The following is a 70,629-nucleotide window of genomic DNA, read 5'->3' on the forward strand; positions in this document are numbered from 1 at the left end:
CACTTGAGAGGACAAGCCATGAGTGAGATAGAGGTCTCTTTGTGGTACAAGTCAATGTCTGCATCAATCTAACAAGTGTGCTGTGTTCTGCAGACCCCATGACTGTCTTTAGTCGTATTCCCCGACTTATATTTCACCACAGTTTAGCAGTGCCTGCATACTGTTTTATTCTTGGTCTGTCAGCTTTTCAACTTTTTCGTATCTTTTTAGAAAGAAACCCGAAATGCTTCCACACATCCGATTTAAAACCCGCTTTAGGTTCGATCATTTCCAGCTCTTTTTCTTCCCCGCTACTAGCAGCACACTCCATTTCCGCATTACTGGATCTGTAGTGACAACAGACCGCAAAGGATGATGGCCACGCCTGGGCTGATGGGAATTGTAGTTCACGCTACCTCCCGTTCGCTTCATTCGCCTGAGCAAACTTTTCTCAGAAATATAGTTTTATTGAGTCATGCGCCTACGGTAATATTGAAAAAAATTACTATTGCGGTATGACGGTATTTACAATATTGTTACATCCCTAGTACCTATGATGAAAATCTACTTTTTGTAAGCTGTTTGGACAGAACTGTGTGTATGTAAAGTGTGTCCACTGTCCACATTGGAGTAATAAAAACCCAACAAGTCCCGTTTTGAAAATTTCCTGACTTAGACCCAAATCCCATTGATTTTGAGGCCCACTGCGACGTCACATTGGCTACACAGGCTACAAAAACAACTACAATGTACTCAGACACCATAATAAGCATATTCTGGAGGCTATCATAAATTATTTGATGGCTGAAACCTTACACACATTCTGGAGACACCAAAGGCTTATCTTCTTGTAAAATGGTTAAAATGGGTGCCCTTTAAAACAATAGCCAATAGCGTTTAGCTTTTATCACAGCTCTGCCTATGAGAATGCTTTATGGGCCTCAACACACCTGCAAGAATGCTTCTAGAAAGCCTAGCTTAAACTCCTCACAGAAACGCCAACTGACTCAGCCGAGGCTCAAACCAGTGACCTTCTTGCTGTGAGGCGACAGCACTACCTACTGCCCCGCCGCATCAGTGTTTATTACGTCTAAGAGATTACTGCAAATTCACAACACATCTATAATGATATACAGTGTTCAAACAGCAATAAATTTAGTTAAATTGTATATAAATACCCCTTTATTCACCATAGGCTGTTAAACAAACAGAAATGGTAGAACGCGATGACGTCAGTAATATGCAAATTAACGTATGACATAATCTAGCGACTTTTCGGGCAGAGCTTAGTGCCTTTTCATTTTATTTTATCAGAATTGGTTCAATAATGGTATTATGTTAGTGAGGCAGTTAATTAACCCTCTGGGATATTTGTTATCTTATACTGAATATCTTAAAAGTTTTTCATTACCAGTTAAACCAAGAGAATTCGCCATTGTTTTGGATGCAATTCCAAAGGGTGTGGTCTTGCTTTTAAAAACACGATTGAAAATATTGATGTATTAAAACAACAATGTAAGAATAAGGTTATAAAGAATGCTCTCCGTTCGTTGGCTCTACCTACAGCAAGACATTTTTGGCTTTCATTATTTGCTAATATTTCTTGGAGTAAAGCTTGGAAGTTGAAAAATAAGTTTTGCTTAAATAGCAAGATCAAAGAAGTGTCGTACAAAATACTTTATAGAATTTATCCTGCTAAACTTGTTTTGGATAGATTTAAACTCAATATTTCATATATGTTTGGATTTTGTGGTCAAGAAAAAGAAACAATTTTGCATCTTTTTTTCATTGTATTAACTCAAGAATATTTTGTAAAGATTTGGAATTGTTTATTAATAAAAAAAAAATTGAGTATAGGATAGAAATTGGTTTATTTGATGTACTGTTTTATTCTGATAATCAGAACTTGAACTGTAAAGGACAATATATTTTTAATCTGATTATGTTGTTAGGAAAATACCATATACATAAGAAAAAGTGGGCTCAATGTAATATATATATATATATATATATATATATATATATATATATATATATATATATATATATATATATATATATATATTTGTTTTTGTCTTTTTCAGAAATATGTTAAATGTAATAGCTTTCGTTCTTGTGGCATTGAGTTAATAAAAAAAAGACCAAAAAAAAGAAAATTAGTGCCTTTTCGTTGAAAATAGTTAGCAACAGTGTTCATTCCACTGTGGTGACCTCTGAAATAGAGACTAAGCCAAAGGAAAATGAATTGAAAAATGACTGTTTATTTTTATAAGTTTATTGAAGTGATAATTATTTGGTTAATGCTATGACATGGTTTTAAAGACGGATTAAGTTTGTGCACATTTATTAATATGGCATTTAGTTATTTATTTATACATGAAGAGTCATAGCACGTGACTCAAGTGAGCCTGTTACAAACAGCTTATATACTTTTTCAATTGATCTGATGTGTATTTTTAACCTGCAACTGCAGTTCTGGAGACATGAATGACTTAGGCCCAATCTCAATTCTTGTGATTCCAGTTGTGATCTTTTTTTGGTATTTACATAAAAATCACGAATGGCATATATTATGTTATCATAATGTGGCAATAAGATCGTAATACTGTGCATTTAACACAGTGGATATGCTCATCAATCTAAACACAAAAAAACAGCATTAACATTATAGCAGACACTGTAAAAAGCTGATAGCGGTTTTTATTTTAGCGTTGTTGTTTTTTTTTAAAGCATGGCGGTAAAACATGAACGCGGTTATGAATATATTGAAACATGTGTTGGCTTGTAAAAATTCGTAATAATGACAAAAAATACTAATTTGTGGATCTCCTTACTTCTGGGTGCAGCTGTGGCTGGCGAATTCTGGGAAATTTTCTTATTCCTTGGTTTCAAGTATGATCCTGAAAAGTCTTTGTTTGAAGGGGTGTATACCCCTTGCCCTTAGCCCTACGCCTTCAAGCTAAAGAGAATTGGGACACCACTACCCCTTCACGGGCACGCACAAAACGAGGGGTTGGGGTAAGGGCTTTGGGGTAGAATTGGGATTGGGCCTTATTCTACATCTTGTAAAAAGGCCAAAATTGAAGCCTGTGAAATCCTGCCACCTTCATTTTTAGGAATGGCAGGCAGCTTTTCTGCCGGGCATCTCTTTAAAAACATAAGTGAAAAATGTTTCTGGGAAATGGCGTGTGTGAGTGTTAAAGCGTGTAGCTTTTTTCTCCCCCTCCATTCAGTCATCCATCAGAGAGGTGGGTGTTGTTTCTGGCCCAACATGTCTAACGCACCGGGATAAATCACTCACAGTGATTTCAGGGTCCAGTGTTTAAATAATTAAAGAGCTTTAATTTATCAGGATTTAGCACCTTCAGACATGAGAGCTGACATTCGCTGCGGGACAGGAAATGAACAACAGTAATGGAGTTAAAGCGTATGGAGCTGCAACACAACTACACGGGGGAAAAGCAATGTGTGTGTGTGCTTCCGGTAACACAATCAAAAGACAGAGAAAAGATAACACAGTTTAATTTAAAGGCTTCAGAAAAGGTTTATTAACTACACATAAGCAATTCTCCCAAGAAACCTACTGTTATGCACTAATGAAACATGCACCGAGAGGATATGATGTATTTTCACGTGTGAGAATCCGACAGGTCTAAGATCTAACAGCAAAATTACACTTAAGTTCAATCAGGATGGCAAACTACTGAAGTTATTACAGGAGAGAAAAATAAAGCTGTTATGTACAGTGCATCTGCAGTGTGTAGACTATAAAACCATCAACCAGATCAAAACATATACTTATTAAGAGCCTGAAGAGTACATCCAAAAATAAAACGACATCATTCACCCACCCTTGTGTCATTCCAAACCTTCAATAGTGAAAAATAAGATAATATTTTCAGAAATAATCTGACTTTTCCAGGAAAACATTGTTTGAGATAATCACATCTTCTGTGTTTTTGCTTGATAAAGAAATGCATTTAGGTTTGGAATTAATCAAGGCTGTAAACTGTGGGTGATGAACCCAAAAATCTCTTTACTCTGCCTCAAATGTCTCACAGAATAATACATTTTTATTCTGTTTAATACATTACAACAACTGACTTCCTTACTGAAAAACAAATACGGTTACAGGCTTAAAACATTCTTCAAAATATCTTATTTTGTGTTCAACAGATTAAAGAAGCTCCTAAAGTATTGAAACAAGTAGAGTGAGTAAATGATTTTTGGGTGATGAACTTTCCCTTTAAGAGCAGTACAGTTCAGACCACTTGATAAGTTCTCTACACTACAGATGCACACAGACCACAAACACCATGATTGATTAATGGTGCAATAGTGCCCCCTATTGATTTGAACAAACACCTCCTACAAGGGCTAAACTAACATGGACAATTTCAATGTCTCCAAGTTACCCTTGAACAATCTGACACAATCTCTGAATCAAAAACAATTGAGAATCAATCTGACCTTTTATAAATTGCTAGTTCACCCAAACATTTTAAATAACTTATCCTCCTTTGTGTGGTTATAAACCTTTGAGTTTCTTTCTTTTGTTGACACCAAAGATATTCTGAAACCAATGACTTGCATCGTAGGAAAAATATATATACCATGGATGTCAATGGGTGCCAATATCTTTAACTACAGTGGCCGAGAGAGCTTAACGGGCTGCAATTTAAATAAGCACATGCAATTACACAAAACACCAGAAAAAAAAGAAACGATCTTCATCAATTTATCAGCAATCGTGTTGCAAATTGAACACAAACAACTGAAGAAATGCGCTGCAAATTGGTCACACTTGCAAATATGCATGTAACCCAATGGATATGTTTCTAGGAGACCCAAAACCATGACAGACCCTGCTGAGATATGGATGTGTTATTATGCCGTTGCTCAGTGAAGTGATTGGTGGTCTTTGAAAGGTGAGTTGTTTTTAGTTTATTTTAATATACTGATTACACGACATAAATAAAAAAAAAAACACTCTCAGCAGGGTCCGTCATGTTTTTGAGTCCTCTTGAAACATTTCCGTTGTGTTATGTGCATATTTGCAAGTGTTGTGACCGATTTGCAGCACGTTTCTTCAGTTGTTTGTGTTCAATTTGCAACACGTGCGCTGTCAAATTGATGAAGATCGTTTCTTTATTAGCTGGTGTTTTGTGTAATTGCATGTGCTTTCTTAAAGTGCAGCGCGTTAAGCTCTCTCGGCCACCGTATTTAACAATGTTTAACAGAAGTAAGAAACTCATAAAGGGTGAGGAATTGTGTTTATTTTGGGTGAACTATGCCTTTAAAGAGAAGGTTTCCTAAACAGTACACACGATCATCCAGAAAAGGAAAGAACTAATTGATTTCAGGCTTTTCTGTTAGATAGTACCACAAAATCTGCCAATTTGCTAAACAAACTATCCCATAAAACGATCAATCAGTTTAATAGTTTCAACTACTTGTAGATTGTCTTAACTTACTTCTATATTTTGACAGCTAAGAATGGAAATGAGTTAAATATGGTATTTAAGAATGAATTTAAACAGGCAAATCACCAAAATTACACCAACTGCAACTTTGGCATTGCAGATTTAGTGTGTGCAGAAGAACGTATCAGAATAGCCCTGAATCCCCTTCTATGTTTAGTTATTAATGAATTATTTTTTTATTAAGCATGAACATTGTTGTTTTTTTGGTTGGTGTTGTACAAGTGTGTGTGTGTCCCTCACGTCAGTTTTCCACCAGAGAGCGCTGTAAGGCTTCCTGGATCATGGCTTGCTCATCTGTGGTGTAATCCTAAAAGTACACACATATGGACATATTTTGTTTAAGTCTCGGGTAATTCCAAAGCATGCCAACATTTCATTGCTGGACCCAGAAAAGAGCCAAAATAGAAAAACACACATGAAAAAAAAAGACAAATGATTTCACATTATAACATACACCTTTACTGGATGTCTCTAATGCATTTTTATTGATTTGTTTTTACAATTTAGGAACATTTTGGGACAATGTTGCTAAAGTTGGGCCTTTAGGTAGCAGAAATTCAGTGATCCGACTCACTGTCTAAAAGCATGCAAAGCACAGTTTGCAAAGTTTGTTCTTTTGTTCACTGGCAGAAGGAATGAGCCAAACTGCCCAATCTTGTTCTTTACCCCAATAAAATGCTTGAACATCCATTTCCTGTGAGTAATAGTATACATAAAATAGTATATGTGTAAAATTGTGATAACTATAAATTTCTGCACATTTCCAACCATAGGATGTAAATGTTTTTACAAAAGTGGCCCAATTGCCCTAAAGCAACAAATGGAAAAACTACCATTTTAGTTTATAAATAACAAAATGTGTGTTTTCTCAATCAAATATGCTTCTTCACATATTCATGCACATCATGCATATTTTTAAAATAAAGATATTTTAATTTAAATATGTTAAAAAGTGAAATCTATCTTACATTCTGCTAGCAGTGTGCTCAAGCAGGCTTATGGTCCCCAAAAAGGCTCTTTTACCCCCAGAAGACAAATTTCATTGGTCTCCAACTTATTATTAGACTTTTTTTGTGATATTTTATTATATTATTTTGTGGGCCAAAGATCTGGTTTGTTGCATGTGGGCCAAATATATATACATGTCATGTTAGGCCAAATATATATATATATATATATATATATATATATATATATATATATATATATATATATATATATATATATATATATATATATATATATATATATATATTTGGAGTGTAATATGCAAGGTTTATTTACAACAGCAATCCATGTAAAACAAAATTGAAACAGCAAAGAGGAAGAGTGATGCTAAAGAAATATAAATGTGAAAAACTGTTTCAGAAGTACGACATTTTAAAGCTAAAAAAATGCAGAACATTTGAAGCCACTTACCACAAACGTATCGTATGAAAAAGCATGTCGTATTCTGAGGTGTTGAAAGAAGTCTGCACTCTTGTAATTGGGATCACCCCACGGCATTGAGGCACATATCGGACACACCTGGAGAAGTGAGTCACAAATTGCTTTAAATATGAAATTATAAACATTATAAATTGTGATTTGTACCAAAAATAAGCAAATATAATTAATGATTATGTATTAATATATTTATTTATTTATTTAGAATATACATAAAAATAAAGAATTGCTAAAAACCTCTATACAACTCTTTGAAAATAAATGAATTTTATTGTGACATTGTGTCTATCTATCTATCTATCTATCTATCTATCTATCTATCTATCTATCTATCTATCTATCTATCTATCTATCTATCTATCTATCTATCTATCTATCTATCTATCTATCTATCTATCTATCTATCTATCTATATTATTATTACTCCTTTTAATTAGTTTTGCATGGATGAAGGGATATATGGTTTGATTTTGTAATTAATAAATTAATTAATGCATTTATTTATTTATACATTTATTTATTTGTGCTTTTTTAATTTTAGTTTTGAGTAATTAACTTGTGTATTAAGGTAAAGTAAAAATGAAAATGACTTGCAGGGCAATAGGCTGCTAACTTTAAAAAATCAGTTCAATGTAATAACCAGTTTTACCGGTTTACATCAAAATAAACAAGCTGACAAATAAAATAACTCAAATAAATCAAGTTATTTCCTACTGGAAATATCAAAACTGAACTCTTTCTGTTGTTAAGGGTGTCAAGAGGTTTTAAACAGCATTAAAGATGTCATAGTGTTTAAAGAAATTGTTTTATCTTGGCAAGAAGGAGTCTTAAGTGACACTTCTTTCTTGTCAAGGAAATGCATGCTGGGGGAGAATCAGGTTAAAGTCTAAAAGGGATAAAGCTGTGGCCGGTAGTTAACAATTATTATTTATATTATTACAGCAATACAATTACTGTACAACAACAGTTACCGTTTTTACATTAATGTGAGGGGAAGGTTTGAGGTTGGGGTAGATGTTAATAAATAAATTATTAATTACTGTTTTTACCATTGGGGTAGGGGTAGACATTAATAAAATACAATTAATGGGTAATTTAATGACTAATATAAACCATTCTCATTATAATTACTGTTTTTACATTACTGTGAGGGGTAGATTTAGGGTTATGATGGGGGTAAATGTTAAAAAAAAAACAATTCATGGGTAATTAAATAAAAATTTCTCATTATAAATACAGTTTTTACATTACCGTGAGGGGTAGGTTTAGAGTTGGGGTAGGAGTAGATGTTAATAAAATACAATTATTAGGTATTTTAATAGATTAAGTAAATAATTCTCGTTTACATCTGTCCGCAGATGTATACCTTCTAGCAACAACACAGAATCAAGGCAATAGCAAACATTTAACTGGACTGGAATGTTACAGGTTGATATAAAATAAATAAAAACAGTAACAATAATAATAATGATGATAATTATATATATATATAAATACATAGTCAAAATTATTTTCAATTTTTCCCAAATGATGTTTAAAAGAGCAAGGAAATTTTCACAGTATGTCTGATAATATTTTTTCTTCTGGAGAAAGTCTTATTTGTTTTATTTCAGCTAGAATAAAAGCAGTTTTTAATTTTTTAAAATTAAACCACTGTGTAGGCAATGACTTGCCTAATTAACCCAGTTAAGCCTTTAAATGTCACTTTAAGCTGTATAGAAGTGTCTTGAATATCCAGTAAAATATCTAGTAAAACATTATGTACTGTCATCATGGCAAAGATGAAAGAAATCAGTTAAAATGTGTTGAATGGCTCTCCGTTAAACAGAGATTGAGGGGGAAAAATACATAGGAGGGCTAATTATTCTGACTTCAGCTGTATTTATATATTGTGTGTGAGAGATATATTAGATTAAATGCGCATGAGTCTCACCACGGGCTGGGCTTCACGAGAATGTTTTGAGGTGCAGTGCTCAACCAACCCGTCCTGGTCAAAGTTCTGCTTCTTACAGTAGGGGCAGGTGAACGTGGAGCGGTTCGGCACTGAACTGAAGGAAACAAGAGATTTTTTAATTAGAGGCATTTCTGACTCATTCAATCATAATTAAATAAATGGATGAATATAAGCTCATGGCTCTGATAAGCCTTTAAGTGGACTATGCTGTAATTTAAAGTAAGAATTGTTGTGAGATTTACAGATACTTTGAGACAGAAATTGGAAGTTTGAAAAGACTTGAAATTGCACAAAAAACTATTTAAAATATCTAAATTAATATCAATAATAATAACTCGATTACATGCTTGTCAAACAAACATTTTTAAAAAAACATTAAAAGCAGACAATACTCTATCAACACACAATAATCTATTATACAGAGCACTTTAGAGATAGAGTTGGGATACTACCTGACAATGGAGGGCTGGTCTTTTGAAATGGACTTCATACCCTCCTGGATGTAGTTTTGATATTTGAAGCAATTTCCTGTGTGGCTTCTCATGTCAGAAATAAGAACCTGCCAAAATGAAATATAAATTACCTTAGTAAAATTATACATTACCTTTATAAATTAGAGCTTCATCTACATTAAGTGTTTTTAAAAAATCAGTCAAAACCTACCTCTTCTCTTTGGCGTATTGATATAAATTAGAGTGTTTTTTTTGTTGTTGTTTTTTTAGGACTATACAGGTTTTTTATTTATTTTTTATTTATTTATTTATTTTAAGCTTGTTTTGAAATTGTATTGTGGCATATTTTGTCCTGTCTCTCAAATTTTTTATTATTTTTGCCATGTTTGTGAAGCACTTTGGTAAAGATTCATTTTGTTTTTCCAAAGGGGTGGTCCACTTTTTTAAAAAGTGCATTTTTTAGTGCATTTTTCAAAAACATTTATTTTTGGCCTTTTTGCCTTTATTAAATGGATAGGACAGTATTTCAGACAGGAAGCGAAGTGGGAGAGGGAGGGGCTTGGACGGGAAATGTCCTCGAGCCGGGATTCGAACTCGGGACTCCCTGAAGTACTATAGCACCATATCTCGACAAACTAACCACTAGGCTATTGCGCCGACTCCACAGTGCATTTTTAAGGCTTGGTTGTGTTTATAAGATGCAAAGTAATGTGTGCTCATGCTTGATTTGTATAAAATCTGTTAATTTTTCATGTATCTTACTTTGATTATACACAGCTACTCAGCTAACAAGAAAATACATTAACTGTCATATGTCCTAGTTCCTCTGAAAGGCCTACCCTCAAGAGGGTCTGATTGGTTTGCTAACATAATGTGCTATGATTCGTGGATTGGCTCCATATCACTCCCCTACAAGCGCATGCTTTTGCGCTGTGTAAACCGTCCAGTCAGAGCAGCTTTTAGTAGTGTTACACAGCTCACGCCTGCTCTCTAAAATAAAATCTGACAAGTGTCTTTCACATATATTCGGAATAAGCATGTGTAAGTAATATCATATGAAACATTTACATATCTTTTGTGAATATGTCAAATGAGCTGCAGAACACAAGGAAAGCAGCAGCATAGAGATGCACGCATAGAGAGACACGGATGGAGAGACATGCATAGAGAGACACTGCAACGCTGATGATGTTTGAGGCTGTTTACAGCAGTTTGACTGATAAATATTCATTTGTAGCTAAATTGTTAGCAGTGCCAAACAGCATTTTTCATTGTTTACATCATTGTTTAAGTCCGTGCTAAAACATACCATTAACGCTAGAAACTGTGCCTGTAGTTGATCAATTTTAACAAATAAAAATACTTGCAGGTTGTGGCTCACAATCCACAGCTTCGTTGGTTGGAGGAGCTATTAGCCGAATCCATAGCAAAAGTGGATTTGGACATGCCCTTAAATGCTTTTGCGCCCTGCGATATAGACTTTGTGCCTAGATCATTAAAATAGAGCCTATAGTATGAGAAATGAACTGGATCATGAGCCCAACATATGGTGCCATGACAGACACAAACTGCTGTTGCTGACGTAATGACGTTAATTTAATTATGTGCTATAACATGTAAAAGCGGAACATGAAAGGAACATTCAAAAAGCCACTCATGTAAACACCTTAATCATATTCAGATCTTATTCAGATTAAGAAAAATAATTAGATTATTGGTGTCCATGTAAACTTGACTGACCTCATTTTTACAGCCTTTGCACTTTCCGATTGATCTCTTCATAAGGTCTTGTAAATGGTCATCTTTAGCCCACTTGCGCAGATCAGTCCTGCAGACGGCACACACTGGGCTTTGGGGCCGCAGACACTCCTGAAGGCAGTCGTTACAGAACCTGAGCGGAAGAGAGAGAAAAACACTGCAATTGAGTGCTTTCAGTTGAAAACAAAAAATAATTAAACAAAAAAAATCACTCATCAGAATATATGAACTGGACATTGCTGAAGTGTCCCCAGCTTATGCATCATTCACCACCACCACCACTACTACTACTACCATAACGATGACGATGACTAGTACTACTACTATAACGAAGAGTACTATGAGTACTATTTACACACCCTGCCTTGCAGAATACAATAATTTTAATAATTTCAACAAAATAGGATGGATCATAGTGAATGCTAGTTTTGAGTACTACTCAGTGGCATAGCGCAAAATGTGGGGGCCCCCCTGCAGGGATCACTAATGGGGCCCACTGATGGGGGGGAAATCACAAACTGAGGGGACACGGAGAGTCGTGGAGCAACGACGCGAGGAAGCGATCATAAATTGAGGAGCGGGAAAGGGGGGCGGGGTGGAAAGACAACGCGGGGAAGCCTTCACAAACTGAGGAGCCATCACAAACTAAGGAGCGGGAAAGGGGGGCGGGGTGGAGCGACGACGCGGGGTAGCCTTCACAAACAAGCAGCGAGAGCGTCAAAGTAGCCGGAAGTCCTTCAATTTCAATGAGAACCGGTGGCGAGGAGCAGCGCGTCGAGTCTTCTCCGGTGTGGGCATCGAGGAGGACTTGAAATCAAGTCAACTTTATGGTAATATGCTATGATGTGGTTCGGCGGCAAGCAATCAGAATGAAGTAGTCCACCGTTTGAGAGGAGTTGAGAGAACACAGACCTGGGAACTTTGGTTCCGACCACAGTTGTTCCCAGGGGTTTGATTATTGTGGTTGCCGGATTTTCAATTATTAAAAATCGCAACAAGGCGGGGCCCTTAATCACGCGGGGCCCCCCCGCGGAGCGTGCCCTGCTGGCCCGTCCGCTACACCACTGGTACTACTCCACATGAGCTAGATATTTACATATAAGACAAAATAATAACTGACTAAATCTATCCTGTTGAAATGTTTACACACCCCTGAATCAACTGTATGAATGTTTGTGATGGTTTTTAATGAGTCATTTGATTGTCCTGAAGAGTTCAACCAGCTGCTGTAGTTTAGAAAAGGCCTTCAGCTCCTGCAAATTCTTCAGTTTACTGCGTCTTCTTTATATTTTTACAGCCCTACAACAGTGACTGTGTGATTGTGATGCCCATGTTTACTGACGAACTCAAGCAAAACATTTACCGAAAGTGAAAATGTTTCCTGACACTCAGCACATTCACATTAAGAGCAGGGGGTGTAAACTTTTACACAAACTAAAGTATACATTTTCAATTATCACTGTGCTTCAGCAGCTAATACTAATACTAAATAAGTACAATTTACCTCAATTGTTCATTAAAAATCATTATATTGCCTTTTTGAGTAACTGATATATAAATAAAAATGAATTAAAAATGTCTAATGTTTTGTGGATTCCACTTTTCTTTACTGCTCTATTAATAATTAATATTCCAAACAGATTGAGTAACTTAACTTTTTTAAAAATACACGTTATTAATCTAAAGTGAAATACATTTTAAAAACCGCCTTCCCTACACTGCCTACAGCACCTTAACCAAATACAAATACTCTGTAAATGCTATTATTTTGCACTTTTAACTGATGTTTGCCAGGAATGCTTGTAATTGAAAGGCCACATCTGATCTGACAAGACAGGCGCTGGGTGTTGTTTTCCGGTTCTAATTACGTGTACACTACAACTCCCACAATCCCACACTGCAAAGTTTTGTACACAAGAAGCAAAACTGAAAGTAACCAGTTTCTGTCTTATAAAAAAAATCGCACAACAACAGCACTTACTGAACAGTGTCCAACACAATCACATTAAGATTAAGGCGGAGGTCACGAAGGTTGTGAATCGCTTTGAGGTGATGAGGGGATTAACATTAAACTACTCAACATGTCAACCGAGAAGTTGCTGCTAGCAGACATGAGCTCTCCAGAATACTCACGTATGTCCGCACTGCGTGGTCATGGGCCGGACGAATATCTCCAAACACACGGGACACACGAAGTCGTCGTCTTCAGCATCGTTTACGTCGGTTTGCGGGTCTATTTTGAGCATGGCCATTTCTGCTGCGCTGTGTTCCGTGTTCTTGAACTCCAGTGAGATTCACTTTTGTGAGGGGAGGAGCAACAACTCAGCTGATCTCCTGATGCACATGAACGAGAAACAACATTACAGCTCTTATTAGACGTACGACAAATAAAAATAGCCGTTTGCTAACAAATAAATGCAACATATAGTAGGCTACATCTGTTGTGGCTGTGTTGTCTTTTACGTGCGTAGTTATAAGCGAGATCTCGCTAGTGCTCTCCGATGCATAAACGAGTCATTTGAACCGGCTCTTTTAAATGACCGACCGAATGAATGAATGTGAAAATGACTCGATTGGAGGTTGAATCAGACTGTAAAATAAGAACGTAGAAGTTTTTTTGACGTTACTTTTTTTATTATTGATGGGCAATGCAAAATCTAGTCACAGTATAAAGAAAAAAAAAATGAAAACTTTAAATAAAAATGTTTTAAAAGAAATGCATAAGGATATTTACATCATCATAAATTAAAAGAAAATAGTATATGATTTACAAATGTCAAAAAAGTTTCTAAGCCTACCCTAAACTATATATTTAATTACATATATATTTATATTTAATATATATATATATATATATATATATATATATATATATATATATATATATATATATATATATATATATAATTACATTACACAAAGGGGGAAGTCTTTCCAAAGCAAATTAGAATAATTGCTTTCATTTATTACCAGAATTAATGAAAGTAGAACATTTTTAGGAGTGAAACTTGAATACGGGCGACGTTTTAGAAAAGTAATCTAAAAAGTATACTTCGATTCATTAAAATAAATAAACATTCAAATAGAAAATAAAATATACTTATATGTGACAGTTATATATCTCGCAAATCTTAATTAACTTTTACATAGCTTTTTTTTTATCCCAGAATAGTAAATAAATGCCTGTAAAATCTAAAAACAACATCTGACCTCGCAATTCTTGCATTTGTCTTGTTAGAAACGTAGATCAAAATATTAGCATTTAACATACAATTTCACAATTGAGAATAATCTTAAAAATGCAATTCTTAGTTATATGTTGCAATTTTTACTTAAAAAATTATTATTTCACATGTTGTGTATTATTTAATATTATTCTCAAAAAATTTGTTGGTAGAAATATAAAAATCCAGACATTCATAAACAATGGAACAATTCACATTTAAAATAGAATTCATAGAACTGATCCTGTGTACACTATTTAGATTTTTTTTAGTAAAGCATGTACAATCAAAGGTATTTTTTTAAACAGAGCCTTAAAGCCTAGAGGATATTTTTTAGAATGATTGATTTGAACATTTATGTTAGTATTAATACATTATCTAAATTCATGCAAATTGATGAAAATTGTTCATTCTGTTTAGATCATTCAGAGTCTTTTGAATGTCAGCATTAAAAGAAGTTTTGGGATGACTTATCTCTGTATGTATCGGGTTTTAGATGGAATTTAACATCATGTGCTAATTTATTTTGACTGAAACAAACTATCTGTGGAATTTATAATGAATATTTTGATTTTATTTGGTAAATTTCATATCCGTAGAAGGAATAATACTAAATCTTAAAGGTATTCATTATAGATTTTAATTTTTAAATATACTCGCTACAGTGTATTGATAGCAAGAAATGTCAAAATACGATGATAGTTGCAAAGGAGTTGAAGCTAATTGAATAGAAAACTTGCTGTCTATTGTAAATAATGTCTTACCTATAGCTGCTGATATTGTAAAAGTTTTTATATTGAGGTTACGTGTTTTTATTCATTCTTGAATATTTAAATAGATTTTTAGTTAATTTATTTTCTTTTATGTTTTAGTTAAGTCTGTATTTATCTGGATATATTTGCTTTTTGCTGTTAAATGACTCCATTGAATCAAAATATGTGGCCGAACCGACTCGCTGAATGAATCCGAATCCCAGCGCTAGTCCTGACTGCAGCTTGCGGCCTCGGGAGCGCGCATGGGAGGTAGTGTGGCGCATGCGCAGTGCGGCGGTGGGGATTTCCAGCGGAACATGAAGGTAAGGAGCGCTGGATGATGGGGAGGAGGGCGGCTTGGTAATGGTGCTGCCCTGCGCTACATGACACCGAACGGGTGTTCTTACACGCAAGTCTTGATCTTACAGAGGTAATTAATGAGACGCCGTGCGATGGTGTGTGTTTAATATGTATGGTGTGTGGATTTCCAGGCCCCTGCAACTGCGCTAATGTTAGCAGTGGTGTGCTAGCTGCATCTGATATCTGTGATAGATGGGCTACAAACGAGTTAGAGCAGATAGTTTAGTATTCGTTTATGTTTAAACCTTTAAAAACACCAGAAAATACCTCAGGTTGGGTTGACTGACACGTTGACAGATTTACTCACTGTAAATCAAGGAGAATGTCATATTAGCTTTGTGGCTAACACACGTCACTGTTTATGTCACTAGCAATCAAATGCCGACAAAAATAATCCGTCTTTAATACGTGAGCGTGTTCTCTGAAAAATCCTCATTTATTTGTGTGTATTCTGTTTTATTCCCTTCGCCATGTTCTGTCAGATGTCATGGTCATCATGATGATGATGATGATGATGGTGAATGATGATGAAATTGACAGGCCTGATATTATAATATCTATCACTTCAGCTGCTTGAAATGACAAGCATCATCAGTTTTTATAAAAGTTAAATGCTAATTTACGCTATTGGTTTTGAATTGGAAGCATAACCAATGAAGAATAAAGTGTCTCATGCCATATTCACTGCTAGAGCAGTTTAAAGCCGCGGTGTTCCATATTATATGTATTCTATAGGCTGATTTACATGGTAATGTGTGTCCTCTGAGGAATGCGGAAACTCCTGAATTCCAGTCAATCACAAAATTGACACCGACAGTTCATAAAATGTTGCTTGTTTATTAAAATATGGTGCGCCCTGGAAAAGCTCACTGAGGCACAGTTGGTTTTATATTCGATCCTACAGACTTTGGTGTTTAATAAAATAGTGAAGCAGAATTTTAAAAGGTCAATACTGTACACTGCACAAAATGATAGCTCGTGGCACGATCCCTATCTTGTTTACCACGCTATCTAGAATAATCTGTCTGAATTTGCATGGAAGTATGACTTCAAAACAACACTGACACTTAATATTAATAACATTTAATTGAATGTGAACAATGTTGTACTTTAATAGTCATTAGCTGCTATAATGATTTTCTCATTTAGAATTTGCAAATAATACTTTTCAGAATTATATTGCGAAGGTGAACGTCTGAATGTGCGAATATAAAACCGACACCAACCCCAATGCTGAGCTCCTCTACATGACCCACTTGTTGCCATTGGGATACAGTTGGTTTAAATTTGCACTTTCACCATACCAAAGTACTTTTTGCTAATTCTAAATAGGGAAATCATATAAGCAGCCAGTGCCTATCAATGTACAACATTGTTCACAGTCAATTAAATAGTGCTAATGTTGTTTTGAAGTCATTCTTGCATGCGATTTCAGATTGAATATTCAAAGTAGTGTGTTAAGCAATATAGGCACCGTATCACAAGTTGTCACTGTATGAATGTGCAAACATAAAGCCAATGTACCTCAAAGTAGCGAGGTAAACAAGTCATCATTTTGATGGAGTTGTGGTCAGAGACCAATCAGTGTTTAACTTGAAGAAGCCAATTGGAATTTTTTATCACTTGAGATGACTTTACCACATGACTTTACCGCTTGTCATAGTAACACAAGGGTGATTTGAAGCAGCCAGCTGGCTCATTCTGTGCAGTTTCTCCAGAGCGGCTGTACCAGGTCTAATGACAGTACAGCTAATTCACAGATGACAGCGATCACGTTTTGTGTTTGTTCTGACACATTAATGCTGTTTCTTACTTATTCATATTTTATTACAGTACAACATTCCTGTAAGCATAATGTTGTATTTTTTTCCTTTATTAAAAATATAGTTTTTCCCAGTGATGGGTTGCAGCTAGAAGGGGATCTGCTGCGTAAAACATATGCTGGATAAGTTGGCGGTTCATTCTGCTGTGGCGACCCCAGATTGATAAAGGGACTAAGCCGAAAAGAAAATGGATGAATAAAAAATAGTGATTTTATTGGTGTTGAATCAGTGGTGTCAAACTCAACCCTGCTTCAACACACTTACCTGTTTCAAACAAGCCTGAAGGAATCAATTAAAAAAAAAAAAAAAAAAAAAGGTCACTAAAATGCTTACATGTTGATGCAACAATAGACCATTCAGTCTGTGGAGCCCTTTAGGGTTGCAAAACTGTAGAATTCACGCCTTTTATGGTAGCCTATTGGACGTTTTCTAACACTTAAGTTCGAACGCACATCTGAATCAATTCAGTTCTGTTTCCTGTTAATATGATTTAGTAGCTATAACAACAGCAACAATCTCTTAAAAAGAACCACCCACAAAGTGACATTTTAAATACCTGATTAAACAAAAAACAATAGATGAAAAACCCAAAAGAAACACGGGTAACATTGAAACAATTTTTGACCACTTCATATTGCCAACTATTGTTGGAAAAATGCTCTTTTTGTAACGAATTCATTGGTATAATTTGTATCTTTATTTTAATGTATTTTGTTCGTAAGTCAGTTATCTACAAAATACGTGAAGTGATGCACAAATACTTTTTTTCAACAATAAGGCAATTATGAATTCAAGTAAGCCTATTATAACATATAAAATATAGTATTTCTGACAAATTTCTTTATTTCATAGATTTGAGTTATGAATTACAATATTGCAATAATACTTCAGCTGGTATAGTATCGTAACGTGAATTAATGGTATCGGTAATAATGGTATTATTAATTGTGTTAATGGTTAACCCTAAATCTAACCTACTTTATCTTTAATTAGATATTGCGTGACCATCACTATGGAAAGCAGAATCAATGTCTGCGGCCAATGTCTCTTCTCCGACTGCAAGCAACAAATCTTGCCAGTTGTTTATATTCAGCCGCACTTGAAGTCAAAGCACCTTTCTATTTTTGAGTTGATTTCCTTAACAGTACATGCTGATTGGTTGATAAAGCCAGTCTCTAACCCTTCGTTTCTAACAATCATGTCCTGAAACTAAACATTTGCTCTAAAGGTAGTATAAAGACAGTAAATTTCTTCATTTGTCACTGGCAATTAGCCACAGCGTCTTATAATCTTATAATATGCGCTTCTTATAATCTTTGTATAAAATGTATGTTGTTGGTCACACGGTATACATAAAGGGAATTTCAAGAGTTCACACTTAGCTGATGATATATAAAAGCTTGTTTGGCATGCTGTCCTGGGAGAGAGCCCCGAGCTCAAGGGCTCCTCGAGCCCAGGGCTTCCTCCCGTTGGCAGAGCAAGAGGGGAGCCTGAGCTCGGTGGATCTCAGAACTCCCCTTCTGCAGTAGCTAAGGGAACACAAGAGATTAGACAAAGCTTGGTTGTTATGTATGTTGAATGTCTTTGGATGGTGGGAGGAAACCGGAGAACCCGGGGAAAACCCACGCGGACACGGGGAGAACATACAAACTCCTCACAGAAACACCCACCGGTCCTGTGGAACCAGGGCCGGCAGTGCTCTTGCTGTGGGGCTCACAGTGCTAACCACTGGGCCGCCGTGCCGCCCAATCAGAGGTAAAGGAGGAGAGTAGGGGAGGAGGGGGGTTTCTTCCAAACGAAGATAAAGTGAACTGAAAACTGTTGCTATTTATAGTAGCTTAGGGCTCATATGATTGGAAGATAGTGATTAGCAAATGCGAGACCGGCCGTGATAAATCATAAGCACGTGATCCTCTCGAAATTAGTTTATGAAAAAACTTCACTTATCGCCAAAAATGAAAAATTCTCTTTTTTTTCTTCTTTTTTTCCCCGTTGAACACACAGGAAGATATACTCAAGAATATTGGGATAAAAAACAGCAATTGATTATGGCTTTGACCGAAATTGCTTACTTCCCTGTATGTTTCAGTTCTTTTTGAATAAATCTGCAAAAATTTCAACAATTCTGTGTTTTTCTGTCAATAAAGGGTGCTGTGTGCACATGAATGAGGAGAAAAGTGAATGATTTTAGCAAATAGCTGCATATAAAAAAAAAAGTGAAACATTTAAGGGTTCTGAATACTTCCCGTACCCACTGTACACAAGTAGTAGGTGACTCCTAAATGTCAATGGCTGTTTTATTCTAACATTCTTCATAATATCTTGTGTTTAACAGAAGATAAAAGTGTACAAACTATCCTTCAACTATCCCTTTAATGGCTATCAACAAAAAATAATAATCATTTAAGCAGTGTTGTTGGCATCTACTAGCAGTAGTTAACTTCTCATACTAATGTTTTATTCAGTCTGACCCATATTTACACATTCCACGTCCATCTAAGCCTGCTTGAAATAGAGACTACATCGCAAATGTGTCATTTTCATTCTCATAGTCGGTACTGGTGTTTCTGTGTGTCTGCATTATGAACTAGCTCTGGGAAATATCACCGATTGCATTGCAGCCTGACTGGTGTTATACAAACCATTTTTTTTCTTCTGTCGTTGCAGCAGCTGGCATCATTGGACATGGTGTTTTTTAAGTGCACTCCAGTCCCGTGACCTTTAACCTATTGCAGCGGGGAAAGCCTGGCAGTGAGTGCTCAAAAAAAAGCAAGTCTCCATTCATCCTCTGCTCAATCCCACTCATATGCCATGTTGCTCCTTCTGATGTGTTTTGGCTGATGAGGCACCCAAATATGCCCCTTACAATGGGAGAGAGGCCTGGGCAAGGTGTACGCCCAAATTAAATCAAGCACACCTTGGAAGAACACATTCATTATTCCATATGTCTCTTTGGAGGTCCAATGTTGGCATGAATTTAGCCAATGCTGCTGATATGGCATTGTAACATAAATAAATATATATGTCTCTCTTTGGAGGACGATCTCAGCTTGCTGATTTTCACTGCCACACTGCACCATTGCCCCAGATCTTCTGGTGTCTAGTGGGAGAGAGGTCTTGAGATGGCAAGGGGTCCTTTTTAAAGAAACACCTGGATTGTGGAATAAGAGGTTGCAAGCTACGCAGCCCACTGCCACCAATGGATGCCAAGTTGCGAGAGGATCTGTTCCGCAGGTATGTGGCGTCTCTGGAGAATCGGCTCGAGGAGGGAGCCGCTGAAGGAGGAGGAGATAGACAAGGAGCTAAGACTGAGGAGGCACTGATTTCTACTGCAACAGCATTGCTAGGCTCATACCAGGCTGATCCAGGGCAGCGATTTCGCATGCTTCGCTTCTATGATGTTGTTGAGAACTCCCTGAGGACTCAGAGAGGCACAAGCTTGCGGACAGTGGGAACAGCCTTTGCAACGCTGGAAACCATCTGCACCAATTTGCTGCTTTTTCCATGGAAGAAGGAGTACCGTTGCATAAAGGTGAGTCAGCACGTTAATTATTAGGTCTAAAAATTCTAATTATGAACATCTTGATATCCACTGAGCACACAAGGAAAGATGTTTATTTTTGGGTGAACTATCATTGGACAGAAACAGCTGTGTGGGAAGTTAAGGTTATAGTTGCAGTGGGAATGAACATTTTGTGTGGTTATTTATTAAGCACATTCTATTGGGGTTAAATAATTGCTTAAAGCAGGGGTCACCACACTCCATCCTGGAGGGCCAGGGTCTTGCATATGTATCTCCAATCCTAATTAAACACACCTAAACAAGCTAATCAAGATCTTCATAGGCACAATTCCAGGCAGGTGTGATGAGGCAAGTTGGAGCTTAACTCAAAATTACAAGCAAAAGCTGCACAATATAGCATCAAATCATTATTTTTTATTATTTAGTTGTTTTGTATCGACAAACATCCTAAGTTGGTAAAACTTGTGTGCGCGCGCGTACCCAAAAAGCGGTGGGAGTTGCACGCGCGACGCGACATACCTGAAGAGCGGTGGGGGTGAGCTGCGTGCAACGTACCTTAAGAATGGTGGGGGTGAGTTGCGCGAGACGTACCTTAAGAACGGTGGGGGTGAGTTGCGTGCGACGTACCTTAAGAATGGTGGGGGTGAGTTGCGCGTGACGTACCTTAAGAACGGTGGGGGTGAGTTGCGCGTGACGTATCTTAAGAACGGTGGGGGTGAGTTGCGCGAGACGTACCTTAAGAATGGTGGGGGTGAGTTGCGCGTGACGTACCTTAAGAACGGTGGGGGTGAGTTGCGCGTGACGTATCTTAAGAACGGTGGAGGTGAGTTGCGCGAGACGTACCTTAAGAACGGTGGGGGTGAGTAGCGCGAGACGTGCCTTAAGAACGGTGGGGGTGAGTTGCGCGAGACGTAACCTTAAGAACGGTGGGGGTGAGTTGCGCGAGACGTAACCTTAAGAACGGTGGGGGTGAGTTGCGCGAGACGTAACCTTAAGAACGGTGGGGGTGAGTTGCGCGAAACGTAACCTTAAGAACGGTGGGGGTGAGTTGCGCGAGACGTAACCTTAAGAACGGTTGGGGTGAGTTGCGCGAGACGTAACCTTAAGAACGGTGGGGGTGAGTTGCGCGAGACATAACCTTAAGAACGGTGAGGTTGAGCTGTGCGAGACGTACCTGAAGAGCTACTAGGGATGCGGTGGAGAGAGGGGTGTGTAACGTATTTAGGACCGGGCAGGAGACACTCGATTTCCGGGAGATTATCATTCATTTGCGGGCATTCAGGAGTGTCTATGCATTTCAGGGATACTCCCGCAACTTCCGGGAGACTTGGGATGTCTGCATTGACAATAGAAACAGATTGACACCATTGAAAATAATGGCAGCCCCCATAGTCCAAAATATGTATAAAATTATTTGGATTTTGTTAGCATAATGTCATGTTTTTATCTACTTATAAGGATACTTAAGGATAGTTTGTCCAAAACAGAACATTCGTCATCATTTACTTACTTTACTGTTTGAGTTTCTTTCTTCTGTTAAACACTAAAGAATATATTTGGAAGACGCCTGCAAAACTACTATGGAAATGAATATAGGTTTTCAGCTTTCTTTAAAATATCTTTAGTGTTTAACAGTAGAAAGGGAATCACTTGAGTGAGAGTAAATAGTAAAGTTTTATTTTTATATCTCTTTAACATCATTTACATTGTTAATGACTTGTCTTTCACACTTGCAGACCTTCACAGGGCCATACGTGTACCAGTTGCAGTCTGTGTTATGCGACTCCGACCTGCGATCTCTACTGCGTTCCATGGGCTATTCAAGAGAACAGGAATTGCAGTACAATGTTAGGGACCATCCAGGTGGAGCTTCTCACCTTCGGCAGCTTGCTTTTGAACTGCTTCTGGCTCAGGCAGAGTGCCGTCTGTTGGGCGAGGTGGTTTCCATGTCTCGTGGCTTTGCATCAGAGCTGGAGGCTGTGGAGTTGAGAAGAAACACCAGAGAAGATGCAGCGGGGTGTGCAGATGCCCTTCGTAGACGAGACAGCCTCACTGGAGATTTGTCCCGCCTGTCTGTGCGACCGCTAGATATTGATCGTGCCCACCTAAGGCGAAGCGGTCGCCCATCCAAGTCAGTGGATGTAACGGACAGCGCAGGACACTGGCACCAGGCCAGCAAGCCAGTGCTGAAGGCCTCACTCAGTCTGCGCAAGGAGCCGTTGTTTGTTGACACAGATGAAGACATGAAGGACGAAATCATCCGACCTAGCCCCTCGCTCTATCCAGTGGCAGCGCCACCTTCTTACAGTCCAGTGGCTGACTTCTTCCCAATTCAGTCGCCCCCGTCAGAGCCATACTCTTACCACTTGTCCTCCCTGGACGAGGTGGACCTGTACACCGAGCGGGGGTTGGGTGGCCACCAGACACCCTCTAGGCCACCGAGCCGGGAGCCTCGAGACAGTTGGGTTTTGAAAGGACACATGATGAAGTGCCAGGGCTGTGGCATGGGCTGCCCTTCGCTTTCCTCTTGCCAAAGGTGCGACATGATCTTGTGCTCCTCTTGTCATGCGGTGGACCCAGCACCTTGTTGCGGCTTCCAGGATTACACTAAAACCTCCCGCCCTCTGGATGGCTACATGCCCATCAAGGAAAAATTGTCTGTCTACTCCAGTGCCCACTCGCACACCCACCCTCATCCTCACCCACTTCCCCACGCTCAGTCCCATTCGCTGTTGCTGGACAAAGCTGTGATGAGCTCCAAGCTGTTTCCCAGTAAACCTGTGGGTTCGGGCCCCAGTCCGGTGGGCAGCTTGGTCAGCAGTGGCAGCAGCAGCAGTGGGGGTGAGCGGCTGAGTGTGGGCGGCTCCCGCTGTGGCTTCTGCAACAAGCCAGGTGCCTCTCACACCTGTGTGAACTGCTCCAAGGTTTCATGTGACACCTGCATGAGCCTCTACGCCAGTGATTTGTGCACTCGCAAAAATCCCCATCATAACTTTGTGCCCAATCATCAACTCAATTTCAAATCCAGCACCATATCTCACCTCGTATATCGATAGACCAGAAACACAGTTGTGCACTACACCTCTATTGCTTTTTTTTTTCTCTGCTTTTTTTTCCCACCCTTGATTTCTGTTTTATTTAAGTTGTCCTGCTTCCTTTCTCCGTTGGCTATTGTTTGGTTTTGGTCATGTGATCTTGCAGTGCATTTCCTGTCCCTCAGTTGACTGTTTATAACTGTATGACTGGAGAGATCCATCTCAGTATCAGTGTTTGTTAACTCGGATAAAAAAAAAAAAAAAACATGCAGCGCGTAGCAGAGACTTCACCCTGGAATTGAAACGAAAAAGTTGGAACTTCTCAAACTTGAACAAAAGGAAAAAAATTATGATAATAATAACCTTACACTGGACATAAATAGTATATATTTTGAATTGTGAAGCTATAGCTCTATATAAGACTATTGGTCTCATAGTGGGGGGAGGGGTTTCCCAGTTAAATGGGGTTTCAGTAGTGAATTTGTATCAGAACTTCTAGTTGCTGTCATGTCACTATATTGAGTCCTCCGACAAGAAATGCCTTGTGGGTTTACCCCTAAGAAGTCAGTCTATGCTGTTCAAAATGCTGCTGTTGAAAGTAAAACCAGGAGGGGGCGCTCTTGACTCATGAAACTCCCCTTGGCAAGGTTCATGCACACACTGTATGACAGGGGTGCGCAACCTTGTTCCTGAAAATCCACCTCCGAGTTTAGCTCCAACTGATCAAACACAACTTTAACCAACTAAGTATTAGAAGGAGCACTTGGTAATTAAAGCCATGTGCTTTTGATCAAGCTTCTAGCTGAACTCTGCAGCAAGGCAGATCTCCAGGAACAGGGTTGGGCACCTCTGCTGTTTGATTATGTCAGTATGTTTTTTTTTTAATCTGTCCAGTTTTCCTTTACATCTTTGTAACCTGTTATGATTTGAATTGGAGAATAATTTAATATTTTGTGTACTGTCATTAGAAAGTTATTTTTGTTAATTCATTGTACAATAAATTTATGGTGTGTACACATACCATGACAAACTAAAGTTTTACTACAGGGTGAATGTTATGAGGATTGTGTGGGTCATATTTTATTTTAGAATCCAGATTCTAGTTGCTGCAATGCAAAAATAGCGATACAGTATTAAGCGCCATTCGTAATCGTTCATAATGCTCCCATTAAGAAAAAGGTTTTACAGTACCAAATGTTATTACCACTTATTTATTGAATTATTTATTTATATTCTAAAGTAAAATGTGACTTGGACATATTTATTTTATTTTTTTTTTGAGAGAGAGAGAGAGAGAGAGAAATTCACCCTAATAATGAACTGTATAATCTTATAAAAATTGGCTTGTTTCTATTAATTTAACACTAATTTTATACATCATTTCATATATTTAATTTCCTCTTTTTCCATCTAGTCTGTCATCCTGGTTGCATATCTTTAATTTCAGAGACCTTTCGACCTGCTCTCCCTGCTGCCTTAGGTAAGCTTTTCCAGTCCCCTGAAGGCTGCGCTCAATGCAGGACTCCATGCTTAATGTCTGTACGCAGCATAAAGCGGTGGCCAAAAAAAAAAAAAACCTTGTCAGGGAAACAGAAACTAGCACAATACATGACTGCATGTTCTGACACAGTAACTTCAGTGTGTGTTTTTAATTTAGCGAGTGTTAGTGGATCTGGCCAGTCCTCTAGCTCTCCTTGCCTTTGTCTCTCTCAAACTCTGCAGGTTCCAGAACAAAATACTGCAGGAAAATGTGATTGGATTTCACTCGCGAGTGACAGCATGATAAACCAATCAAAACGTCTATGTGCCAAACGCCCACAGGCTGTGAAGAAAGAACCGAACTGCATATCCGCACGCTCACTGAGCCACCAACCTTGGGTAACAAACCAGTTCTGGTATTAATCTGTTTGTGTGTTGGTTTCACTGAACTGGTGGTGATTCCTCCTGGTGAAGTTCCTCAACACACACTGCTTTATTCATTCAGACATCAGCTGAGGTCAGATCTATCCTCAACGGAGGTGTGGTGGGGCGAAGGGACTGGGTGGGTCAGGGGTAAGGAGTTAGCCGAAATGTTTGTCAGTAAAAGTATAATCCTATAATTCTATAAATTAATGAAAAGCGATGATTTTATAAAATAATTTCAGAAATAAAATTCTACCAAAAAATGCGCTGCCTTTGGTGTTTGACTTTTGGGTCAAAAATCGTCAGAGATGACTTCACATTCAACAGTAATCAAGTGAAAGGAAAAAGTAAGTGTTAATCGGCTGGATGTACTCTTTAGTTTAAGTACTAATTCTTACTACCTGTTTACTATTAATATCAGGGGCGGATTGGGACAAAATTTAGCCCTGGCACTGTAGCCACACCAGCCCAGATTACCACACAGACACGCACATTCACTACTCAAATTGGTGTACAGATGGTGAAATAATTTAAACATTTAAATTTAATGAATTTAAAACATTTAATGTATATGACTTGAACAAAAACTACTCGTCATTCTCTGTCGCTCTATCTAAGGATTAAATAATTTATGCATGTATTTAATGTTTAAAGACTAGCAACAGTTAGAGAAAAAAAAAATTTCAACACATTTCTAAACATAATAGTTTTAATAACTCATCTCTAATAACTGATTTATTTTATCTTTGCCATGATGACAGTAAATAATATTTGACTAGACATTTTTAAAGACCCTTCTATACAGCTTAAAGTGACATTTAAAGGTTTAACTAGGTTAACTAGGCAGGTTAGGGTAATTAGGCAAGTTATTGTATAACAATGTTTTGTAGATTATCGAGAAAAAATTATAGCTTACAGGGGCTCATAATTTTGTCCCTAAAATGGTGTTTAAAAAATTATTAACTGCTTTTATTCTAGCCGAAAAAAAAAAGAAATAAAACTTTCTTCTGAAGAAAAAATATTATCAGTCATACTGTGAAAGTTTTCTTGCTCTGTTAAACATCATTTGGAAAATATTTTTAAAAAGAAGAAAAAAAATTGGTCACACTTTACATTAAGGTTCATTAGTTAATGTTAATTAATGCATTTACTAACATGAACAAACAATGAACAACACATTTACTAATGTATTTGTTCATGTTAGTTAACGTTAGTTAATGAAAATACAGTAGTTCATTGTTAGTTCATGGTGCATTAACTAATGTTAACCAGCATGGACTTGAATGTTAATAATGCATTAGTAAATGTTCAGTTATGATTAATAAATGCTGTACATGTGTTGTTCATGATTTGTTCATGTTAGTAAATGCATTAACTAATAAACCTTATTGTAAAGTGTTACCAAAAAATTTAAAGGGGGCTAATAATTTTGACTTCAACTATATATATTCAGAGTTCACTACAAATGCCTGCAGTACTATGGCTATAGGTTCTTTTGCATGTTAGACTATATTGCTAGTACAGTAGCATACAGCAGTTTGTATACACTAAATCCCACGTGATCTGCTGATAATGACATTTTAAAATGTACAGGAGTTCTACGCTAAGCTTACTGTTAAACACAGTGTAGGTTACAACCAAAATTGTCAGAAATAGTGTGAATGGTGTGGCAAAATTACTTAGTAAATTTTTGTATAATGACCTGGAAGTATATTTTCTGTTTACTTCTTACCTCCTTTACCGCGCTACTGTCCTCCAATGCAGCAGCTGAGTTCAAACCTAAACCTACATTTTTTTTTGGGTTTGGCAGCATCTGATTTTAGAGCCCTATTTTTGCTTTCTTGGAGCTTTTCGGCACTGCCTTTCCTTTCTTTTTCGGTCCATCTCGGACAATAAACTTGTGTTGCACTTACTGTGTGTTTGACATTCTTGCCAGATTTTGATTACATTCATTTAACATTAATAATTAACAATAATAATTAACATTCAATTATTATCATTTTAAAGATTGAGTACTATTATTATCACCATCATAATATTCACATTTTGCAAGAGATAAAAGCTGCCTGCATGTAAAAATAATACATATTAAGAAATATATATATATATATATATATATATATATATATATATATTTTTTTAACTGACCAGGCCACATTTAAAAACTGGTCCGGTCCGCCCCTAATATGTTGTCCTTTTTTATGAACAACATTGTCTGCGTGATCTTATTTTTCATTTCTAATACTACCCAATAAATAAATACTACTACTACATTAATAACTATAAGCAGCAAATTAGGAGTTTACTAAGGTCATAGTTAATGGTGGGAATTGGTCCTTAAACTAAAACTGAAAACAACAAACTAAACACTGCATTTACAATTAAAACAGAAAATTATATTAAAATGCATTGAATGTCTCCAAATTTATATTGGTGAAAGTTAAAGTTTAATTCTATTCAATCACTTAGTCTTAAAAATATCTGATGGTACAGGTTGAAATTAAATTGTTTCATTTAATCATTGACAATGAAACAATATGTTATCTATATTTTGCCTTTATTTTTTATTTTTTTTTCCAAGCGCCATATGAAAAACTATTTAATATGCTTTCTGTGCATATAACAATGGATTTGTATATTTTCAGAAGCAACTTGCTTGATAAAACATCTTGGTGGTGTACCGGATGTGCTACTGTACTCTACTGCTGTAATTATCAATACCACTGAAGGTCTCAGTGAGCTGCCATATTGGAGAAACATTCATTCATTCATTTTCCTCACGGAAAGAACCAGCCACTCGAACCAGCGACCTTCTTGCTGCGCAGTTATAGTGCTAACCACTTTTATTTTTATTATTATATTTTTTTTGTAATGAGAAGTATATTTCTTGTGTGAATTTCTGAATGAAAGATAAAAAAAGGAAAAACAATACATATTTGTTTTCTCAGCTTCATGTGTACCCATGCTACCAATCATCGAGAACATGACTCAATGTATTTAATATGTATTTTTCTGTCACCTTTTAATCCCTGAGCCGGTGAGTCCACTTTACAGTGCCACCCTCAGGCTGAATTGCGAAAAAAAAACTTGCCCTCTGCCAAAAATTCACTGGACAGTATTTTCCCAGCCCAGGATAGGAATGTAAAAAAACAGGCAGCAATTTACTTCAAACCAAACTTTGCGCCTACATTTGTGGTCTTGAACTGCGGTTCTTAATCCTGGTCCTCGTGATCCCCATGCTACGTTCACACCAGATGCAGATGAAACGTCAAGCGTGAGTGATTTACATGTTGTCAATGCAAAGACGTGAATAGACATCCTACGGCGCGAATGAGGTGGCGTGAATGACGTGATTCGTGCAAATGAAGCGGTGCAAGTTGAGCGTTTTGTATGCTTTTGCGCAAATTGCTCAAGGTGGAAAATCTGAACTTCATTCACATTCATTCATTCATTCACATTCGCGCCTCGTTAACCAATCAGGAGCTTGCTCTATTAGGGGCATGATTATGACGTAGCGCCTGTTGGTGTCCTCCTGCCAACACCGGACAACAGCTAATCAAATTCGGCTCAGTCTGAAGCACCACTGAAAGCCTCCATAGTTTCTGGAGGAGTTGATGAACTCATAGCTGCTTGCACCTCTTGAAAGGATCTAGTGGACTCTGCTGAACAAATATACACTGGTTATTTTCCTTAAGCACAGCTACTATCTCAATAAAATCCACGTTAGCCATTTAGCAAAATGCTAGAGTCACCGGGCAGACAGAAGCCCTGCCCATGACGTGAATCCACATCTATTGTGAAGTGAATTTGACTTGCGAATGAAGCGAGTAAGCTCACTTGTCTATTTACGCATAAATAACGTGATTTATTTGCGTGTTCCACGTTTGGTGTCAACACAGCATAACACTCCTGATTTAGCTCAATGGAACAGTGATCTATGAAGGAAGTGTGTTCCCACTGACATATTCCCTACACCAGGGGTGTCCAAAGTCGGTCCTGGGTGGCCGGTGTCCTGCATAGTTTAGCTCCAACTTTCTCCAACACACCTGCCTAGAAGTCTAGTATACCTAAAAAGAGCTTGATTAGCTGGTTCAGGTGTGTTTAAATGGGGTTGGAACTAAAACATACAGGACACTGGCCCTCCAGGACCGAGTTTAGACACCACTGCCCTACACAGTGTAGTCACTGCTCTCTACTTTCTGCACTTGAGAAACAAGTAAACTTAAGGTTTACTTAAATTTAAAAAAAGATTTGCGCTACAGTGATTGCAGATGAACTTATAACAGAAGGGTGAGGGGTTATCTAACCATAATCATGAGATTTGCATAAATTCTGTGCACTTTTGGCCCAATCCCAGTTCTATTTATGTCTTTGCCAGGGGTGGCCAAACCAACGCAATCTCACGGCAATTGGTACCTTTTTGATTTAGTGGCTAATTCGGATTAATTCGTACAATCTAATTCGTACAATTTAGCACGATTAGCTCATCACCCAATGACGGTTAGGGTTAGGGGTGGGGTTGAATGTCACGCCTCCTTTTTAAAATCGTACATTTCCGTGTGACTGAACTCGTACGAATTCGTATGAATTAATCTGCGGTCACACTGGGCTTGTCCTCCCATAGACTTCCGTTCATACGTATGCGAATGTGTCAGACCGGAAACGTGGGGTCATGCGTCAAGTTTTACAGGTTGCTGCAATGCAAAGATCAAGCTTGGTGAACTCGGACCTGCGAAATCACATCGCTTGACTGCGTGAGACCCACCGAGGATCAAAACGTGTCCTCTGGACAAAAATTTAAAACATGGAACAATCGCTAGCTTTTTTAATGTCTAATAATCTTGTTTAATCCCGCCCCTTTTCGTAGTGCCGTATGACAGAATTTCGCAAACACAAACTTTAGCCACTAAACTGACAAAACGTAAAATACTTGCGTTTCCTCGTCAGATCAGGCTGGCCAAACTTGATCTTGGAGGGGCAGTGTCCTGCAGACAAACCTGAACCAGCTAAATAAGCAATTTTGGGTGTACTAGAAACTTCCACCCAGGTGTGTTGAAGTTGGAGCTATACTATGCAGGACACTGGCCCTCCAGGACTGAGGTTTGGTACCCCAGCTCTGCTCCTGTCCCGTTGGCCCTTGCAACTAGAGTGTCAAACTCAGTTCCTGGTGGGCCGCAGCTCTGCACAGTTTAGGTTCAACAATAATAAAACACACCTGATCACCGTAATTGAGTCCATTAGGCTTGTTTGAAACCAACAGGTAAGTGTGTTGGAGCAGGGTTGGAACTAAACTCTGCAGGGCTGCAGTTTGATACCCCTGGGGTAGGGATAGAAATATTCCACCAAGTAATGGGACAGCACTACTACACGCACACACATCGTCATATATCGTCACTGGCTCATACATCACAAGAGATGTTGTCTGCAGTTGTCATTCCTAAAGGCACAAACATGTTTAACAGATTATACGCAACATAGTTTTGCACTGTATTTGGACTTTAGAAAAGGTTATAGCGTGTGAGCCTTTGGGTTTCCTTAGGCATCCCTGTTATGACCTGTGCTTTGTGTTGCAAGAAACACGAAACTGTACTGTGTATTTGCTCAGTGCTCATGGTTATGGATGTAAATAGAAAAAACAACAACATTAATGTCATAGCAGACGTGCCGTAAAAAATGCCACTGCCACCAGATGTTTCTGACAGACTGGCCTGTTCTGCTGGTCATTGGGTGATGTTATCAGAATTTAAAATCTGCTTTTTTAAAGATTGTGACCGTAGATGCTTGTTTGTAGTAAAAATCCTTATAAATGGCCTTTTTTTTTACATGTGGGTCTCTTTGCTTGCATTTACAGCCATGTTGCTCATATATTCAGGGGAATTTCTCATACCCTTTTTGTTTGTAATATGGTCCTGAAAACTCTTTGTTTGAAAAAGAATAGGGACACCCCTACCCCTTTATATGAACACAAAAAATGATGGTCAGAGGTAAGTGATGGATTAAAGCAAGGATGTCCAATCTCATGGAGTGTCATGGAGGGCTGGCGACCTGCTGAGTTTAGCTTCAACTTGCTTGAACACACCTGCCAGGAAGTTTCTAGTATATTTAGTAAGAGCTTGGTTAGCTGGTTTAGGTGTGTTTGATTTGGATTGGAGCTGAACTCTCCAGAACACTGGCCCTCCAGGACCATAGCTTGGACAGCCCTGGATTAAGCAGTATCTGAGATTGAGCTTTAATATAGTTTAAATTGGTGTTAAAGGATATTGGTCGGTCAGAACGGAACAAACACGAGAGTAAAGCGTGAAAAAAACAAAGGAGAAGCCATAAAAAACAGCAAGTGATGCGTCTGCAACCTAAAACATCAACAAACTGCCATGTTCAACTATTATCATCACCTTCTGGACAATTATGAACTCAGAATGATGGAATTACTTTCTAAAAGAGGCTACATGCGCTGCTGAAGAGATGAGAGGTTTGCACTGACTATGGGCTGTGTTGCGTGTTGTAATAAGGACTTAATATGTATAACCATTTTCTGTAAAAGTGTAGTAGATTTGCTATGGTATTTTTAAACCATAAGTTCCTTTTGCGTGTTTTATTATTATTGTTATTTTCTTCTTCCTTTTCTTTTTCTTATTATTCTTTACCAGGTGTTGAAGAATAAGCTGAGCTCTATGTGTTATTCTCAGTTTAAGAAATGTTTGACAGCTATTAAAGGTTAACTTGGATGTGTGGAATAATTCATTAATTCATTTTCTTGTCGGCTTAGTCCCTTTATTAATCCGGGGTCGCCACAGCGGAATGAACCGCCAACTTATCCAGCAAGTTTTTACGCAGCGGATGCCCTTCCAGCCGCAACCCATCTCTGGGAAACATCCACACACACACTCATACACTATGGACAATTTAGCCTACCCAATTCACCTGTACTGCATGTCTTTGGACTGTGGGGGAAACCGGAGCACCCGGAGGAAACCCACGCAAACGCAGGGAGAACATGCAAACTCCACACAGAAATGCCAACTGAGCCGAGGCTCGAACCAGTAACCCAGAGACATTCTTGCTGTGAGGCAAACGTGCTACCCACTCCGCCACTGCGTCGCCCATGTGTGGAATAATGTATAAGTTAATGTGTGCATACATTAACACATACAACATAAACTCATGAATATTCATATAATCGCCCAGATCCTGAAAATCTTGTAAAACCGGCCCTCAGAGACATTCTTATCGTGACAGTTGTCATATATTGACGCGTGACAGGACCCCTTGGCATTACTTTTGATGCTTAGGCAGGACTTTGTTTTGTTTGTTTTTGTAGTTGTTATGAAATCGACCCAGATTTTGGTTAGAACATTTTCATTTTCCTTTGACTTAACCCCTTTATTTGTCAGGGATTGCCACCGCGGAAAGAACCGCCAACTTATACAGCATATGTTTCTCACAACAAAATTGGGATTTGGGTTGAGTTAAGGACAGTGTGCGAATTATACATTGACGATCAGGGGGTCAGCTTTTTGGTAATGTTAGTTTGTGTAATACAGTATATGCTTCAGTGAGTCAAATTTATGTGTGTATTTAAAATACATCTAATTTATCAGTAAAATATATTTAGGTCCTCAGTGTTTTGTGGGATAGGCCATTTAGTGTAGGCTATTCTGACCCGATTAGTTATTTTTCGGCTTATTTTAGGTCAAACCATACAAACTATGCATCTAATCTGACTTTTTTTTTAGGCTTAATGTAAAAACAAACACCTATTTTATGAGAAATCATCACTCGTATGATGCTCTAAATCAGCAGGTTTCAGACTGTTGAATGATTTTTCTGGCGCGATTATGCATTCACAATGGTATGAACCATTATGGGTTGGTCAAATTGATGTCAATCATTAATTTTCTCTTCGGCTTAGTCCCTATATTAATCAGGGGTCACCACAGCGAAATGAACCACTGACTTATCCAGCATATGTTTTACACAGAGGATGCCCTTCAAGCTGCAACCTATCATCCATACACATTCATTCACACACATACACTTTGGACAATTTTAGCTTACCCAATTCCCCTATAGCGCATGTCTTTGGACTTGTGGGGGAAACCGGAGCACCCGGAAGAAACCCATGCAAACACAGGGAGAACATGCACAGAAACACCAACTGACTCAGCCAAGGCTCGAACCAGCAACCTTCTGTTGTAAGGCGACAGCACTACCCATTGTGCCACACGTCGCCACAAATTGATATCCATAATTTTATTTATTAACATTATTATTTAAATTACAGATCAGAGTGAACTTTTTCTCAGATTTAAAGAGACCCCCCCCATACACCTTGTTTTGACATCCTTCAGGGGGGATCAAACCTTAATTAGGGGGGTCAAACCCCACCGTTATTCACACCCTGGTTGATAAGGGTGATATCCTGGTTGTTTACATACTCATATTCAATAACTACGGCAGTGAAGAATCTGTGTTTATATAACAAATTGCAAAGACTTTCTTGTCAATAAAATGTTTGTAGAATTTTAATGAAAATGTATTAAGTCCATTTTGGAAAGAATCGTTAAGATAACTGTGGAAAAAAGTGAAGTGCTGTGAATACTTCTTTTGGGTCGAGCTAAAATTGTTCCTATTTTCACTTGCCAATAGGCTTTGTGAAATTGATGACTAATACCTAAGATCAGAGGCCAATCGGTGCTCTTTAACAGAAGTGACAGTAATGCATTGTGTATGATCAAAGACAAGATCAGAAAGAATCATCAGTGTGTTTCTGACGTCTGTAAAATATCTGGCATGCTAAATATCTGGACCTGTCGACGATTCAAAATCCTGCTGTGAATAGAGTTCTGACTGTGATCGCCGATGACCAATGAGAGAGCAGGACAGAATGCAGCAGAAAGATCAGGGGGGAATTATAGACCATAATCTAGGTCTTCAGTTCTGTGAAAGGCTCATACTCAGTCTTTCTGAACTCAAGAAATGCAGAAAGGTTAGGGAAAACTAGCAGGATCCCCCATGACTTTGTGATGTTTACACTGTAAAACCCAACAGACAACTTTATCAAATGAAATGAGTGTATTTAACTCAAAATTGACTGAAAGTTAATTCTACTCATTTAAAAAAGAGTTTTGAACTCAGTGTTAAAGGTGATGAGTTAATTAAATACCTCATTACTTCAACTTAAATTAAGTTCACAGTACTCATATAGATTAATTTTTTTAACTCAAATGGTTTGTTGCAATCGGCTTCCTCAAACAGTTTGAGTTGCCTTAACTTATTGAGCTTTACAGTACTCAGTTGGTTTGAGTTCTCTTCCTTTTTTGGATTTTACTGTGCTCAAATTGCTTCTTTTACTCAAATGGATTAAGTTGACAGTACTCATTAGGATTAGTTTTTAAAAGTAAATGGTTTCATGCAATCGGTTTCCTCAAATGGTTTAAGTTACCTTCACTTTTTAGGTTTTACAGTGTAGTCTGACATGTACCACAATTGGTCTTTTGCGAGAACTCAGCTCTTGTTTGATCTCACATTATTTGCTTAGCAGTTCTCATGTTCATTTGATTGTAAAATGTAGTTTGTGAGTCTGAAAAAAAAACATGTAAATCATGAAGGGTGTACAGCAAAAAATATATATTTTTGCTGTTTGTACTAATTACTTGTTTAAAATGAGCTGAAACAACACAATTCTTTAGATTTTTTTGGGACAAATTAATTGTTTTATGTTCAATCTACCTAATCATTAGTAGTTAAGTTGTCTCCCAAAATCTAAAGAGTTGTGTGGTTTTAGATCATTTTAAGTAGTTGAAAAAAAATGGAGTGTAAAATTGTGCAATATTTGAAAAAAATTGACAATTTTAAATATCATGCCATCTGAATTGGGATTACTGTCATTCAACTGCAAAAAGAATCTGAGGAAGTGATGCTGCTGCTCATTTATGCCATTATTGACTGATTATTGTGAGGTCACCTGACATTGCTAACACTTTGACATCCCAAGAATGTTCCCCAAAAAAACACTGTCTTACATTAATGTTATATCCCATATTAAATGAAATTTGTTTCTTCCAAGCTCCCAAAAAAACTCAGACTATGAATTTTGTTCCAGACCAGTGCTATTGCAGTCAGACATTTGACAGCATATTTATTATAAAACAAAAGGTTGTACAGCAAATAATTGTTTTACATATAATAACCAAGATCTATAAAATGTTACGTACTGAAGAATGAATGTAATATAAATCAGTTTTTAGAGATCAATAACTGATTTTTTTTCTATGGATAATTTCAAGTTCACATATCACCCCTTAAGCACAATACTTTCACATGTTCTGTCTAAAGCAGACGACTTAAACGATTTAGTCAGCAAAGTTATGTTTGGAATGTAGGTTAATGCATGCAAATTTGAAATTCTTTTGTTTGTTTAACGGATTCAAAGAGTTGTCACTCATGAACCAACTTTTCCAGTATAACTGGAAAATAATAATTGCTTTAAAAGATTATAACATTTAGAAAGTTAAATCTAAACCTAAGAGAGATGTTAAAACCAATCAGGACAAACGTCTTACACTTTAGCTTAAGCTTAAAGTTTGGGCTGAAGCATATTCTAAACATGTTAAGAAAAAAAAAGGACAGGATCTCTTGTTGACGAACAATCATTTAACTTTACAGTTTTGCTTTTAACAATATTTAACATTAGAACCCATTTATTTCATGTTAGGTAATACTCATGTTCAGACACTCATCAATTCTCCAAACCAGTTCACTTGCATAAGATGACAGGGAGAGATAGAGCACATCCTCTCAACCGCTCAAGCCCAGAACATGGAAACTCTAGGTCTGTTATAAATATACAGGCATGTTTGCTGTGCACAATAAAACATACTGTACAGTATATTCTGTACACACATGATTTAACTTTAATTTCAAGCACCCATACACACTCATTCACACACATACACCATGGACAACTCAGCTTACCCAATTCACCTATACCATGTTTTTTTTTTTGTTTATTTTTTGACATCTCGGGGGGGAAACCAGAGCACCCGAAGGAAACCCACGCAAACACAGAGTGAACATGCAAACTCCACACAGAAATGCCAACTGACCCAGCTGGGGCTCAAACCAGCGACCTTCTTGCTGTGAGGTGATAGTACTACCCACTGCGCCACCGTGCTGCCCTTCGCAAAAACTGCAAAAAACGTACCTCCTAGGAAATCTCCAGAAATGTATATAGAGCTACATTTTCAGAATGAGCCTGGGTTGACTAAACTCAATGATGGCTGGTGAGAGAGCAGAACATTTTCATAAACATCTGGCAAAACAGACTTCTCCATGAGAAGCTCCACATCTTTACACTGGTATCGATTTGCTGTGGACTGACACCACAGAGTGTCACAGGTGTGCGCAAACTCATAGAAAAGATGTGGATCAGTGAGATGTGCGTCTTCCCCGATGTGTGACTTTAAAATCTCTCCATGAGCAACAGTACAGGTGCGGATACATCTGCACCGGCTCTGTCATTCTGCTCTCCAGAGTATTTATGCGGCTAGTGTTGTTGTGTCAGATGTTCTCCTGTCTGACAGCCTGAGTGAAAAAGAAATTGCATGAAGAAATCGCACGTCAAAGAGGGCAGTTTCATAACACACCCACCGACTGCGTAATCAGTATGGAACAGTGGTAGCTCAAAGCTATTTAGGAGCCAAAAAACAATCTTTCCCAAAAGTTCGCTTTGATGAGATGTTTTGAACTGCTTTGAACTTTCCTCAGGTCTCTACACAGGCTCCCAGTTACATTCAGAATAGATTTTAAAGTATTACTCCTTGTCTATAAATCACTAAATCACCTAGGACCTCAATACATTACGCCCCATTCACACGGGGCTTCAGCATCACCGCTTGACAGAGGGTGTGTCTAAAGTTGGGGCTGACGCGATCATCAAAGCAGCGTCAGCCAATGAAATTAGTCAGCAGAAGGCCACTGTCTCAGCTGATTAATGTGCATACAGCGATCTGATTGGCTGACGCTTCCATCGGTGCTTGAAAAGTTGAGCAAGACCCTGCTTCTGCAGCTAGCAACACCTCTGAAGCGGCGCCGACAGATCCACAATGCACTTCGCCAACGTCTGACATCACCCATTCAAAGTGATTGTTAAGCGTTGGAGCTGACGCCCCGTGTGAATGGGGCGTTACAGATATGCTCCCTGAATATAAACCTAACAGATCACTCAGATCATTAGGATCATATAAACTAGAAATTCCAAGAGTTCAGTCAAAGCAGGGTGAATCGGCTTTCAGCTACTACACCACTCGCTGCTGGAATCAGCTTCCAGAAATGATCAGATGTGCTCCAACATTAGGCACATTCAAATCAAGACTGAAAACACATCTGTTTAGCTGTGCCTTTACTGAATGAGTTACTATAATAATAAATCACACTAGTATGTATTTTCTTTTTTATTCTTTTATAACCTGCTTTTACCACATTTTAATCAGTTTTTAATTACTTTTACTATTTGTTTTATTTTCTTACACTTGTCTCTTTTATTCCTGTTTATGTAAAGCATTTTGAATTGCCACTGTCTATGCAACGTGCTACATAAATAAACTTGCCTTGCCTTGCCTTTTTTTTTATTCAAAATAGTGTCATTTAATTTGTTCTTCAATATTATTTCGAAGTATACCAGCGCCTTTATGCAGTGCAATCTGGGGACTCCAATGTTGTGCGCATTCAACTAATGTTTCCTGTCTTGTCCTTTACAGACAGAGATGTTTCTGGACTACTTGAATCTTTACCTAAATTCTTTGTTCTGCTTGCTGGGGTCAGAGGCCCCTAGGTGGAGGACCAGGGGGCACCCTGGGGCTTAAACTGCAAGTCCAGGGAGAGAGGTGGACCCCTGGGTAGCTTGCTGGGGTCAGAGGCCCCTAGGTGGAGGGCCAGAGGGCACCCTGGGGCCTTTCCTGCAAGTCCAGGGAGAGAGGTGGACCCCTGGGTAGCTTGCTGGGGTCAGAGGCAACTAGGTGGAGGGCCAGGGGGCACCTTGGGGCCTATACTGCAAGTCCAGGGAGAGAGATGGACATCTGGGTATCTTGCTGTGGTCAGAGGCCCCTAGGTGGTAGGCCAGGGGGCACCCTGGGGCCATTCCTGCAAGTCCAGGGAGAGAGCTGGACCCCTGGGTAGCTTGCTGGGGTCAGAGGCAACTAGGTGGAGGGCCAGGGGGCACCTTGGGGCCTATACTGCAAGTCCAGGGAGAGAGATGGACATCTGGGTATCTTGCTGTGGTCAGAGGCCCCTAGGTGGTAGGCCAGGGGGCACCCTGGGGCCATTCCTGCAAGTCCAGGGAGAGAGGTGGACCCCTGGGTAGCTTGCTGGGGTCAGAGGCAACTAGGTGGAGGGCCAGGGGGCACCTTGGGGCCTATACTGCAAGTCCAGGGAGAGAGATGGACCCATGGGTATCTTGCTGTGGTCAGAGGCGCCTAGGTGGTAGGCCAGGGGGCACCCTGGGGCCATTCCTGCAAGTCCAGGGTGAGAGGTGGACCCCTGGGTAGCTTGCTGGGGTCAGAGGCAACTAGGTGGAGGGCCAGGGGGCACCTTGGGGCCTATACTGCAAGTCCAGGGAAAGAGGTGAACCCCTGGGTAGCTTATGCTTCTTTTATACCAAAACATAAAACAATCAGTTTTCTAGTATGTTTGCATGTTGTGGACTGTTTGTAAATTGTTAAGTGTCGTATTTTGCCTTTACTTAAACTTTTGTGCAGTACGTTGCAGCAATAAAAAATTAATTTGTGAATTAAGTATTAAGAGTGACGCGGTGGCGCAGTCGGTAGTGCTGTCACCTCACAGCAAGAAGGTCGTTGGTTGGAGCCTCGCCTGGGTCAGTTGACGTTTTTGTGTATAGTTTGCATGTTCTCCCCGCGTTGGCATGGGTTTCCTCCGGGTGCTCTGGTTTCCCCCTCAATCCAAAGACATGTAGAACAGGTGAATTGGGTAGGCTAAATTGTCCATAGTGTATGAGTGTGGGTGAATGTGTATAGATGTTCCCAGAGATGGGTTGCAGCTAGAAGGGCATCGGCTGCATAAAACATGTGCTGGATAAGCTGGTGGTTCATTCTGCTGTGGTGACCATAGATTAATAAAGGAACTAACCAAAAAGAAAATGAACGTATGAACTAATTAAATCTGGTGACAGATGTTCAAGAGAGACCTCTGCTGTCTCCACATGTACTAACTTTACCAACCTGCATGTCAAAAAAAAAAGTTTTTCACTCATATTTTTGGTTTGTTTTACAAGAAAATTGCGAAGCTAGCATCATAAACAATCATTTCGTCATGTGTTTTTAAGATCAGAAGAGAAGTGACATGTCTTTACAAAACAAAATGCACACATTTCCATGAACTCTTGACCATAATTTATGAGGTCTTTAGGTAGATCAAAGCAGTAGTTCAAAGCAAAAGGTCAAAAGCACAGCAAACAAACAACTCCACCCAAAATATTTAGGTATAAATGCAGACACAACAACACTCAAAGCTTCTGTTCACAACACTGCAGACGAGAATTAAGTTTGTTGTATTTGTTCATCAGAAACAAACACTTGGATATTTTGGTAAGATGCATTATCACACACACATGTGCTCTCACACAAAACATTTTCATATGATATATTTTTATTGTTTTCTTTTTTCCTTATCTCGTACATGTTATGCAAATTACATATATTTCTGTATGTACGTGTTGTATTTTAGAGAGCACACTGGTGAAGACTCAAGAGAGGATGGGGAAACCTGTCCTGTTGTATGTTATAGGACTGCTGTCTTTTCTTGCCAGTAAGCCAAAATTTCAATATTAAATATTACAATAATCATAACTCACTTGTCCATTATTAATATTTAGATATTAAGTGATAAGCTGTTTTTATGATGTAAAACAGAACATAACTCTTCTGTTCTTTCTCCATTAGGTGAAACAGATGCAACAGGTAAAAACTTTCAAAAATAAAATATAAAATCATATTAAATATACACACATATATATAGTTGAAGTCAGAATTATTAGCCCCTCTTTGATTTTTTTTTTCTTTTTTATTTATTTTTTAAATGATGTTTAACAGAGCAAGGGAATTTTCACAGTATGTCTGATAATATTTTTTCTTCTGGGAAAAGTCTTATTTGTTTTATTTTGGCTAGAATAAAAGCAGTTTTTAATAATAATAAAAAAAACATTTTAAGGTCAAAATTATTACCCCTTTTAAGCTATATAAAGAAAAGATTGACGCAGCTTCTCTGACTGCAGCAAATTTAGTTTTTGCTGTTGATATTTGCCACCAATTAATCAGAAAGTGACGATTTTTTTTTCTTTTGATGTTTGGATGAAAATGCTGATTAATTTCCACGTCTTTTATGCGACATTCCAATTTTGCTCTTAAATTTAATTTCATCTTTGGACGGAAACAGCTATTTATATCACTTTAGAAATAAAGGTGACCACATCTGTGCCATATTTCTGAAAGTTCCTTTTTAAAAGGACAGTTTTCTTGAAGCTGATTACTTGCAATCTTACACAAAGTTTTCAATGAAAAGTTATTATTTACTGCTACTTTGAAGAAGCATGTATCGTTCACATTTGACACAAATGCTGTAGAATTAATATGAATGATTCTTATAAGATTGATAATGATGTTTTATTGTTCACACTTTAGCCCCAACTGATTTTCTCCCTTTTGGGAATGGAGACACACTAAACCCTGTGTCAGATGATGGAAGCTCTCCGGCCATTACCTTGACGCAGCCTATCACCTACTTTGGAAACACATACAATATAGTCTTTGTAAGAACTGATTTGTGGTTGCAGATTTGATAAAGTACAAATAAAAATGTTGCATTGTGAAATACGATGATCTGAATACTTGTTCTGCCATTTTAGGTCAACAACAATGGCCAGCTAACATTTACTGCACCATTGTATGAGTACAACCCCATGGTCAAATCAGAACGTGACATTATTGCTCCCCTGTGGACAGACCTTGACAATACACAAGGTGGAAACATCTCCTATAGAGTGTTTACAAGCAGCGATGTACTTGCACAAGCCACTGCAGCTGTTAATCAAAACTTCCCTAGCATACCTTTTGTGGCTACCTCATTGTTTGTCGCTACCTGGGTGAATGTGCCATACTTTGATGATGAAGGGGTAAGAGCTATAGTATTCTTTTGGTTTTTTAATGAATGGTCCATTTTGCTTGTTTGGAAAGATTAAAATGCCATCTTTTGGTGTTTTTTAAGGTGGTCACTGTTCAAGTGGCTTTAGTCTACAACCTTCAACGCACTTTCATCCTATTTAACTATGCGAGTACTCCTGCAACAACAGGAAATTGGATGGTGAGTGAAGATTTAAGCCCAGTTCAGATGACTTGATGATTTGCTTGACATAGGGGCAGGTGTGTCAAACTCAGTTCCCAGGTAGGGTTGCACCAATTGTTTATAAGTTCTTGATTGTACTGGAATGTAGAGTTTTAGTAACTAGCTAGCTTGTAACAAAATTTGTTTTTACTTCAGTTGCACCACATGTTCTTAAGGCAGAACATAGCTAGTAGGTCATAAGCTATCTGCAAAGTAGATCTCAAGATGCTCTAGATCAGGGATCACCAAACTTGTTCCTAGAGGGCCAGTGTTCTGCAGATTTTAGCCCCAACCCTAATCAAACACCCTTGAACAAACTAATCAAGGTCTTACTGTATACTTGAAACACCCAGACAGGTGTGTTGAGGCCAGTTGGAGTTGCAGGGCACCTGACCTCCAGGAACAAGATTGGTGACCCCTGCCCTAGATGCTCAAGTTATGCAATGCCGAGTCTGAATTATAGTTAACCAGGAGCTAAAATATTGTATTTCAAGAGTTCACACTTAGCTGATGATTGATTATAAAGCTTATTTGGCATGCTGTCCTGAGAGAGAGAGCCATGAGCTCATAAGATGCTTGAGCCTAGGGCTCTGTCCCGCTTGCAAGGCGAAAGGAGAGTTTGAGCTCAGGTGTAGTAGCTAATTAACAGATAGTGATTGCTCTTAAGAGATAACTACTTACTAGAAGCATGTCTACAGTGCTGATTTGGATTAGTCGATTCACTTAAGTTGCGTGTTTTTGGACGGTGGGAGGAAACCGGGGAACCCCGGGGATACCCACGTGAGCACATCAGCAGTCCATTCACCATACTTTTTGCAGGCGATCAATCTTTCCCTGGTGTTTTTATTGAAGAGAAGTGGCTTTCTTTGCTGCCCTTCTTGACACCATGCCACCTTCCAAAAGTCTTCACCTCCCTGAGCGTGCAGATGCGCTCACACCTGCCTGTTTCCATTCCTGAGCAAGCTCTGCACTGGTGGCACTCTGATCCTGCAGCTGAATCCTCTTTAGGAGACAATCCTGGAGCTTGCTGGACTTTCTTGGAAGTCCTGAAGCCTTCTTAACAAGAATTGAACCTCTTTCCTTAAAGTTCTTGATGCTCCCATAAACTGTTGATTTAGATGCAATCTTAGTAGCCTTAATATTCTTGCCTGTGTAGCCATTTTTATGCAACACAATGATGGCTGCATGCATTTCTTTGCATGGTTAACAATGGAAGAACAATAGCTGCGTCCCAATCCACATACTATCCATCCTAAATAGTATTTGAAAATAGAATTAGTATGTCCCAATGCATAGTATGTTGAAAAGAGTATGCCAGAGGTTCCCAGATGGTTTGCAATTTCCAGTAAAAAAAATTATTGTAAACCGTCCATAATCTAACCACTGATATTGCCCACAATACATTGCGCCTTGGATATGAATTAGATTAGAACTACAAACGTGTGTGAAAAGTGTAAATAAACTACAAACATGCTGGACGTCCTAGACCAATTGTCAAGCAGAGAGGCTTCGGTAAAGATGTATGAATGACTGTTAGTCAACATCTAGCCCACTGGAAATATTTAAAATCGCATTACCTGTGTTATATTTCATCTGCAACAACAATACTGAACATATATAAAGATGCGTTTGGACGTCTGATCGTCTGAATGCATAATTACCCAAAGATCTGAGATTTCTCTGCATGAAAGACTCGTGAATGGGAGATTATCCTGCAGCTGCTTCTTCAATAAGGTAGCAAGTTAAATATGGCAGAAATGTGGCTGGTGTGTGGATGATTGACAGGGAGCATAACTTAGCAACACAATAATCTGTTGAAGAGGAAGTAGTATGTCCCAAAGCTTGTATAATCTTCTGTTGCACACTGGAAAGTACAAACTTTTTCTTCACAAAAAAAGCACATACTTTTAGGGCGCAGTATACTGTAAGTATGCGAATTGGGACGCAGCAAATAACATCAAGCATCGCCCTCATCTTAGCATGTTAAGTCTGCCATTCTAACCCAATCAGCCTGACATAATGATCTCTGGGCTTGTGCTCGTCAACATTCTCTCTCAGTTAACAAGATGATTACTAAAATGATCTCAGCATGACAGCAATGAAATGCAGAGGAAAGTTTTTTCAGGATTAAGTAAATTTTTATGGCAAAGAGTGACTATGCAACTCATCTGATCACTCTTCATAACATTCTAGAGTACACTCTCAGAAATAAAGGTATGCAAGTTGTCACTGGGGTGGTTCCTTTTCAAAAGGTACAAACTTGTACCTTAAGGTCCATATTAATACCTCAAGGGTACATATTAGTACCTAAAAAGTACAAAAGTGTTCCCCTTAAACTTTTAGGTACTAATATGTATTTTTAAGGTACCAATATGGAACCTTTAAGTGCAAACGTGTACCTTTTGAAAAGGTAGCACCCCAGTGACAACTCACATACCTTTATTTCTGAGTGTATATGCAAATTGCTATTGTAAAATCTTGAGCAGTAACTTTTCCAATTTACAATATGTATGTATTTCTCAAAACTTTTGGCCACTACTTTAGAAATCATGCAATGATTGATCCCAAAGCAACATGTAGTGTTGCATATTTGGTATCCACGACAAGTCAGAATTGTATCCAGACAAAATCGCATAACCTGACAAAGTGAATGTTGCAACCTACAATAAAAATTGTACAGTCTAAACAGGGCTTTGAATATTTGCAAATTACAGAGCTATATGAGGAAATATGTTCATTAATTTTTTGTATTACTATGTTTACTTCTTCAGGCTGGTTTTCACTCAATGATCCTTCACAGATCTTTCACAATTCCAGTAAACGCTGTCTCAGAACTCGCATCAAGCAGCAACATCAATATTAATGGTCAATGGTCTTTCCATGTTGACGGCGCTCAAACCTGTAAGTCAATGTTTCAAACTTTATATTTCTGAGCTTATGTTTTGATAGCAGAACCACACAATTTCATGTCATAAATGCATTTCCCAGTGCCAGCCAACTTTCTTGAACCCGATGGAAAAATATTGAACCCAGCTGCTGACAATGGATCATCTGGAGCTATTATTCTGCAGCAGCCTTTCAAATACTTTGGACGGACATACAGTCAAATATTTGTAAGCATTACATTCCTATAGTATTCCTATTATAAAGTGACAAGTACTGTATGTTACAGGTTGCAAATGTCTTAAAACTACTTTCTAAAAACTTTTAGGTAAGCAACAATGGATATCTCTCATTTACTGACCCACTGTCTGGCAACACTCTTACTTTGAATTCCGGAAAAGACATCATTGCTCCTCTTTGGACTCATCTTGACAATACTTATGGTGGAAGCATCTCTTATAGCAAGAGTGCAAGCAGTAATGTGCTGGCACAAATCACAGCAGCGGTCAAGCAATACTTCCCCAACATACCTTTTGCAGCTACGTCAGTATTTGTTGCCACCTGGGTTGGTGTGCCATACTACAGTGGAGCAGGGGTAAGATTTACAGTGAACCTTCATTTTTAATCAACTGTTCATCTTGCCTTTTCAATCGTTTTAACTGTTTTCTATTGGTGTTTTGAAGTTGGTCAGTTTCCAAGTGGTTTTAGCCTACAATGTTCATCGCTCTTTTGTCCTGACCTATTACGGGGATGTTGCACAAACAGGACAGCAATGGCAGGTAAGTGAAGAGCTAGTCCTTGCACATTGTCAAAATAACAATAATAAGTCCTAATATTGTAGTCCACTTTGTAGTAACTGCACACTGAATCATTTATTAAGCAACAGCAACTAGTTAATTCATCATTAAAGCATTAACTCTACAATGATAGACATTTGTAAGCAGTTTAGAAATACAGCTACAAATGCTGTATTCTTGACTTAAAGGCACATGTATTATGTGCTTAATGGTTGTATTTTCAAACATTGTATACTAAATTAAGTTTACTTTTTCACTACAAAATTATAGTTGAAGTCAGAATTATAAGCCCCCCTGAATTATTAGACTGCTTGTTTATTTTTTCCCCAATTTCTGTTTAACAGAGAGACTATTTTTTCAACACATTTCTAAACATAATAGTTTTAATAACTCATTTCTAATAACTGATTTATTTTATCTTTGTCATGGTGACAGTAAATAATTTCACTAGATATTTATCACTTAGACACTTCTATTCAGCTTAAAGTGACATTTAAAGGCTTAACTAGATTAATTAGGTTAACTAGGCAGATTAGGGTAATTAGGCAAGTTATTGTATTACAATGGTTTGTTCTGTAGACTATCGAAAAAATATATAGCTTACAGGGGCTCATAATTTTGTCCTCAAAATGGTGTTTAAAAAATTAAAAACTGCTTTTATTCTAGCCGAAATAAATCAAATAAGACTTTCTCCAGATGAAAAAAAAAATATTATCAGACATACTGTGAAAATTTCTTTGCTCTGTTAAACATCATTTGGAAAATATAAAAAACTAAAAAAATGAAGGGGCTAATAATTCTGACTTAACCTGTAAGTGTAGCATTTTTCAAACCAGTTATGTAAGAGTAGTTTGTGGATTTGTAAGGTCATTTAGAATGAGTAAGTAAATGATTAATAAACTATTCGAGCGAACATATTCTGACATATAGTAATAGTAAATAACACTTGATATGTATTTTTACAAGAATAAAAACTGCACCGGAGGGCTAATCATTTGGCTTGTTATCAAGCATTCTGTCATTAGTTTTCTGTTTAGAATATAGCTGAGCCTTTAAATGTTATTTAGAAGGGATTTATAAAGCATAAAATGTCCTCATTTTCGATTAGGTCACGAAATTGCATGCAGTTGGGTTATTTGAAGCATTTATTAACATCCAGGGTAACTATTATTATATTAATGAATAATAAGATACAAAAATTGTAACTCTAATAGTTTATTAATCATTTACTTTCTCATTATGAATGATCTTAAAAAGCACCATCTACTCTTGAATAACTGCTTTGTAAATAAAGTGATAATAATTTAGTAATAAAAAAGATAATTAACTAAATATGAAAATACAGCCATTAAGCATATTATACATGTGCTAATAAGTCAGGAATATAGCCTTTGTAGCTGTAGTTATAGTCACACTTTATTTTGATGGTCCGTTTGTTGAAGTTACAATGCATCTACATGCATAAATTATAAGTAGACTGTTAGGTTGGGGTTAGGGTTGGTGTAAGTTGACATGTACTTACAACAATTCTTATAGACAGTTAAATGTCTGTTGGATGTCTGTGTTAACATATATTAATCAGACAGTCTACTAATACTCGAATGGACTATCAAAATAAAGTGTTACTGTAGTTATAAACTGCTTACTAATGTCTTATTAATGTAGGGTTAATGCTTTACAAATGATTGAATAACTATTTGCTAATGCTTAATAATGATTCATAGTTTGCCGTTTTAAAGTGTTACCAAAAAGGTTTTCTTTGTTTATTACCCTCCCTGTTTCTAAGTTAATGGAATCTTCTTTACTCCTACAGGCTGGCTATAGCACGGTGGACTCTGTCAGCTCGTTCATATCTCCAAAAAACACTGTCTCAGAACTCGCATCAAGGAGCAATATCAATGTGACTGGTTGCTGGGCTTATCAAGTCGATGGATCTCCGAACTGTAAGCCCACAAGTATTATAAATGTTGACAGCAAGGTGCTCTTGGGGCAGGGATGAAGGGAGTTACTAACATTTGTGGACACCACGCCGTGTTCAAGCAGAAAAACCTGAATGTCATTATAAAGTTTGGCTTGAGCACAAACCTTCGAACATTTAGTGTTTAAAATTTGGATGACTGGGGCGAGGCTTGAATGGGTGGGCGCAAAACGAAGAGCAGGTGGGGATAGTGGGTGCGCGAAGTGAAGAGTGGGGGAAGGTCTGAAGGGGGTCTGTTGTGCTGCATGCGAACTAGAGCAGGAGTTTTGGGTTTGATGCGCATGGGGACTGTACCAAAAAGGTGGCCGGACCGAACCAAAAAGCTGGTGGGGGGGTGGGGTAGGCTGGAATTCCTGGAGTTTTCCATGAGAAAGTACAATACGGGAGATGGGTCTGAAATACGGAGGAATCCAGGTAAAAACGGGAATGTTGGCAGATATGCTTGAGCATAAAAAAAAAAAGAAGTAGTAATTTAATTTGTGTAACACTCAACATCCATTATTCTAACATCCTTATTTAAATTAGTTGTGTACCAAGTCAGAAGCAGCAAAAAAAAAAAAAAAAACAATAAGCAACATGGTAAGCGAGAGCATCTTTAGTGAATTCCACTATAAAATGCATAACCACGTAGTTTTTAGTGTAAATGATACATAAATAAAAAAATGTTTAACCAGTGCAGTTCTTGTGATGTTTTGCTTTCATATGAACTAAATAAGGCTTTTTATTTACCTGTTCCTCAGTGCCAGCTAATTTCCTACCATTTGGGAATGGAGAAATTGTAACTCCCCGTTCGGATAATGCCAGCTCTGAAGCCATTGTATTGCAGCAGCCTTTTAAATATTTTGGACGCACACTGAATCAGACCTATGTAAGAACTGTTTTTGTCACTTTTCACAGCAATAGCCTTTTGAATCGGCTTTCATCAAAGTCCACAAGTATTCTTAAATGAGCAAAAATAAAAGCTTTACTTTCTTCAGAGTTTGACTATTCATAAATGTTTTCTCCTGTATTTTAGGTGAATAATAATGGCCTCCTAACGTTTACCAAACCACCGACCGACTGCATTCCCCTTCTGAATTCTGGAAGAGACGTCATCGCTCCGCTTTGGACTCACTTTGACAACAGACGGGGCGGAACCATTTCTTATAGGGAGGATACAAGCAGTGCTGTACTGGCACAAGTCACTGCAGCTGTTAAACAATATTTCCCTAACATAGCTTTTGCTGCTTCATCGGCTTTTGTTGTTACTTGGGACAGCGTGCCATACTATAATGGTGCAGGGGTAAGATCAAAACATTGTTTTTTTAGTGAATTAATGTTGTCCGATAAAGGGTGTAAAGATTTTAATGGCATTTGTTGGTACTTGAAGGTGGCTACTTTCCAAGTGGTTTTAGTCTCCAGTGTTCAGCGCTCTTTTATCCTACTGAACTATGGAAATATCTCAGAGCCCAAACAAACCTGGGTGGTAAGTGGACTCAGATCCTCATACATCTGTTAAATTAAACAAAAGTTGAAAGAATTTGCCTTTGCTTCACTTTTCATTGTAGCAAAAGTCAATTACATTTGTAAAAACTGAGGAGCTAAAATGATTAATTTATGTCTATAGGCTGGTTATGGCACGGTGGACTCTGTCAATTCTTTCACAATTGAAGTATCAAATGCCTCAGCACTCTCATACAGCAGCAATACCAATGTGAATGGTCGCTCCTCTTTCCAAGTTGATGGCACACCAAACTGTAAGCCTGTGAAAGCAAAGCTCTGTCTTAACCTCTACCTTTGTGAACTTGTGCTTCTTCAGCACAACTAAAGAATTCATTCTTGCTATTTTTTTGTCTTAGTGCCAAGCAATTTCCTACCTTCAGGGGATGGTGAAGTAGTGAACCCCACTTCTGATGATGGAAGCTCGGGTGCCATTTTCTTACAGCAGCCTTTCAAATACTTTGGACGTACATATAATCAGATCTTTGTAAGCATTACTTTTTCACACCACCATTTCAGCTACAGGTCATTTACACACCCCTCATGTCTAAAACATTCTTTTGAAGTATTTTATTAACCAACCATAAAATGTATGGTCCTCAATTCTAGCTGAACAGCAATGGGTTTCTAACATTTACTGGGCCGCTGTCTGCCTACAACTCCTCTCTGGTTTCTGGAAGAGACATTATTGCTCCTCTTTGGACTCAACTTGACAGTAGACATGGAGGAACCATCTCCTATATCAATACTGCAAGCAGTAAAGTACTGGCACAAGTCAACACAGTGGTCAAGCAAAATTTCCCTAACATACCTTTTGCAGCTACATCAGCATTTGTTGCCACCTGGGACAGTGTGCCCTACTATAATGGTGGAGGGGTAAGATCAACTAGAATCACTGATTTTTTTATCAATTGTCCATCTTGCTTAATCTAAAGTTTGACTGCTTTCTATTGGTGATTTGAAGGTGGTCAGTTTCCAAGTGGTTTTAGTCTACAATGTTCATCGCTCTTTTATCCTGATCTATTATGGAAATGTTGCACAAAAAGGACAACCATGGCAGGTTAGTGAAGTGTTAATTCCTGTACATTGTGGAAATGACAAAAGTGAGTCCTAATAAAGAGTTTAAAAGCAAAGGCTTGTCAATGCCGAAGAAAGTTTGCTTTGTTTCTTTCTTTGTCTCACTTTTTAAGACAAAAAGAAATTAATTATTTTATTTACTCTTACAGGCTGGCTATAGCACCGTGGACTCTGTCAGTTCCTTCACAACTCCAACAAACAGCGTCTCAGAACTGTCATCAAGCAGTAATGTCAATGTAACAGGTTTCTGGGCTTTGCAAGTTGATGGCTCACCAAACTGTAAGCCCATAAGTTTTATAACTGCTTTTAGAGCAGATGGGGGAAATTTACTAAAGATTTGTACTACTGCCGTGTTTGCATACAAATCCCGAACAGCATTTAAAGTTGAGCTTTCTCTCACACAGTGCAGCAGAAGGCACCCTTAATTGTTTTTAAATAGCCAATTCAGGTTCTAGATTGCAGTTGGCGAGTCAAAATACACAATCTTCGAAAAACTTTTCCTGATTGTAGTTGTCTGCTTTGTTCTCCACAACCTTGCATCCAGATGTAGCCTGCAGGTTGGGCAAGTTCCTTGGCCAAATTTCATTCAGCCGTAAATTGGTGTCCATAACAGGATAGTTCCACTACTGTATTAACCCAATTTTTGCAGTGAATTGGGTACTGACCGAATGTAGGGCACGCATAACAAAAAATAAAGAAGCATCTGGGCAAGTGAGCACATTTCATCTTTAGTAAATTCCCCTATAAAAATGTTTAACCAATTTTTATACTTGTTAGCTTTTGTTTTAATTTTCTGAACTAAAGGAACAATTCTCATTTACCTGTTCCTCAGTGCCAGCTAATTTCCTACCATTTGGGAATGGAGAAGTTGTAACCCCCCGTTTGGATAATGCCAGCTCTGATGCCATTGTATTGCAGCAGCCTTTCAAATATTTTGGACGCACACTGAATCAGACCTATGTAAGAACTGTTTTTGTCACTTTTCACAGCAATAGCCTTTTGAATCGGCTTTCATCAAAGTCCACAAGTATTCTTAAATGAGCAAAAATAAAAGCTTTACTTTCTTCAGCGATTGACTTTTCATAAATGTTTTCTTCTGTATGTTAGGTGAATAACAATGGCCTCCTAACGTTTACCAAACCACCGACCGACTGCATTCCCCTTCTGAATTCTGGAAGAGACGTCATCGCTCCGCTTTGGACTCACTTTGACAACAGACAGGGCGGAACCATTTCTTATAGGGAGGATACAAGCAGTGCTGTACTGGCACAAGTCACTGCAGCTGTAAAACAATATTTCCCTAACGCAGCTTTTACAGCTTTGTCAGCTTTTGTTGTTACTTGGGACAGCGTGCCATACTATAATGGTGCAGGGGTAAGATCAAAACATTGTTTTTCAGTGAATTAATGTTGTCCGATGAAGGGTGTAAAGATTTTAATGTCGTGTGTTGGTACTTGAAGGTGGCTACTTTCCAAGTGGTTTTAGTCTCCAGTGTTCAGCGCTCTTTTATCCTGCTGAACTATGGAAATATCTCAGAGCCCAAGCAATCCTGGGTGGTAAGTGGATTCAGATCCTCATTCATCTGTTAAAATAAAAAAAAAAACACAATAATTTGCCTTTGCTTCACTTTATACTTTTCATTGTAGTAAAAGTCAATTACATTTGTAAAAACTGAGAAGCTAAAATGATTAATTTATGTCTATAGGCTGGTTATGGCACGGTGGACTCTGTCAATTCTTTCACAATTGAAGTATCAAATGCCTCAGCACTCTCATACAGCAGCAATACCAATGTGAATGGTCGCTCCTCTTTCCAAGTTGATGGCACACCAAACTGTAAGCCTGTGAAAGCAAAGCTCAGTCTTAACCTTTACCTTTGTGAACTTGTGCTTCTTCAGCACAACTAAAGAATTCATTCTTGCTATTTTTTTGTCTTAGTGCCAAGCAATTTCCTACCTTCAGGTGATGGAGAAGTAGTGAACCCCACTTCTGATGATGGAAGCTCAAGTGCCATTTTCTTACAGCAGCCTTTCAAATACTTTGGACGTACATATAATCAGATCTTTGTAAGCTTTACATTTTCACACCACCATTTCAGCTACAGGTCATTTACACACCCCTCATGTCTAAAACATTCTTTTGAAGTATTTTATTAACTAATCATAAAATGTATGGTCCTCAATTCTAGCTGAACAGCAATGGGTTTCTAACATTTACTGGGCCGCTGTCTGCCTACAACTCCTCTCTGGTTTCTGGAAGAGACATTATTGCTCCTCTTTGGACTCAACTTGACAGTAGACATGGAGGAACCATCTCCTATATCAATACTGCAAGCAGTAAAGTACTGGCACAAGTCAACACAGTGGTCAAGCAAAATTTCCCTAACATACCTTTTGCAGCTACATCAGCATTTGTTGCCACCTGGGACAGTGTGCCCTACTATAATGGTGGAGGGGTAAGATCAACTAGAATCACTGATTTTTAATTAATTGTCCATCTTGCTTAACTGAAGTTTGACTGCTTTCTATTGGTAATTTGAAGGTGGTCAGTTTCCAAGTGGTTTTAGCCTACAATGTTCATCGCTCTTTTGTCCTGATCTATTATGGAAATGTTGCACAAAAAGGACAACCATGGCAGGTTAGTGAAGTGTTAATTCCTGTACATTGTGGAAATGACAAAAGTGAGTCCTAATACAGAGTTTAGAAGGAAAGGCTTGTCAATGACGAAGAGAGGTTTTTTTTGTCTCACTTAATAAGACAAAAAGAAATTAATTATTTTATTTACTCTTACAGGCTGGCTATAGCACCGTGGACTCTGTCAGTTCCTTCACAACTCCAACAAACAGCGTCTCAGAACTGTCATCAAGCAGTAATGTCAATGTAACAGGTTTCTGGGCTTTGCAAGTTGATGGCTCACCAAACTGTAAGCCCATAAGTTTTATAACTGCTTTTAGAGCAGATGGGGGAAATTTACTAAAGATTTGTACTACTGCCGTGTTTGCACACAAAACCTGAACAGCTTTTAAAGTTGAGCTTTCTCTCTCACAGTGCAGCAGAAGGCACCCTTAATTGTTTTTAAATAGCCAATTCAGGTTCTAGATTGCAGTAGGCGAGTCAAAATACACAATCCTCGAAAACTTTTCTTGATTGTAGTAGTCTGCTTTGTTCTCCACAACCTTGCATCCAGATGTAGCCTGCAGGTTGGGCAAGTTCCCTGGCAAAATTTCACTTAGCGGTAAATTGGTGTCCATAACAGGATAGTTCTACTACTGTATTTACCTAATTTTTGCAGTGAATTGGGTACTGACCAAATGTAGGGCACGCATAACAAAAAATAAAGAAGCATCTCATCAAGTGAGCACACTTCATCTTTAGTAAATTCCCCTATAAAAATGTTTAACCAATTTTTATACTTGTTAGCTTTTGTTTTACTTTTCTGAACTAAAGGAACAATTCTCATTTACCTGTTCCTCAGTGCCAGCTAATTTCCTACCATTTGGGAATGGAGAAATAGTAACTCCCCGTTTGGATAATGCCAGCTCTGAAGCCATTGAATTGCAGCAGCCTTTCAAATATTTTGGACGCACACTGAATCAGACCTATGTAAGAACTGTTTTTGTCACTTTTCACAGCAATAGCCATTTGAATCGGCTTTCATCAAAGTCCACAAGTATTCTTAAATGAGCTAAAATGGGAGCTTTACTTTCTTCAGAGTTTGACTTTTCATAAATGTTTTCTCCTGTATTTTAGGTGAATAACAATGGTCTCCTAACGTTTACCAAACCACCGACCGACTGCATTCCCCTTCTGAATTCTGGAAGAGACGTCATCGCTCCGCTTTGGACTCACTTTGACAACAGACGGGGCGGAACCATTTCTTATAGGGAGGATACAAGCAGTGCTGTACTGGCACAAGTCACTGCAGCTGTTAAACAATATTTCCCTAACGCAGCTTTTACAGCTTTGTCAGCTTTTGTTGTTACTTGGGACAGCGTACCATACTATAATGGTGCAGGGGTAAGATCAAAACAATGTTTTTCAGTGAATTAATGTTGTCAGATGAAGGGTGTAAAGATTTTAATGGCATTTGTTGGTACTTGAAGGTGGCTACTTTCCAAGTGGTTTTAGTCTCCAGTGTTCAGCGCTCTTTTATCCTGCTGAACTATGGAAATATCTCAGAGCCCAAACAAACCTGGGTGGTAAGTCGACTCAGATCCTCATACATCTGTTAAATTGGGAAAAAAAGTGAAAAGAATTTGCCTTTGCTTCACTTTATACTTTTCATTGTAGCAAAAGTCAATTACATTTGTAAAAACTGAGGAGCTAAAATGATTCATTTATGTCTATAGGCTGGTTATGGTTCGGTGGACTCTGTCAATTCTTTCACAATTGAAGTATCAAATGCCTCAGCACTCTCATACAGCAGCAATACCAATGTGAATGGTCGCTCCTCTTTCCAAGTTGATGGCACACCAAACTGTAAGCCAGTGAAAGCAAAGCTCAGTCTTAACCTCTACCTTTGTGAACTTGTGCTTCTTCAGCGCAACTAAAGAATTCATACATGCTATTTTTTTGTCTCAGTGCCAAGCAATTTCCTACCTTCAGGGGATGGAGAAGTTGTGAACCCCACTTCTGATGATGGAAGCTCGGGTGCCATTTTCTTACAGCAGCCTTTCAAATACTTTGGACATACATATAATCAGATCTTTGTAAGCTTTACATTTTCACACCCCCGTTTTAGACACAGATCATCTACACACCCCTCATATCTAAAACTTTCTTTTAAAGTATTTTATTAACTAATCATAAAATGTATGATCCTCAATTCTAGCTGAACAGCAATGGGTTTCTAACATTTACTGGGCCGCTGTCTGCCTACAACTCCTCTCTGGTTTCTGGAAGAGACATTATTGCTCCTCTTTGGACTCAACTTGACAGTAGACATGGAGGAACCATCTCCTATATCAATACTGCAAGCAGTAAAGTACTGGCACAAGTCAACACAGTGGTCAAGCAAAATTTCCCTAACATACCTTTTGCAGCTACATCAGCATTTGTTGCCACCTGGGACAGTGTGCCCTACTATAATGGTGGAGGGGTAAGATCAACTAGAATCACAGATTTTTTATCAATTGTCCATCTTGCTTAACTGAAGTTTGACTGCTTTCTATTGGTGTTTTGAAGGTGGTCAGTTTCCAAGTGGTTTTAGTCTACAATGTTCATCGCTCTTTTGTCCTGATCTATTATGGAAATGTTGCACAAAAAGGACAACCATGGCAGGTTAGTGAAGTGTTAATTCCTGTACATTGTGGAAATGACAAAAGTGAGTCCTAATAAAGAGTTTAAAAGGAAAGGCTTGTCAATGCTGAAGAATGTTTTCTGTGATTTGTTTCTTCTCTTTTTTTCTTGGCAGAAACGGAAATTAATTATTTTATTTACTCTTACAGGCTGGCTATAGCACCATGGACTCTGTCAGTTCCTTCACAACTCCAACAAACAGCGTCTCAGAACTGTCATCAAGCAGTAATGTCAACGTAACAGGTTTCTGGGCTTTGCAAGTTGATGGCTCACCAAACTGTAAGCCCATAAGTTTTATAACTGCTTTTAGAGCAGATGGGGGAAATTTACTAAAGATTTGTACTACTGCCATGTTTGCACACAAAACCTGAACAGCATTTAAAGTTGAGCTTTCTCTCACACAGTGCAGCAGAAGGCACCCTTAATTGTTTTTAAATAGCCAATTCAGGTTCTAGATTGCAGTTGGCGAGTCAAAATACACAATCTTCGAAAAACTTTTCCTGATTGTAGTTGTCTGCTTTGTTCTCCACAACCTTGCATCCAGATGTAGCCTGCAGGTTGGGCAAGTTCCTTGGCCAAATTTCATTCAGCCGTAAATTGGTGTCCATAACAGGATAGTTCCACTACTGTATTAACCCAATTTTTGCAGTGAATTGGGTACTGACCGAATGTAGGGCACGCATAACAAAAAATAAAGAAGCATCTGGGCAAGTGAGCACATTTCATCTTTAGTAAATTCCCCTATAAAAATGTTTAACCAATTTTTATACTTGTTAGCTTTTGTTTTACTTTTCTGAACTAAAGGAACAATTCTCATTTACCTGTTCCTCAGTGCCAGCTAATTTCCTACCATTTGGGAATGGAGAAGTTGTAACCCCCCGTTTGGATAATGCCAGCTCTGATGCCATTGTATTGCAGCAGCCTTTCAAATATTTTGGACGCACACTGAATCAGACCTATGTAAGAACTGTTTTTGTCACTTTTCACAGCAATAGCCTTTTGAATCGGCTTTCATCAAAGTCCACAAGTATTCTTAAATGAGCAAAAATAAAAACTTTACTTTCTTCAGAGATTGACTTTTCATAAATGTTTTCTTCTGTATGTTAGGTGAATAACAATGGCCTCCTAACGTTTACCAAACCACCGACCGACTGCATTCCCCTTCTGAATTCTGGAAGAGACGTCATCGCTCCGCTTTGGACTCACTTTGACAACAGACAGGGCGGAACCATTTCTTATAGGGAGGATACAAGCAGTGCTGTACTGGCACAAGTCACTGCAGCTGTAAAACAATATTTCCCTAACATAGCTTTTACAGCTTTGTCAGCTTTTGTTGTTACTTGGGACAGCGTGCCATACTATAATGGTGCAGGGGTAAGATCAAAACAATGTTTTTCAGTGAATTAATGTTGTCCGATGAAGGGTGTAAAGATTTTAATGTCGTGTGTTGGTACTTGAAGGTGGCTACTTTCCAAGTGGTTTTAGTCTCCAGTGTTCAGCGCTCTTTTATCCTGCTGAACTATGGAAATATCTCAGAGCCCAAGCAATCCTGGGTGGTAAGTGGATTCAGATCCTCATTCATCTGTTAAAATAAAAAAAAAAACACAATAATTTGCCTTTGCTTCACTTTATACTTTTCATTGTAGTAAAAGTCAATTACATTTGTAAAAACTGAGAAGCTAAAATGATTAATTTATGTCTATAGGCTGGTTATGGCACGGTGGACTCTGTCAATTCTTTCACAATTGAAGTATCAAATGCCTCAGCACTCTCATACAGCAGCAATACCAATGTGAATGGTCGCTCCTCTTTCCAAGTTGATGGCACACCAAACTGTAAGCCTGTGAAAGCAAAGCTCAGTCTTAACCTTTACCTTTGTGAACTTGTGCTTCTTCAGCACAACTAAAGAATTCATTCTTGCTATTTTTTTGTCTTAGTGCCAAGCAATTTCCTACCTTCAGGGGATGGAGAAGTTGTGAACCCCACTTCTGATGATGGAAGCTCAAGTGCCATTTTCTTACAGCAGCCTTTCAAATACTTTGGACGTACATATAATCAGATCTTTGTAAGTACTACATTTTTACACCACCATTTCAGCTACAGGTCATTTACACACCCCTCATGTCTAAAACATTCTTTTGAAGTATTTTATTAACTAATCATAAAATGTATGGTCCTCAATTCTAGCTGAACAGCAATGGGTTTCTAACATTTACTGGGCCGCTGTCAGCCTACAACTCCTCTCTGGTTTCTGGAAGAGACATTATTGCTCCTCTTTGGACTCAACTTGACAGTAGACATGGAGGAACCATCTCCTATATCAATACTGCAAGCAGTAAAGTACTGGCACAAGTCAACACAGTGGTCAAGCAAAATTTCCCTAACATACCTTTTGCAGCTACATCAGCATTTGTTGCCACCTGGGACAGTGTGCCCTACTATAATGGTGGAGGGGTAAGATCAACTAGAATCACTGATTTTTAATTAATTGTCCATCTTGCTTAACTGAAGTTTGACTGCTTTCTATTGGTAATTTGAAGGTGGTCAGTTTCCAAGTGGTTTTAGCCTACAATGTTCATCGCTCTTTTGTCCTGATCTATTATGGAAATGTTGCACAAAAAGGACAACCATGGCAGGTTAGTGAAGTGTTAATTCCTGTACATTGTGGAAATGACAAAAGTGAGTCCTAATACAGACTTTAGAAGGAAAGGCTTGTCAATGACGAAGAGAGGTTTTTTTTGTCTCACTTAATAAGACAAAAAGAAATTAATTATTTTATTTACTCTTACAGGCTGGCTATAGCACCGTGGACTCTGTCAGTTCCTTCACAACTCCAACAAACAGCGTCTCAGAACTGTCATCAAGCAGTAATGTCAATGTAACAGGTTTCTGGGCTTTGCAAGTTGATGGCTCACCAAACTGTAAGCCCATAAATTTTATAACTGCTTTTAGAGCAGATGGGGGAAATTTACTAAACATTTGTACTACTGCCATGTTAGCACACAAAACCTGAACAGCTTTTAAAGTTGAGCTTTCTCTCTCACAGTGCAGCAGAAGGCACCCTTAATTGTTTTTAAATAGCCAATTCAGGTTCTAGATTGCAGTAGGCGAGTCAAAATACACAATCCTCGAAAACTTTTCTTGATTGTAGTAGTCTGCTTTGTTCTCCACAACCTTGCATCCAGATGTAGCCTGCAGGTTGGGCAAGTTCCCTGGCAAAATTTCACTTAGCGGTAAATTGGTGTCCATAACAGGATAGTTCTACTACTGTATTTACCTAATTTTTGCAGTGAATTGGGTACTGACCAAATGTAGGGCACGCATAACAAAAAATAAAGAAGCATCTCATCAAGTGAGCACACTTCATCTTTAGTAAATTCCCCTATAAAAATGTTTAACCAATTTTTATACTTGTTAGCTTTTGTTTTACTTTTCTGAACTAAAGGAACAATTCTCATTTACCTGTTCCTCAGTGCCAGCTAATTTCCTACCATTTGGGAATGGAGAAATAGTAACTCCCCGTTTGGATAATGCCAGCTCTGAAGCCATTGAATTGCAGCAGCCTTTCAAATATTTTGGACGCACACTGAATCAGACCTATGTAAGAACTGTTTTTGTCACTTTTCACAGCAATAGCCATTTGAATCGGCTTTCATCAAAGTCCACAAGTATTCTTAAAGGGCCATGAAACCCCCTCGTTTCAGCAGGGTGTTTTCACACCTCTACTTTGGAAAAAGTCAGAAAAGTGGGCGTGTCCAGCTCTGTTTAGGGGGGAGTGTCGGAGGAAGAAAAGTGGGATGGTGTGGGAGTGTCTATTTGGGCACGCGCGAGTTTCAGAGTCAAAATACACACACACACACACACATACAGGAGAAAGTGATGGTGTTTAACCTACATGGACATCTGTAGTCGAATTATTTGCCAAATTATTAAATGGTGGACTTTAACTGCAGTTTGCCTCTTTCATTCAGGGAATTCATTCATGCCCCTCGCGACACACAAGATATTTGATTCGAGGAGCTGCTCTAAGCGTGTATTTTTCATGCAATGTTTGATACCGCACGGCGAATGAGAGAAAAAAACCCTCTGCATTTCCCAGAAACTTAGATGCACACGACAGGTAGTGTCAGAAAGCCGCGCGTGTTATTCCGGTCACTAAATGCGGTAAAAACCCTACACGAGGTTAAAGTTTGGTTGTGGTGCTAACGTGTTGACACTCTGTGCAATAGTTTGTTCGATACGAACAAACTGAATAAACAAAGAGCACTGGTCGCTCACTTACCAAATCTGTAGAGACAGGACAATCACCAGCAACTAGAGCCGCGTCTTTATTAAGAGGAGACTACAAACAAATCCAGATCTCAGCGTTTGCAGATGAGAACAGCTCTCAGGTAAACAATAATCCTCCTTAGACACGTAAGTTATTGTTGTCGAGCGTCGCGTACACTGTTAATCCACACGTGACTCTGAGCTCTCACAGAGAGAAAATGAAAACGAAACTTAACTGCAGCAAACTATGAAAGCAACACTTCACGCTTGTTTTGCCAACACAACGTGGCGTCTCTGTCCTGAAAACACGGTGATAGTAATGAATATTAATGAAGTTGCACAATAGAGCGCGCTGATTGGTTTGAACCAAGCCTTACTCATGCATTAATGCATCACACTGTAGGACGTAATAAGACACACTCTAGTACAGACGCCCAGTCTGCACGCTGGAATACACGCTATTATGTCATGACCGTGACGCAGCTTCAAAAATTCGTTTTAAACCGGAAGTACGAATTTGCTTGAAATAACGCAAAAACAACCAATTTACACTTTTTAGTGAAATATAGGTGTCCTAATAGTGTTTTTAGCAGTGTGGGACACATATACGACTGTCAACAGCTCAAAAAATGTGTTTTGGTGTTTCGTGACCCTTTAAATGAGCTAAAATGGGAGCTTTACTTTCTTCAGAGTTTGACTTTTCATAAATGTTTTCTCCTGTATTTTAGGTGAATAATAATGGCCTCCTAACGTTTACCAAACCACCGACCGACTGCATTCCCCTTCTGAATTCTGGAAGAGACGTCATCGCTCCGCTTTGGACTCACTTTGACAACAGACAGGGCGGAACCATTTCTTATAGGGAGGATACAAGCAGTGCTGTACTGGCACAAGTCACTGCAGCTGTTAAACAATATTTCCCTAACATAGCTTTTACAGCTTTGTCAGCTTTTGTTGTTACTTGGGACAGCGTGCCATACTATAATGGTGCAGGGGTAAGATCAAAACATTGTTTTTCAGTGAACTAATGTTGTCCGATGAAGGGTGTAAAGATTTTAATGTCATGTGTTGGTACTCGAAGGTGGCTACATTCCAAGTGGTTTTAGTCTCCAGTGTTCAGCGCTCTTTTATCCTGCTGAACTATGGAAATATCTCAGAGCCTAAGCAAACCTGGGTGGTAAGTGGATTAAGATCCTCATTCATCTGTTATAATAAAAATAAAAAAACACAAGAATTTGCCTTTGCTTCACTTTATACTTTTAATTGTAGCAAAAGTCAATTACATTTGTAAAAACTGAGAAGCTAAAATGATTAATTTATGTCTATAGGCTGGTTATGGCACGGTGGACTCTGTCAATTCTTTCACAATTGAAGTATCAAATGCCTCAGCACTCTCATACAGCAGCAATACCAATGTGAATGGTCGCTCCTCTTTCCAAGTTGATGGCACACCAAACTGTAAGCCTGTGAAAGCAAAGCTCAGTCTTAACCTTTACCTTTGTGAACTTGTGCTTCTTCAGCACAACTAAAGAATTCATTCTTGCTATTTTTTTGTCTTAGTGCCAAGCAATTTCCTACCTTCAGGTGATGGAGAAGTTGTGAACCCCACTTCTGATGATGGAAGCTCAAGTGCCATTTTCTTACAGCAGCCTTTCAAATACTTTGGACGTCCATATAATCAGATCTTTGTAAGCTTTACATTTTCACACCACCATTTCAGCTACAGGTCATTTACACACCCCTCATGTCTAAAACTTTCTTTTGAAGTATTTTATTAACTAATCATAAAATGTATGGTCCTCAATTCTAGCTGAACAGCAATGGGTTTCTAACATTTACTGGGCCGCTGTCTGCCTACAACTCCTCTCTGGTTTCTGGAAGAGACATTATTGCTCCTCTTTGGACTCAACTTGACAGTAGACATGGAGGAACCATCTCCTATATCAATACTGCAAGCAGTAAAGTACTGGCACAAGTCAACACAGTGGTCAAGCAAAATTTCCCTAACATACCTTTTGCAGCTACATCAGCATTTGTTGCCACCTGGGACAGTGTGCCCTACTATAATGGTGGAGGGGTAAGATCAACTAGAATCACTGATTTTTAATCAATTGTCCATCTTGCTTAATCTAAAGTTTGACTGCTTTCTATTGGTGATTTGAAGGTGGTCAGTTTCCAAGTGGTTTTAGCCTACAATGTTCATCGCTCTTTTGTCCTGATCTATTATGGAAAAGTTGCACAAAAAGGACAACCATGGCAGGTTAGTGAAGTGTTAATTCTCATACATTGCGGAAATGACAAAAGTGAGTCCTAATATTGAGTTTAAAAGGAAAGGCTTGTCAATGCCGAAGAGAGTTTTTTTTTTTTTGTCTCACTTAATAAGACAAAAAGAAATTAATTATTTTATTTACTCTTACAGGCTGGCTATAGCACCGTGGACTCTGTCAGTTCCTTCACAACTCCAACAAACAGCGTCTCAGAACTGTCATCAAGCAGTAATGTCAATGTAACAGGTTTCTGGGCTTTGCAAGTTGATGGCTCACCAAACTGTAAGCCCATAAATTTTATAACTGCTTTTAGAGCAGATGGGGGAAATTTACTAAACATTTGTACTACTGCCATGTTAGCACACAAAACCTGAACAGCTTTTAAAGTTGAGCTTTCTCTCTCACAGTGCAGCAGAAGGCACCCTTAATTGTTTTTAAATAGCCAATTCAGGTTCTAGATTGCAGTAGGCGAGTCAAAATACACAATCCTCGAAAACTTTTCCTGATTGTAGTAGTCTGCTTTGTTCTCCACAACCTTGCATCCAGATGTAGCCTGCAGGTTGGGCAAGTTCCCTGGCAAAATTTCACTTAGCGGTAAATTGGTGTCCATAACAGGATAGTTCTACTACTGTATTTACCTAATTTTTGCAGTGAATTGGGTACTGACCAAATGTAGGGCACGCATAACAAAAAATAAAGAAGCATCTCATCAAGTGAGCACACTTCATCTTTAGTAAATTCCCCTATAAAAATGTTTAACCAATTTTTATACTTGTTAGCTTTTGTTTTACTTTTCTGAACTAAAGGAACAATTCTCATTTACCTGTTCCTCAGTGCCAGCTAATTTCCTACCATTTGGGAATGGAGAAATTGTAACTCCCCGTTCGGATAATGCCAGCTCTGAAGCCATTGTATTGCAGCAGCCTTTCAAATATTTTGGACGCACACTGAATCAGACCTATGTAAGAACTGTTTTTTTCACTTTTCACAGCAATAGCCATTTGAATCGGCTTTCATCAAAGTCCACAAGTATTCTTAAATGCTAAAATGGGAGCTTTACTTTCTTCAGAGTTTGACTTTTCATAAATGTTTTCTTCTGTATTTTAGGTGAATAACAATGGCCTCCTAACGTTTACCAAACCACCGACCGACTGCATTCCCCTTTTGAATTCTGGAAGAGACGTCATCGCTCCGCTTTGGACTCACTTTGACAACAGACAGGGCGGAACCATTTCTTATAGGGAGGATACAAGCAGTGCTGTACTGGCACAAGTCACTGCAGCTGTTAAACAATATTTCCCTAACGCAGCTTTTACAGCTTTGTCAGCTTTTGTTGTTACTTGGGACAGCGTGCCATACTATAATGGTGCAGGGGTAAGATCAAAACATTGTTTTTCAGTGAATTAATGTTGTCCGATGAAGGGTGTAAAGATTTTAATGTCATGTGTTGGTACTTGAAGGTGGCTACTTTCCAAGTGGTTTTAGTCTCCAGTGTTCAGCGCTCTTTTATCCTGCTGAACTATGGAAATATCTCAGAGCCCAAACAAACCTGGGTGGTAAGTCGACTCAGATCCTCATACATCTGTTAAAATAAAAAAAAACACTAATTTGCCTTTGCTTCACTTTATACTTTTCATTGTAAAAAGAGTCAATTACATTTGTAAAAAAACTGATGAGCTAAAATGATTAATTTATGTCTATAGGCTGGTTATGGCACGGTGGACTCTGTCAATTCTTTCACAATTGAAGTATCAAATGCCTCAGCACTCTCATACAGCAGCAATACCAATGTGAATGGTCGCTCCTCTTTCCAAGTTGATGGCACACCAAACTGTAAGCCAGTGAAAGCAAAGCTCAGTCTTAACCTCTACCTTTGTGAACTTGTGCTTCTTCAGCACAACTAAAGAATTCATTCTTGCTATTTTTTTGTCTTAGTGCCAAGCAATTTCCTACCTTCAGGGGATGGTGAAGTTTTGAACCCCACTTCTGATGACGGAAGCTCGGGTGCCATTTTCTTACAGCAGCCTTTCAAATACTTTGGACGTCCATATAATCAGATCTTTGTAAGCTTTACATTTTCACACCCCCGTTTCAGCTACAGGTCATCTGCACATCCCTCATGTCTAAAACTTTCTTTTAAAGTATTTTATTAACTAATCATAAAATGTATAATCCTCAATTCTAGCTGAACAGCAATGGGTTTCTAACATTTACTGGGCCGCTGTCTGCCTACAACTCCTCTCTGGTTTCTGGAAGAGACATTATTGCTCCTCTTTGGACTCAACTTGACAGTAGACATGGAGGAACCATCTCCTATATCAATACTGCAAGCAGTAAAGTACTGGCACAAGTCAACACAGTGGTCAAGCAAAATTTCCCTAACATACCTTTTGCAGCTACATCAGCATTTGTTGCCACCTGGGACAGTGTGCCCTACTATAATGGTGGAGGGGTAAGATCAACTAGAATCACTGATTTTTTATCAATTGTCCATCTTGCTTAATCTAAAGTTTTGACTGCTTTAAATTGGTGATTTGAAGGTGGTCAGTTTCCAAGTGGTTTTAGTCTACAATGTTCATCGCACATTTGTCCTGATCTATTATGGAAATGTTGCACAAAAAGGACAACCATGGCAGGTTAGTGAAGTGTTAATTCTTGTACATTGTGGAAATGACAAAAGTCCTAATATAGAGTTTAAAAGCAAAGGCTTGTCAATGCCGAAGAAAGTTTGCTTTGTTTCTTTCTTTGTCTCACTTTTTAAGACAAAAAGAAATTAACAATTTTATTTACTCTTACAGGCTGGCTATAGCACCGTGGACTCTGTCAGTTCCTTCACAACTCCAACAAACAGCCTCTCAGAACTGTCATCAAGCAGTAATATTAACGTAACAGGTTTCTGGGCTTTGCAAATTGATGGCTCACCAAACTGTAAGCCCATAAGTTTTGTAACTGCTTTTAGGGCGGATGGGGGAAATTTACTAAAGATTTGTACTACTGCCGTGTTTGCATACAAATCCTGAACAGCATTTAAAGTTGAGCTTTCTTTCTCACAGTGCAGCAGAAGGCACCCTTAATTGTTTTTAAATAGCCAATTCAGGTTCTAGATTGCAGTTGGCGAGTCAAAATACACAATCCTCGAAAAACTTTTCCTGGTTGTAGTAGTCTGCTTTGTTCTCCACAACCTTGCATCCAGATGTAGCCTGCAAGTTGGGAAAGTTCCCTGGCCAAATTTCATTCAGCCGTAAATTGGTGTCCATAATAGGATAGTTCCACTACTGTATTTACATAATTTTTTGCAGTGAATTGGGTACTGACCGAATGTAGGGCACGCATAGCAAAATATAAAGAAGCATCTGGGCAAGTGAGCACATTTCATCTTTAGTAAATTCCCCTATAAAAAATGTTTAACCAATTTTTATACTTATTAGCTTTTGTTTTACTTTTCTGAACTAAATGAACAATTCTCATTTACCTTTTCCTCAGTGCCAGGTAATTTCCTACCATTTGGGAATGGAGAAATAGTAACTCCCCGTTTGGATAATGCCAGCTCTGATGCCATTGTATTGCAGCAGCCTTTCAAATATTTTGGACGCACACTGAATCAGACCTATGTAAGAACTGTTTTTGTCACTTTTCACAGCAATAGCCATTTGAATCGGCTTTCATCAAAGTCCACAAGTATTCTTAAATGAGCTAAAATGGGAGCTTTACTTTCTTCAGAGTTTGACTTTTCATAAATGTTTTCTCCTGTATTTTAGGTGAATAACAATGGCCTCCTAACGTTTACCAAACCACCGACCGACTGCATTCCCCTTCTGAATTCTGGAAGAGACGTCATCGCTCCACTTTGGACTCACTTTGACAACAGACAGGGCGGAACCATTTCTTATAGGGAGGATACAAGCAGTGCTGTACTGGCACAAGTCACTGCAGCTGTTAAACAATATTTCCCTAACGCAGCTTTTACAGCTTTGTCAGCTTTTGTTGTTACTTGGGACAGCGTGCCATACTATAATGGTGCAGGGGTAAGATCAAAACATTGTTTTTCAGTGAAGTAATGTTGTCCGATGAAGGGTGTAAAGATTTTAATGTCGTGTGTTGGTACTTGAAGGTGGCTACTTTCCAAGTGGTTTTAGTCTCCAGTGTTCAGCGCTCTTTTATCCTGCTGAACTATGGAAATATCTCAGAGCCCAAACAAACCTGGGTGGTAAGTGGATTCAGATCCTCATTCATCTGTTAAAATAAAATGAAAAACACAAGAATTTGCCTTTGCTTCACTTTATACTTTTCATTGTAGTAAAAGTCAATTACATTTGTAAAAACTGAGAAGCTAAAAATGATTAATTTATGCCTATAGGCTGGTTATGGCACGGTGGACTCTGTCAATTCTTTCACAATTGAAGTATCAAATGCCTCAGCACTCTCATACAGCAGCAATACCAATGTGAATGGTCGCTCCTCTTTCCAAGTTGATGGCACACCAAACTGTAAGCCTGTGAAAGCAAAGCTCAGTCTTAACCTCTACCTTTGTGAACTTGTGCTTCTTCAGCACAACTAAAGAATTCATTCTTGCTATTTTTTTGTCTTAGTGCCAAGCAATTTCCTACCTTCAGGGGATGGAGAAGTTGTGAACCCCACTTCTGATGATGGAAGCTCGGGTGCCATTTTCTTACAGCAGCCTTTCAAATACTTTGGACGTACACATAATCAGATCTTTGTAAGCTTTACATTTTCACACCACCATTTCAGCTACAGGTCATCTACACACCCCTCATGTATAAAACTTTCTTTTAAAGTATTTTATTAACTAATCATAAAATGTATGGTCCTCAATTGTAGCTGAACAGCAATGGGTTTCTAACATTTACTGGGCCGCTGTCTGCCTACAACTCCTCTCTGGTTTCTGGAAGAGACATTATTGCTCCTCTTTGGACTCAACTTGACAGTAGACATGGAGGAACCATCTCCTATATCAATACTGCAAGCAGTAAAGTACTGGCACAAGTCAACACAGTGGTCAAGCAAAATTTCCCTAACATACCTTTTGCAGCTACATCAGCATTTGTTGCCACCTGGGACAGTGTGCCCTACTATAATGGTGGAGGGGTAAGATCAACTAGAATCACTGATTTTTAATTAATTGTCCATCTTGCTTAACTGAAGTTTGACTGCTTTCTATTGGTAATTTGAAGGTGGTCAGTTTCCAAGTGGTTTTAGCCTACAATGTTCATCGCTCTTTTGTCCTGATCTATTATGGAAATGTTGCACAAAAAGGACAACCATGGCAGGTTAGTGAAGTGTTAATTCCTGTACAATGTGGAAATGACAAAAGTGAGTCCTAATACAGAGTTTAGAAGGAAAGGCTTGTCAATGACGAAGAGAGGTTTTTTTTGTCTCACTTAATAAGACAAAAAGAAATTAATTATTTTATTTACTCTTACAGGCTGGCTATAGCACCGTGGACTCTGTCAGTTCCTTCACAACTCCAACAAACAGCGTCTCAGAACTGTCATCAAGCAGTAATGTCAACGTAACAGGTTTCTGGGCTTTGCAAGTTGATGGCTCACCAAACTGTAAGCCCATAAGTTTTATAACTGCTTTTAGAGCAGATGGGGGAAATTTACTAAAGATTTGTACTACTGCCGTGTTTGCACACAAAACCTGAACAGCTTTTAAAGTTGAGCTTTCTCTCTCACAGTGCAGCAGAAGGCACCCTTAATTGTTTTTTGAATAGCCAATTCAGGTTCTAGATTGCAGTTGGCAAGTCAAAATACACAATCCTCGAAAACTTTTCCTGATTGTAGTAGTCTGCTTTGTTCTCCACAACCTTGCATCCAGATGTAGCCTGCAAGTTGGGCAAGTTCCCAGGCCAAATTTCATTCAGCTGTAAATTGGTGTCCAAAACAGGATAGTTCCACTACTGTATTTACATAATTGTTGCAGTAAATTGGGTACTGACAAAATGTAGGGCACGCATAACAAAAAATAAAGAAGCATCTCATCAAGTGAGCACACTTCATCTTTAGTAAATTCCCCTATAAAAAATTTTAACCAATTTTTGGACTTGTTAGCTTTTGTTTTACTTTTCTGAACTAAAGGAACATTTCTCATTTACCTGTTCCTCAGTGCCAGCTAATTTCCTACCATTTGGGAATGGAGAAGTTGTAACCCCCCGTTCGGATAATGCCAGCTCTGAAGCCATTGTATTGCAGCAGCCTTTCAAATATTTTGGACGCACACTGAATCAGACCTATGTAAGAACTGTTTTTTTCACTTTTCACAGCAATAGCCATTTGAATCGGCTTTTATCAAAGTCTACAAGTATTCTTAAATGAGCTAAAATGGGAGCTTTACTTTCTTCAGAGTTTGACTTTTCATAAATGTTTTCTCCTGTATTTTAGGTGAATAACAATGGCCTCCTAACGTTTACCAAACCACCGACCGACTGCATTCCCCTTCTGAATTCTGGAAGAGACGTCATCGCTCCGCTTTGGACTCACTTTGACAACAGACAGGGCGGAACCATTTCTTATAGGGAGGATACAAGCAGTGCTGTACTGGCACAAGTCACTGCAGCTGTTAAACAATATTTCCCTAACATAGCTTTTACAGCTTTGTCAGCTTTTGTTGTTACTTGGGACAGCGTACCATACTATAATGGTGCAGGGGTAAGATCAAAACATTGTTTTTCAGTGAATTAATGTTGTCCGATGAAGGGTGTAAAGATTTTAATGGCATTTGTTGGTACTTGAAGGTGGCTACTTTCCAAGTGGTTTTAGTCTCCAGTGTTCAGCGCTCTTTTATCCTGCTGAACTATGGAAATATCTCAGAGCCCAAACAAACCTGGGTGGTAAGTCGACTCAGATCCTCATACATCTGTTAAATTGGGAAAAAAAGTGTAAAGAATTTGCCTTTGCTTTACTTTATACTTTACATTGTAGCAAAAGTCAATTACATTTGTAAAAACTGAGGAGCTAAAATGATTAATTTATGTCTATAGGCTGGTTATGGCTCGGTGGATTCTATCAATTCTTTCACAATTGAAGTATCAAATGCCTCAGCACTCTCATACAGCAGCAATACCAATGTGAATGGTCGCTCCTCTTTCCAAGTTGATGGCACACCAAACTGTAAGCCAGTGAAAGCAAAGCTCAGTCTTAACCTCTACCTTTGTGAACTTGTGCTTCTTCAGCACAACTAAAGAATTTATTCTTGCTATTTTTTTGTCTTAGTGCCAAGCAATTTCCTACCTTCAGGGGATGGTGAAGTTTTGAACCCCACTTCTGATGATGGAAGCTCAAGTGCCATTTTCTTACAGCAGCCTTTCAAATACTTTGGACGTCCATATAATCAGATCTTTGTAAGTATTACATTTTCACACCACCATTTCAGCTACAGGTCATTTACACACCCCTCATGTCTAAAACATTCTTTTGAAGTATTTTATTAACTAATCATAAAATGTATGATCCTCAATTCTAGCTGAACAGCAATGGGTTTCTAACATTTACTGGGCCGCTGTCTGCCTACAACTCCTCTCTGGTTTCTGGAAGAGACATTATTGCTCCTCTTTGGACTCAACTTGACAGTAGACATGGAGGAACCATCTCCTATATCAATACTGCAAGCAGTAAAGTACTGGCACAAGTCAACACAGTGGTCAAGCAAAATTTCCCTAACATACCTTTTGCAGCTACATCAGCATTTGTTGCCACCTGGGACAGTGTGCCCTACTATAATGGTGGAGGGGTAAGATCAACTAGAATCGCTGATTTTTAATTAATTGTCCATCTTGCTTAATCTAAAGTTTGACTGCTTTCTATTGGTGTTTTGAAGGTGGTCAGTTTCCAAGTGGTTTTAGCCTACAATGTTCATCGCTCTTTTGTCCTGATCTATTATGGAAATGTTGCACAAAAAGGACAACCATGGCAGGTTAGTGAAGTGTTAATTCCTGTGCATTGTGGAAATGACAAAAGTGAGTCCTAATATAGAGTTTAAAAGGAAAGGCTTGTCAATGCTGAAGAAAGTTTGCTTTGTTTCTTTCTTGGTCTCACTTAAAAAAAAAAAAAAAAAAAAAAAATATTTTATTTACTCTTACAGGCTGGCTATAGCACCGTGGACTCTGTCAGTTCCTTCACAACTCCAACAAACAGCGTCTCAGAACTGTCATCAAGCAGTAATGTCAACGTAACAGGTTTCTGGGCTTTGCAAGTTGATGGCTCACCAAACTGTAAGCCCATAAGTTTTATAACTGCTTTTAGAGCAGATGGGGGAAATTTACTAAAGATTTGTACTACTGCCGTGTTTGCACACAAAACCTGAACAGCTTTTAAAGTTGAGCTTTCTCTCTCACAGTGCAGCAGAAGGCACCCTTAATTGTTTTTTGAATAGCCAATTCAGGTTCTAGATTGCAGTTGGCAAGTCAAAATACACAATCCTCGAAAACTTTTCCTGATTGTAGTAGTCTGCTTTGTTCTCCACAACCTTGCATCCAGATGTA

At 38.4% G+C, this 70,629-nt stretch overlaps 5 protein-coding genes across 16 annotated transcripts; 4 read left to right on the forward strand and 1 right to left on the reverse strand.

Annotated features, from left to right (window-relative positions):
* Positions 1-3,498: 3,498 nt before the first annotated feature.
* On the reverse strand, positions 3,499-13,833 carry rnf114 (ring finger protein 114). 3 transcript variants are annotated; one of them, XR_012398287.1, is made up of 7 exons: positions 13,206-13,376; positions 11,055-11,205; positions 9,315-9,421; positions 8,842-8,956; positions 6,882-6,989; positions 5,218-5,769; positions 3,499-4,641 (listed from the first exon to the last, which is right to left on the reverse strand). XR_012398287.1 is itself a non-coding variant. In NM_001001828.4 (6 exons), the coding sequence occupies exons 1-6, from the start codon at positions 13,322-13,324 to the stop codon at positions 5,704-5,706; spliced, it is 666 nt and encodes a 221-aa protein (NP_001001828.2). In that variant the 5' UTR covers positions 13,325-13,833; the 3' UTR covers positions 5,661-5,703. The 3 variants fall into 3 exon arrangements, 1 of the variants encoding a protein (NP_001001828.2); XR_012398288.1 differs by having other exon boundaries at positions 3,499-4,623; positions 5,198-5,769; NM_001001828.4 differs by lacking the exon at positions 3,499-4,641 and having other exon boundaries at positions 5,661-5,769; positions 13,206-13,833.
* Positions 13,834-15,344: 1,511 nt separating this feature from the next.
* spata2 (spermatogenesis associated 2) lies at positions 15,345-24,824 on the forward strand. 10 transcript variants are annotated; one of them, XR_012398384.1, is made up of 4 exons: positions 15,345-15,478; positions 19,899-20,763; positions 22,491-24,462; positions 24,627-24,824. XR_012398384.1 is itself a non-coding variant. In XM_073938673.1 (3 exons), the coding sequence occupies exon 3, from the start codon at positions 22,467-22,469 to the stop codon at positions 23,808-23,810; it is 1,344 nt and encodes a 447-aa protein (XP_073794774.1). In that variant the 5' UTR covers positions 15,345-15,478; positions 19,899-21,717; positions 21,899-22,466; the 3' UTR covers positions 23,811-24,824.
* A 15,396-nt stretch (positions 24,825-40,220) lies between these two features.
* On the forward strand, positions 40,221-51,761 carry LOC137489164 (uncharacterized). Its single transcript, XM_073939686.1, has 21 exons — positions 40,221-40,291; positions 40,431-40,511; positions 40,646-40,663; positions 41,384-41,511; positions 41,608-41,874; positions 41,967-42,062; positions 44,855-44,984; positions 45,072-45,196; positions 45,295-45,561; positions 45,650-45,745; positions 47,577-47,706; positions 48,482-48,609; positions 48,757-49,023; positions 49,111-49,206; positions 49,348-49,477; positions 49,580-49,707; positions 49,830-50,096; positions 50,185-50,280; positions 50,447-50,576; positions 51,130-51,257; positions 51,405-51,761. The coding sequence occupies exons 2-21, from the start codon at positions 40,460-40,462 to the stop codon at positions 51,702-51,704; spliced, it is 2,979 nt and encodes a 992-aa protein (XP_073795787.1). The 5' UTR covers positions 40,221-40,291; positions 40,431-40,459; the 3' UTR covers positions 51,705-51,761.
* Positions 51,762-62,260: 10,499 nt separating this feature from the next.
* Positions 62,261-66,187, forward strand: LOC141380603 (uncharacterized). The gene is made up of 10 exons (XM_073939583.1): positions 62,261-62,411; positions 62,964-63,091; positions 63,237-63,685; positions 63,833-63,962; positions 64,065-64,192; positions 64,315-64,581; positions 64,670-64,765; positions 64,928-65,003; positions 65,613-65,740; positions 65,888-66,187. The coding sequence occupies exons 3-10, from the start codon at positions 63,536-63,538 to the stop codon at positions 66,185-66,187; spliced, it is 1,275 nt and encodes a 424-aa protein (XP_073795684.1). The 5' UTR covers positions 62,261-62,411; positions 62,964-63,091; positions 63,237-63,535.
* LOC141380624 (dendrite extension defective protein 1-like) lies at positions 64,925-68,979 on the forward strand. The gene is made up of 10 exons (XM_073939697.1): positions 64,925-65,057; positions 65,613-65,740; positions 65,888-66,336; positions 66,487-66,616; positions 66,719-66,846; positions 66,969-67,235; positions 67,322-67,417; positions 67,573-67,702; positions 68,256-68,383; positions 68,531-68,979. The coding sequence occupies exons 3-10, from the start codon at positions 66,187-66,189 to the stop codon at positions 68,828-68,830; spliced, it is 1,329 nt and encodes a 442-aa protein (XP_073795798.1). The 5' UTR covers positions 64,925-65,057; positions 65,613-65,740; positions 65,888-66,186; the 3' UTR covers positions 68,831-68,979.
* The last annotated feature ends 1,650 nt before the right edge of the window (positions 68,980-70,629 follow it).

The sequence above is a fragment of the Danio rerio genome, chromosome 23 (genome assembly GCF_049306965.1).
Source record: "Danio rerio strain Tuebingen ecotype United States chromosome 23, GRCz12tu, whole genome shotgun sequence".
NCBI lineage: Eukaryota > Metazoa > Chordata > Actinopteri > Cypriniformes > Danionidae > Danio > Danio rerio.

What these genes read in the sequence shown, in the direction of transcription:
- rnf114 (NM_001001828.4), bottom strand. Translation starts at nt 13,324, where the DNA reads ATGGCCATGCTCAAAATAGACCCGCAAACCGACGTAAACGATGCTGAA. An exon ending in GACCAGCCCTCCATTGTCAG is followed by an intron (nt 8,957 to 9,314) that starts GTAGTATCCCAA and finishes TGTTTCCTTCAG; the next exon opens with TTCAGTGCCGAACCGCTCCA. An exon ending in TTTCATACGATACGTTTGTG is followed by an intron (nt 5,770 to 6,881) that starts GTAAGTGGCTTC and finishes GTGTACTTTTAG; the next exon opens with GATTACACCACAGATGAGCA.
- spata2 (XM_005161909.6), top strand. Translation starts at nt 20,431, where the DNA reads ATGGATGCCAAGTTGCGAGAGGATCTGTTCCGCAGGTATGTGGCGTCT. An exon ending in AGGAGTACCGTTGCATAAAG is followed by an intron (nt 20,764 to 22,490) that starts GTGAGTCAGCAC and finishes TCACACTTGCAG; the next exon opens with ACCTTCACAGGGCCATACGT.
- LOC137489164 (XM_073939686.1), top strand. Translation starts at nt 40,460, where the DNA reads ATGGGGAAACCTGTCCTGTTGTATGTTATAGGACTGCTGTCTTTTCTT. An exon ending in CATACTTTGATGATGAAGGG is followed by an intron (nt 41,875 to 41,966) that starts GTAAGAGCTATA and finishes GTGTTTTTTAAG; the next exon opens with GTGGTCACTGTTCAAGTGGC. An exon ending in AGTTGATGGCACACCAAACT is followed by an intron (nt 49,478 to 49,579) that starts GTAAGCCTGTGA and finishes TTTTTGTCTTAG; the next exon opens with TGCCAAGCAATTTCCTACCT.
- LOC141380603 (XM_073939583.1), top strand. Translation starts at nt 63,536, where the DNA reads ATGTTGTCCGATGAAGGGTGTAAAGATTTTAATGTCATGTGTTGGTAC. An exon ending in AGTTGATGGCACACCAAACT is followed by an intron (nt 63,963 to 64,064) that starts GTAAGCCAGTGA and finishes TTTTTGTCTTAG; the next exon opens with TGCCAAGCAATTTCCTACCT. An exon ending in CTCAGAACTGTCATCAAGCA is followed by an intron (nt 65,004 to 65,612) that starts GTAATATTAACG and finishes CCTTTTCCTCAG; the next exon opens with TGCCAGGTAATTTCCTACCA.
- LOC141380624 (XM_073939697.1), top strand. Translation starts at nt 66,187, where the DNA reads ATGTTGTCCGATGAAGGGTGTAAAGATTTTAATGTCGTGTGTTGGTAC. An exon ending in CCTACTATAATGGTGGAGGG is followed by an intron (nt 67,236 to 67,321) that starts GTAAGATCAACT and finishes GGTAATTTGAAG; the next exon opens with GTGGTCAGTTTCCAAGTGGT. An exon ending in AGTTGATGGCTCACCAAACT is followed by an intron (nt 67,703 to 68,255) that starts GTAAGCCCATAA and finishes CCTGTTCCTCAG; the next exon opens with TGCCAGCTAATTTCCTACCA.